General features: G+C 46.5%; 1 long non-coding RNA gene across 1 annotated transcript; it reads right to left on the bottom strand.

The window, feature by feature from the left end:
- Positions 1-31,533: 31,533 nt before the first annotated feature.
- Positions 31,534-49,513, bottom strand: LOC146864065 (uncharacterized). Its single transcript, XR_014970046.1, has 4 exons — positions 49,359-49,513; positions 46,348-46,518; positions 32,743-33,122; positions 31,534-32,025 (listed from the first exon to the last, which is right to left on the bottom strand). It is a non-coding gene; the product is annotated as an uncharacterized LOC146864065 (long non-coding RNA).
- Positions 49,514-72,089: the final 22,576 nt, after the last annotated feature.

Below are 72,089 nucleotides of genomic sequence, written 5' to 3' on the forward strand. Positions count from 1 at the left end.
TTTTGAGCTGGGGTCGCAATTTGAGACTAATATAATCAGTCCTATGATTACACCAAGCTCCAACTAAATAGGGCTGGTCTGGGTTACCTAAGCAAGTGCGGTGAGCCGAAGGGCGCTCAGATCGAAATATAGGCTTTGTAAGATCCGCAGAAGCTTATTGGTGAGATGAGGACAAAAAAAACGGGGGAAAAAAATATTTCTTTACTTTTCTTTAAATGTTAATAACAACATAAAAACATTCACTACTCTGCCTGTACCGCTAAACAAAGGATAGATTTCCAACTTGTTCTGGAGTCTCAGAATTGCTTCTCTTCCACTGCAAGTAAAAACCTGTTTTACCCTTCATTCAAGCTCAAAAGAACCTGCTACTCCTTCAGTGTTACCCTTACTAGGTGATATAAGACCAAAGTTTCACCAGAGAACCTTTCGCTTTCACTCACACTTGCTTTTATACGAAATAGTCCCTAATTTAACCCTTCCAGCCCTGCATACCTTCTCAGTGCTATTCCAACAGCAAACCTCACTGCAGTGTGGCTTCTGTCACCACCCATTATTCATTCCCCGGGAATTTTCCAGACAACATAAAACAAGACGCTAACTCTTTTTGTTAAACATAAATCAATAATCAAAAAGCAATACTTATCACCAAACTAGTCAATAATAACCATAGCTCTTCTATCAGAAAACTGACCCAGCGGCGTACCAGCAACAGATACTCCAATACCATATACTCACCTGGGCCCATAAACACATTCACACACGCAGTGCTGAAAATATGAGACTGTGAAAGAACTATACTGAGTCTCTTTGAAGTTACATGAAAGGCAGTAAAGTGTGGTACTGCTGCTATTTCTAGTTTTCAGAAATGTGTGGGTTTGGTATGGTTCCCTAGCTGGCCGCCAAGCACGGGGCCAAAAACCCAGGTGACCCCTTTGCAAAACCAGGTTGTTTTGTGATAGGCAATTTTGATGTCTCCTCAATACGTTTTGGGCCCTGGCCTGTCATGGGTACTGGGCCTCCCACATGAGTGAGGCTCCATTTTTATTGGGAGACCTGGGGGAACGCTGGGTGGTACGAAATTTGTGTCAGCCCGGTGATCTTACAACTTTCCCACACAAAAATGTGTGGAAAAGGTGATTTTTTTTAAGCTAAATTTGAGGTTTGCAGGGGATTCTGGATAAGAAAACGTTAAGGGATCCATGCAAGCCATACCTCCCTGGAATCCCCCGGATGTCTAGTTTTAAAAGATTTGTGGGTTTGGTAGGATTCTCTAGCTGGCCGCCGATCACGGGGTCAAAAACCCAGGTAACCCCCCCTTGCAAAACCAAGTTGTTTTGTGATGGGCAATTTTGATGTCTCCTCAATACGTTTTGGGCTCTTGCCTGTTGCGGGTACGTGACCCACCCACCCAAGTGAGGTACCATTGTTCTCTGGAGACTTTGGGGAATGCGGGGTGGGTGGAATTTTGTGGATCCACGCATAGTTTACAACTGTCTACCACAGAAATGTGCTGAAAATGTGTTTTTTTGGACACATTTTGAGGTTGACAAGGGATTCTGGGTAATAGAACCTGGTGAGAGCCAGACAAGTCACCCCATCCTAGATTCCCCTGGGTGTCTAGTTTAAAAAAATATATAGGTTATCTAGGTTTACCCAGGTGCCTGCAGAGTTAGGGCTCAAAATCTACAGCTAGGCACAAAAAAAGGGTCAGTTTTCACTGTGAAAATGAGGTGTGTCCACATTGCGTTTAGGGCCATTTCCTGTCGCGGGCACTAGGCCTACCCACACAAGTGAGGTACCATTTTTCTCCGAAGACTTTGGAGAATGCGGGGTGGGTGGAATTTTGGGGAGCCACGCAGATTCCAGAACTTTCCACCACAGAAGTGTTAGAAAAATGTGTTTTTTGTACACATTTTTAGGTTTGCAGAACCTGGTGAAAGTCAGTCAAGTCACCCCATCCTGGATTCCCCTGGGTGTCTAGTTTTAAAAAATGTATAGGTTTGCTAGGTTTCCCTAGATGCCGACAGAGCTAGGGTTCAAAATCTACAGCTAGGCAATTTGCAAAAAAAGGGTCCGTTTTCACTTTGAAAATGTAGTGTGACCACGTTGCGTTTTGCGCCGTTTCCTGTCGCGGGCACTAGGCCTACCCACATAAGTGAGGTACCATTTTCTCGGACGAATTTAGGTAATGCGGGGTGCATGGAAGTTTGTGGATCCACGCAGATTCCAGAACTTTCCACCATAGAAATGTGAGGAGAATGTGGGTCTTTTGACAACTTTTTAGGTTTGCATGGGATTCTGGGTAACAGAACCTGGTGAGAGCCAGTCAAGTCAACCCATTCTGGCTTCCCTGGGTGTCTAATTTTCAAAAATCGATAGGTTTGCTAGGTTTCCCTGGGTTCCGGCAGAGCTAGGGTTCAAAATCTACAGCTAGGCAATTTGCAAAAAAAGGCTCTGTTTTTACTGTGAAAATGTTGTGTGTCCATGTTGTGTTTTGGGTCGTTTCCTGTCGCGGGCACTAAGCCTACCCACACAAGTGAGGTACCATTTTTCTCAGAAGACTTTGGGGAACGCGAGGTGGGTGGAATTTTGTGGATCCACACAGATTCCACAACTTTCCACCACAGAAATGTGAGCAAAATTTGTTTTTTTGGACAAATTTTTAGGTTTGCAAGGGATTCTGGGTAACAGAGCCTGGTGAAAGCCAGTCAAGTCACCCCATCCTGGATTGCCCTGGGTGTCTAGTTTTCAGAAATGTATAGGTTTACTAGGTTTCCCTAGGTGTCGGCAGAGCTAGGGTTCCAAATCTACAGCTAGGCACTTTGCAAAAAAAGGGTCCGTTTTCACTGTGAAAATATGGTGTATCCACATTGCGTTTTGGGTTATTTCCTGTCTCGGGCACTAGGCCTACCCACACAAGTGAGGTACCATTTTTCTCAGAAGACTTTTGGAAACGCGAGGTGGGTGGAATTTTGTGGATCCATGCAGATTCCAGAACTCTCCACCACAGAAATGTGAGGAAAATGTGGGTTTTTTTTCAAATATTTAGGTTTGCCAGGGATTCTGGGTAACAAAACCTGGTGAGAGCCAGTCAAGTCACCCCATCCTGGATTCCCCTGTGTGTCTAGTTTTAAGAAATGTATAAGTCTGCTAGGCTTCCCTAGGTGCCAGTAGAGCTAGGGTTCAAAATCTACAGCTTGGCATTTTGCAAAAAGAGGGTCAGTTTCACTGTGAAAATGTGGTGTGTCCACGTTGCGTTTTGGGCTGTTTCCTGTCTCAGGCACAAGGCATACTCACACAAGTGAGGTACCATTTTTCTCGGAAGGCTTTGAGAAACGCGGGGTGATTGGAATTTTGTGGATCCACGCAGATTCCAGAACTTCCCACCACAGAAATGTGACGAATGGACAAATGTTTAGGTTTGCAAGGGATTCTGGGTAACAGAACCTGGTGAGAGCCAGTCAAGTCACCCCATCCTGAATTCCCCTGGGTGTCTAGTTTTCAAAAATGTACAGGTTTGCTAGTTTTCCCTAGGTGCCGGCAGAGCTAGGGTTCAAAATCTACAGCTAGGCACTTTGCAAAAAAAGGGTCAGTTATCAAAGTGAAAATGTGGTGTGTCCACGTTGCGTTTTGGGCCGTTTCCTGTTGCGGGAACGAGTCCCATCCACACAAGTGAGGTACCATTTTCTCACAAGGCTTTGGGAAACTTGGGGTGGGTGGATTGTGTGGATCCACGCAGATTCCAGAACTTTCCACCACAGAAATGTGAGGAAAATATGTTTTTTTTTTACAAATATTTAGGTTTGCAAGGGACTCTGGGTAACAGAACCTGGTGAGAGCCAGTCAAGTCACCCCATCCTGGATTTCCCTGGGTGTCTACTTTTCAAAAATGTATGGGTTTGCTAGGTTTCTCTAGGTGCCGGCAGAGCTATGGTTCAAAATCTACAGCTAGGCACTTTGCAAAAAAAGGGTCAGTTTTCAATGTAAAAATAAAGTGTGTTGCGTTTTGAGTCGTTTCCTGTCACAGGCACTAGGCCTACCCACACAAGTGATGTACCATTTTTATTGGGAGATGTAGGGTAACACAGAATTGTAGAGTAACTGTTATTACCTATTGACTTTCGATGCATTTCTGCCTTCCAAATGAAAGACAATGTGTAAAAAAGAACTCATTTTGAAAAATTACCTATAATTCTCATGCTAGTATGGGTACTCACAATTTCGAAAATGTGCAAATATGTACTGTTTCTAAACTCTATATTTTGTTCCAATTTCAGAAATACATAGGTGTCTTTCATACCGATTTTTCCATGTATATATTTTCCCAAATTAATTGCTATATACCCGGTACATAATGAAAAACCATTGCAAGACTCTGCTCAGTTATTAGCTCTGCGGTTGTCGGGTTCTTGGTGAACCAACAAGTCCTATATATCCCCACAACCAGAAAGGTCCTGTGGATGTAATAGTATATTGCTTTCAAACATCTGCCAAAATTAGAAGAAGTTACAGGTGAAAATGTTGGCACAAATTGCTGTTTTTTTCAACTAATTTACAATTTTTCCTATATTCGACTGTTAGTTTCTATGAAGAAACCTTGAAGGATCTACACAAATGACCCCTTGCTGAATTCAGAATGTTGTCTACTTTTTTAAAAGGTATAGCTTTCCAGGATTCATTATTGCTTTCATACCCATTTCTATCATTAACTGGAAAAAGGTTGAAAGCACAAAAAATAGCATAAATAAGCTATATCTCAGTAAAATGTCAAAACTGAGTAAAAAATGTTGGTTTTCTAACAAAAGTCTGTCAGTCCCTAAAATCTGGGAAAATGGTGATTTCAGCCCCACAAACCCTATGTTGATACCATTTTCAGGGAAAAACACAGACGCTTTCATTTGCTTCATTTTATTCCCATTTTTCCACAAAAAAAAACAATGTTTAGCTGTATTTTGGCTCATTTCTGGGTCCCCCCCAGGAGAAACCACAAACCCTGGGTACCTTTAGAATCCCCATGATGTTGGAAGAAAAGGATGCAAATTTGGCATGGATACCTTATGTGGTCAAAAAGGTACAGAGGCCTAAGCGCAAACTACCCCAAATAGCCAAAAAAGGGCTCAGCACTGGGGTGGGGGGGGGGGGGGCGAGAGGGGGGGGGAGGCCCAGCAGTTAAGGGCTTAATTAATCCTCTTAATACAATAAAATAACCACAGACTCGAGAAAAGTTTTAAATCTTTATCTAAATTAATTGCATGTGATCCACTTCAAAATACAGTACAGTCTCCATCACTCATAGGAGAGGAGATTCAATTAATCAATCATCAAACACATTCTTTATACTTTGCAATGACTTATGCTCAGAAAGGAGAGGACAGAGAGAGAAAAGTACATCTGAAATTTCACGAAGTTATAGTTACCTAGGATGGTGTGAAGACCAACCCCCTGGAAAAAGGGCTGGTAAGGGTCCCCTGGGATGGATCAGGCGACAAAGGCTTCAGGACAGGTTTCACGACAGGATAGATGACCTCTCTAGCACCGTCGCTTGCGTCGCACCCTTCTCTGACACTCTCTTCCTCCTCGAGATTCTTCTGCGATCTTCTTTCTAATTAAATTATGTTAAAATAGATGGTTCTGCATTTGATTTTTCATCAGCATCCCTCGTTACTCCGATAGCATACCGAGCTCTGCAGCATTCAGCAAATCTCCGTCTAACTAACTAAGACTACCTCAATTATACCCTTCGTAATTCATGCACCACCCATTAAAGTTTCAATATCATAAAAATACTAATTCTGATTGGTCAGGCAAGGGGGGAAGATCATCACACCATGCTTATATGTCATCTTAGTCTATTAACCCATTGTTCATAAATCCAACCCCTTAATTTTTATTCATAAACTTTATTCCCACCCGCATTCACACTTCAATTGAAACAATTGTTTTTTATTTGACATGTGAGTTTATTCATCCAGAGGTCTTCAGTGCTTGTTCCCAGGGTATGTAACTTTTGTGTCCTTGGACCGTATTTAAATGTATCGTCATTCTTCCAGCTCACTTTCAACAATAAAGATTTCCCGTTTGCGGCCATTTTAGAATTTCGTTTGAGCTACTTACGTTAGTAAACACATAGGCAAGCTTCTCTAACCTCATTTTGATGTGGTGCGTATTAGTTTAACACAATACGTCATTATTTACATGTTAGAAAGTTAAATGAGAGGATTGCTTCCGAGCAAGTCTCTTTTCTACGAGTCCTTGCTCCATCAGGTTTATAGGTAATGGATGCTGGCAGCTAACAAACTGCCTCTGCAAGACGTTCTTCAGGAACAATTAATATCACCACTACATTAGGGCTGGCTTATTTCAACATGGCTGCCATACATGTATTGTTACATTAATAATGTATATCAGCAAGACTTCTATGGCAGTGCCCACCCCACAGAACAAGCACGTCTCAGCATAGGTAAAATAATATTAGTAAGGCCCTGAGAGAAATGCTAAAGAGGGATGTTTTGGGTTAAGGTGATCAATATCATCAGTTTCCAATTGAGCTGATATACTTTTAGTGCAGGACTACCACATGTTTAATGGGACAGCACCAACACCTTTCTTCAGCAAGCAAATACTAAGGCCTGCTTTAGGGAGTGATGGCAACTGGAGTCTCACCATTAAACAACAGTATCCCTGCCCACCCTTCTTGGTGTTCCACTGACCTAGCCGGACTGCAGCCAAAGAATGACTCGCCAGTGACAGAGCCGCCATTACCTATGCCTTCAGAAATGCCCTTTGTGTTCCAGAGACGGCTCTGGAAATGGAATCTAATTTTGGATGGTCAGAGGGCCTTCACAAACACAGCTGTCAGGGGAAAGTATGCCCTGGTCCTGCACTTTTTCACTTTTATAAAGCAAGCCTGCCTTTTCATTTTATTATTGATGAAGCAAATAACAAGGAAATGCAAACTAGATGGTGCCAAATGCAGTATAAAAAACGAAGAATTCCTGCTGTCTTTCCCTCAAGGACATTTTTCCCTCCAAATCCTGCAAAAAGTTCTGGCTAGCATAGTGTCCGGTTTGGCACCACTTTCATCTATCCCGTCTTCATGAAATATCACCATGTAAACCACAGCATTGTGCCACTGAATTCTCATACAGTGTCCCCCATGTGCTGGGAGAAAACTCCTAATGTGGTGGACATCTGCAGTGTAGCCCTGCTTTGGGAGTATATTCCATTATCCACATATGATGATGTAAACTCCTCCTCTACGCTGTTGGAGTGAAAGTCTGTCAATCAGTTCATAAATTAGACTCCAGTCAATTGATCTCAGGTCAGACTTCATATCACTTCCATGAGACAACAGAATACAGACACTGATGCTGCTTCTCTTACGTATACCCCTTCCCTTTTATTAGGGACAACCCTTTAGATCCTCCATCACCCAACTTGCATCTTCCTAATGAGGGATTCCAATGGGACTCTTTACCTGGCCTTTTGGGCCGAATAATGTGTCAGCCTGACCGCTGTCCAAGGGCTGGAAGTTCCGTATTTTAAGTTTCCAGAAGGTGGGCACTGCTTCTTTAAGAGACAATACGAGCCTTACTTGCCTCATGTACCACTCCTTATTTTTTGATAGCCACCTCATACTCACCCATTACTCAAAGCTAAGGAGGAGCTGCTGCTACTCTGTTCACCAGCCCATGATGACACCCTATTGAAACCACTCTGGGGTTTATCTCAATCTGTAGCTCAGACCTCATGACTTGGGAGGAGCAGAGATACCAGACACTGGAGATAAAAGCAACCTGATAAATTACAGGCCGATTAGTCTTTTTGACATAGCACAGAAAATATTCTGTTGGCAACTGCTGAAGATAGTTAATTAATGGATCAGCGAGGGGCATTTACTATCACCCCTGCAGGCAGGATTTCTAGAGAAGACAAGCACTGTTGACCAGTTGCTTCACTTCCTCTTGATCCTGTGGAAATATGCAAAAATAGGTAAAGGCTCTCTATACGTGGTGTTTGTGGATCTCAGGGCCGCGTTTGATTTAGTACCACGGGGAAAACTTTGGACAGCCTTGACTAACTTTGGGATGCCATCAAACCTTTTGCTGATCCTTATTAGACTCCACACAAACAACTATGCCCAAATAAGACAAATAAGATGGGGTAACGACAGAGGATTAACTAACCCAATACGGGTGAGCCACGGAGTAAGGCAGAAATGTGTTTTGGCACCAACACTATTTACACTTTATATAAATGGGTTGATTGATCAGTTAAGGGATTGCAGGGGCGATCCCTCCAAGCTTGCAGGATGTGAGGTGCCTGCATTACTCTTTGCAGATGACACCCTGCTTATTTCGAGGTCACCAATGGGGCTCCAAAACTTAGTGGACCAATTTGGGAGGGGCTGTGAAGAACAGGGGCTGGAAATTAATCACCTAAAAACAAAATTCATGGTTTTATTCGTCACACGTCTTTTAACCGAAGGATAAAACTGGGCTCAACCACACTGGAGGAAGTTAAACAATTTGACTATCTGGGGGTGAGGTTTTTTAACACACTATCGTGGTCAACCCAAATACAAAAAAGCCAATTCTCATTACAACACGTGGGATCAGCCTTATGCAAAAAGTTTAAAAAGTCAATCTTCAGACCACTGATCCCAGTTACCCAAGTGTATCAGACAAAGGGACTAGGGGCTGCGCAGTATGGCGCAGAGCTATGGGGGCATGTAAATGTTGCAGTCATTGCAAAGGTTGAAAATAATTTCATCAGATCAATAATGGAACTTCTCTGAAATGCACCATTCACACCCATGCACCTAGATTTAGGAATGAAGAGCATCTCTCATGTAATTGCTCTCCGACCATTAGTCTACTGGATGCGCATATGGGCGAATGATTCACCACTACCCTTGAAAGAGTCAATTCAAGACATACTATTCTTAGACACTAAAGGGAGTATTGAGTGGTTCAATCATATTAAGACATGGGTAAATAAACTTGGCATGTGTGACCTTTGGCTAACCCCCAGTAAATTTGAAAAAAGATCGATAAATCACCTTAAAAAGAATTACTGGAATCACGTCATGGGTAGCTGGCTCTGCAGGGGAATTGACATGTAGGTTCCTCAATATCAAAGATAACATGCTACAAGAGTAATTTTTAAATTGAATAGAGCCGCCCCTTGTTAAAATATTATACCTAAAATTTAGGTATGGTATTCTACCAATTAATAGTTTTGTCAGCAACTGGAACAAGGTTGATATTTCGCCTTGTTGCCCTGTGTGTGATTAAGCACTGGAGTCAGAAATACATTTCTTGTACTTCTGTCCCATGTACCAAGAGACAAGAAGAACATGGCTAATCCAGATTTGTCGGATTCTTGCAGCAACCCGTTTAAATGAAATTACTAGAATCCTAAAAAGTGATACCTCAGAATACTTGGTCTTCGCTTTATCTAGATACCTGCTCCATGCATGGACTATAAGAAGCAGGATTATAAAAATCATGAATAAAACCAATTAGGTTAGGACATAAGAACTATAGCGAAGGGAAGACGAAGACAATATGTAAAAGGCATTTTGCGTGTTTTGTATTTGATGGAATCTATATCATGTAAATGTTATTATCATTAACTTGACTAAATGCGCTAGAGGTGTAACACAAACCGCCTATAGGTGTATGGCATGTGTAGTTCAAACTGTTATTGCAACATGTTATAATGAACTTGTTTTTATACTTGTAAACATTTCAATTTTAGTATAAATGTTAGCTTTGATTCTAAATGGTACTAGTATTATGTATTTTACTGAATTTTAATATACATATGGTTGTCATTGGAGTGAAATGATATAGTCCCGGTCTATCTTAAAACATGGATGCTTGGTGATGCCCTCTGTGATCTACGTCCAGGACCAAGCTGCTAGTCACCACATGTATTTCAGCAACTTAATTCAGACCTTTAAGACAGACAGTCTCGTTTTCCTCAATCAATTGTTCTTCTAAAATGTTTTTCTCTTTTATGAATTGTATATGATGTGCTTTTATGGTTTTTACGTAAAATCGAGTAAATAAATGTACTACCAATACTAGCCTTACTTGCCTCATGTACCCCTCCTTATTTTTTGAAAGCCACCGCATACTCACCCATTACTCAAAGCTAAGGTTTCAGAGGGCCAAATCATTCTAAGTAGGAGCTGCTGCTACTCTGTTCACTAGCCCATGATGAGACCCTATTGAAACCACTCTGGGGTTTATCTCAATCTGTAGCTCAGACCTCATGGCTTTGACAAGTGTGGAAAATGGTTATTGTGCCTTAGGTAAGTAGCACTGTCCCATAATGAGGGCAATGGGTGCTTGACGCTGCCTCATGGTCACCTACCAGAGCCCCTGTCTGTTGTACCAGAGGCGGTGCTGCTGATGCAGGTGCGCTCCGCCCTGCAGACAACGCTGCCTATCTACCCTCTCTTCTATACTGCTTTAAAGTGCGTGACATGTTGGGTTCACTCAACTCAAGACTGGCACACAATTCCGGGCAGACTGGCCCACCATTCCGGGCAGATTGGCCCACCATTCCAGGCAGACTGGCCCACCATTCCGGGCAGACTGGCACACCATTCCGGGCAGACTGGCACACCATTCCTGGCAGACTGGCCCACCATTCCGGGCAGACTGGCCCACTATTCCGGGCAGACTGGCCCACCATTCCGGGCAGACTGGCACACCATTCCTGGCAGACTGGCACACCATTCCTGGCAGACTGGGCCACCATTCCGGGCAGACTGGCACACCATTCCGGGCAGACTGGCCCACCATTCCTGGCAGACTGGCACACCATTCCGGGCAGACTGGCACAACATTCCTGGCAGACTGGCCCACCATTCCGGGCAGACTGGCACACCATTCCAGGCAGGCATGTCGTAACGGCGATCCGCGGCGTTGAGGTCCAGGCCAGAGCTGGCATCAACCTTCCTTTCTGTGCACTCACGAGGCACTATGTAATACCAAAATGACAGCTCAGAGAGTTAAGCCCTTGCTGCTGATATCTGTGTGTAAGCTGCAGCCACCGTAGCTATTGCAGACTGTGAATGGCAACTAAGATTACCAGCTGTGTCAGGCCTGTCCATCACGCTTTTGAGATGGGCACACTGAATACCACTGAGTAGGGTGGTACTTTCCTCTGCTATTAAAGCATAACGAAAAAGCAGAACTGCAGCAAAAAAATCTACATAAAAAAGTAGTTTGTATACAAGGGCTCATAGGACTTTGCCCATGGCACATTGCTGATTTTTTTTGCTACAAATTGCTTTATTACTAATCCGAGGTCTTTACGAAGGAATATTTAAAAGAATTGAGTTCCGCTTCATGTTTCTAGCCCTAGGTAAACATGCTTAAAACCTTTATATAGCACTGATACGTAATTAATCCTGGGTTAATCTTCCAAGTCCAGGGTGTCCTGGGTCTGGTGATCAGCGTGCCTCCTGCAGGCTGCAGCCAATCATAATCAGTGGGCCGCTGTGTCAGCCAGTAGTGACTTCACACTCAACAGCATGCACTGCACCATGCAAGTCCAACCGAGCCTGTAAACACATGGTTACATGTATGACACAAATATTATCTCAGATACGCAGCCTCCGCGAAACTCAAACATGTGAGCTACATTTTAATCCATCATTTAATTGTCTGCGTTACGCCGTGCGCCAGATTTGGAAGATCCTGCCCGGCAGCTGCAGTTTAGGGACACTTATAAAACGTCTAAATATGTCCGCCATGGAGGAGTGGGAAAGGGGTGCACAAGAACAGTGTTGTGCTGTTTAGAGGTAGGTTGGGCGATGGCCTTTGCAGTCACCATAAAAAATGCTTGGAAAACCTATAAAAACAGAGGTGTGTTGGTATTCACAAATATTCCACATGACCATAGCCACCTTGAACAAGCATTGGCAATGCCAACAGGTCTAGCAGATGAATGAAAGTACCTTGCCGTGAACATAAGCAGGATAAATAAATGAAGAGTAGAAAAAGAAAATATGCTGATGACTAAACATGGTGGAAAAACATAATGATTCCATGGGACTTTTCTAGTTTATGGTCAATGTGACTAACTCTTTATGCTAATCTCCAATCAACATTTATTCTCCGACATTAGATGTAGTTTGGGCTGGACTGTTCCCATGAGGCACAGGGTCAAGACTGATTTGCATATAGCAGGGTCTGAACTGAGGGGGCAAAGTGCGCTAAAGAATGATGATGGATTCAACCCAGATCTGTCACTGGGGGTGAGTGTCTGAAACGTTTCAGCGCTCCGTCCATCATCTCCTTGTGTTTGCTTTGTTCGCCCTAAATTGGCAGCGTATGCCCAGACGTGGGTCTCTTGCTCACTTTGCCACTGGATTCAAGCTAGCCTGGCTGATGAAGGGTGTTACCCAGAAACCGGTCCCAGGATGCTTGTTTCCGTTTTAGGGAAGACCTGGTTTGGCAGTTCAAGGGCATTGGGGGTGAGTGTCTGAAACGTTTCAGCGCTCCGTCCATCATCTCCTTGTGTTTGCGTTTGCGTAGTTTAACACATACAACAAATCAGAAAAGTGCAGACAGCGCAGTTCTCAAGTATGTGATATTATGCACATTTTACAATGATGGATATATACAAGCTGGATGTTTATTTGAGTTGATAAATTCAACAACAGTCTGTTTTTTCATCACAGATTCTCATTGCCAATTTAATTGTGTAATAGACAATCCCGTATAAAATTGTGGACGTTTCGCCCCTGCAGTCAATGTACAAGGGTCTCCTCGGAAAGAAACAGAAAAGGGCCCCTGAAACAGATTAATAGAGAGAGCAGGTCCCCTCTTCTTCTCTATACCATTTCCATGCTTCCAGTACACATCCCAGTTTCCTTCTTTAGGCGGATTGATTCCCTGTTGCTGAAATTCTTATGGAATGGCAAGCGGTCTCGGATAGCTTTGACTTCATTGCGCAAGGATAAGGCCCAATCTGGTGTGCGTTTTCCGGATTTCAGAGAATATCATCGAGCTTTTTCTCTGAAACAATCGTCCCGTTGGTTCTCTTCTGATCTTCCGCTTTACCCACCCCTCTGGTTAAGTATGGAAGCTTTCTTTCTATCCCCCTTTACCTTTTGCGAGTTCTTATCCTTCACGTCTTCTTTAGTTCGCTTTCGTACGCCTGTTATTTCTCACTCCCGTACTCTTCTTTTCCCTTACCTATTATCATCCTATCCTTCCCTCCTTTCCATTCGTGAACAACCGATATGGCACAACTCTCTTATCAAAATTCGTAATCGCACGATATTTTGGAAGACATGGCATTCTCGAGGATTGTGTTGGATCTCTCAATTAATTTCCCAAGATACTCCCCTTTCATTCCATGAACTTCAATCCTCTTTCTCACTGCCCTCTTCTGCTCGATCGCAATATAATGCCCTTCTCCCGGTCTTGATCTCGTATCTTCGCTCCTTAGCACCATCTACCGACATTCCTCTAGACCGCAAAGCCACCTCTTTATTATTGGAGGCGTCTCCCTCAGCCTCTGCTATTTATAACTCTTTTCGATACTCCACTGACAGACTAAAATCTAAACTCGAGATTGCATGGGAATTGGATCTTTCTCAAGACTGGCCAATACCTTTTTGGGACAATATATGGGCTAAGCTTCATAAGACCTCTAGAGCTGCTAATTCTAGCCAAACCTTATACTTTATAACAGAACTTTATGTACTCCACATGCTCTATCCCGTTTTTCACCTGACACGTCCCCTATTTGTTGGTCCTGTTCCTGTCCCATTGCAGATCTCAAACACATGCTGTTTGAATGTCCTCCTATTTCCAAATTCTGGCACCTAGTTTGGACGCAACTACAAAAAATATTCAAACTTCAAATCCCCTTTTCCCCTTTACAAGTTTTTCTAGGTTCCCTATCACCGTCTCTCCCGCAATCTCCTTCCCATTATCTATTACTTGACCTCCTAGTTGCTGTAGCTCTCCATATCATTACTTCTAATTGGAGGCAGGCTGCAAATGTCTCCTATCAATCTTGGTGGAATGCAGTTTGCTTCCATCACCGCCTAGATACTAATTACGTATCTCCCACTTCCCTAGCAGTTAAACGTGACCTGCTTTGGCTCCCTCTGGTATCCTATCTCTCCTCCTTTGCTCCAACACATGCCTCTCCAGGCCTTGACACAGTTGAGGTGCGTAAGCCACCATGATAGTCTTGTTTCTTTGCCATGATATTACGTTTTACTATATTATATTATATGGTATTTTCATTCCTATAATAGGTTCTGTTCATGTAATCCGCATGCTTGTTATTTTTGTTTTTAATGAGAGTTTCTATTGAATTGCTTATTCTTTGTATATGCTTATCATGATGATTATACCTTGTTCCCCTCCCCTTTTCCTCCCCCTCTTATTTCTTCAATAAACTCAAACTTAAAAAAAAAATAGAGAGAGCAGGGGGAAATACAGTAGCCAACAACAAGTACAATTTCCCTATTTATAATTTTCAAAAGGGTAGTACATTCACAGATTTACATGTCCCAAAGATAAGTATTCTCTAATAATGTAAAGTTTATTACATTTTCTAATGTAATATAAGACATTGGTATAAATAAAACATAAGGATTTCATAAAAAAGTGAAGTTATCATAGAAGTCATAAAAGTGTACATCAATAGTTATGGAGCCCCATAATCATACTCAGTAGACCAATAGACAATGTGCAATTACAAACTTCAAAACAGAACACAAACATGAAACAATGAATCACGTACATACACAAATCACAAAGCAAAAAAACAATGATATCATTCACAGAATATACAATACAAATATTCACAAGAACACAAGAAATGCGCCCAAGGGTCTCCTCGGGACAATAAGTGCTGTTTGGCGCTTCACCTCTTAGCAGTACACCTTGTTCACATGCTGGGGTATCTGGATACACTTTTTGTATGCTAAGGCGGGTACAGTGCGTCTCTTCCGTCAGCAATAATCTGGATGCCTAGTTGAAACGATACACAGTCCACCCTTGCGACCGCTTGTGTATGACTGGGGGTGAGTTTCCTTTAAGGAAAACGGGCTGCATTTAAAAAAACTGCTTTATTGAAAAGCAGTTCCAGACATGGAGGTCTGCTGAGCCCAGCAGGCCACCATCCCTGCGAGGGCCTGCCATTCCCAAAGGGGTCGCAAATTGCGAGTGGCCCATTAATATTTATGAGCCTCGCATTTTGCGACCCCATTGAGAATCGCAATCAGTGTCTCTGACACTGTTGTACATTCTAAATTGCGACTCACAATTTGTGACTCGCAATCAAGGGCAAATTGCGAGTCGCAATTTAGAATGGCTGTACTTCTGGCCCATGGCCTTTACCACTGCCTAGACATTATTATCATTACAGGCCAACTAAATGTGCATAAAATGGCAACCATCATGCATATGCTTATACATTTACAAATAAGTATAGAATTATAGTTGGAAAAACAATATACAACCCCTCTGAATAATGCCTAAAATGAATCATCACAGTGAAAATCTTCTGTTCCCAGGATTTCTCAGAGAGGGTGATGAAGAACAAAACACTTGTCTACTATGGTAATCTGTGAGATTACATGTAACCAGATACCTCTCTACAGCCTGCAACATAGTGTGATGACAATCCAATGTTAAAGGCCTATTGGTTTTAACAAGTTCTTTTCACATTAAATAAGCCAGTCCTATGTCCTTTGTCATAAAGTTTCATAATAAACAGACACGATGTATGGCAATTGGCATATCTTTTCCCTGTGCACCAATCAGGCCTATAAGTGTTACAATTGACTAGTCACCATAAAATACTCAGGTATACTACACTGAGAGTAAGCTTTTCCACATGGCAACCACCAGGCATTCTGTCATAAAGTTTCAAATGTATACAATATTACAGCAAATACTATGTGTTATAAACAGGCTTAACATGGATTGTCACAGCACAAATCTTCTTTACCCACATTTTGTCAGAGGGTAACCAACACCAAAACCCTTGCCTACTACGGTAATCTGTGAGACTTCATGTAACAAAATACTTGTCTGTAGCTTTATTACATTGAATAACAACCCACCTTTAAACTCCTATTGACTTTAACATATGTGTTGCAAAGTCATCCTGTGCCCTGGGCACCCTCCAACTTTTTGCTGACTGATGCTGGTGGTAACTGACTCTGACTGACTCTGGGCTCTGCCTAACCAGGCCCAGGGCCAGGGCTGTGCTGAAAGGAACACATTAGAATACAGTTAAAACACCTACATACACTAGGGTACACAATGGTATGGTGGGGCACCCCTGTGATTGGCATGACCTACCCTATAAGCCCCTAGTATATAGTAGGGCAGGGGTATAGAAACTACCTAGAAGTCCCTAGTACCCTGGGGCATGGCAGTTTAAAGGCCATCAGCTCTTTTTGCACTGGCATGTCTGCACTGCTGAAGCCTGAGGTCAATTTAAAAGCAGCACTGGGTGCCAGGACTGCTTTTAAAAAGTAAATTGTGCCCAACCTTGACTTTGGTGTTTAGGGCACTTAAAAATGGATAACCTACAATGTTTTGGCATGTTAGAGACCCCCAGGGTCTCCCCTAGGTATCCCAGGGATGGGGGGGGGGGTCAGGTATTTAGAAGGTACACCCTTCTAAAATGAGTTTTTATATGCCTGGGTAAAGTGAAATTTCACATTTCACTCCCCACATTGAGGTACAGTGCTACTCAAATTTGACTTGGATGCTAGGAGCACTGTAGAGGGAGGATATGCAATATTTCTACAGATTCAGAACACCTAAAGGCTCCCCCGGTGGGGGCGGGGTCAGTGGGCGAGGGGGGCAGCGCTAGAGAAAAAAAAACCTGTGACCATGAGGTTCAACACAGGTCCCTGCAGCGGAAGCCTTCGTCCACCAGACCCGGCATACACACAGCTTTCTCTCTCTCTTTCTCTCACTCTCTCTCTCTCTCTCTCTCTCTCTCTCTCTCTCTCTCTCTCTCTCTCTCTGTCTCCCTCCCTCTCTCTATCTCTCAATCCCTCTCTCTGTCTCCCTCCCTCTCTCTGTCTCCCTCCCCCCCTCTCTCTCTCTCTCTCTCTCTCCCTCACTCTCTCCTTCTCTCCCTCTCTCTCTCTTTCTGTCTCCCTCTGTCTCACTCACTTTGTCTATCTCCGTCTCTCTCTCTCTCTCCCTCTTCCTGTCTCCCTCTCTCTGTCTCCCTCCCTCTCTCTCCCTCTGTCTCCCTCCCTCTGTCTGTCTCCGTCTGTCTCCCTCTGTCTGTCTACCTCCCTCTGTCTCCCTCTATCTGTCTCGCTCCCTCTGTCTCCCTCCATCTGTTGCCCTCCTCCCTCTGTCTGTCTCCCTCTGTCTGTCTCCCTCCCTCTGTCTCCCTCCCTCTGTCTGTCTCCCTCTGTCTGTCGCCCTCTGTCTCCCTCTCTCTGTCTCCCTCTCTCTGACTCCCTCCCTCTGTCTCCCTCCCTCTGTCTCCCTCTCTCTCTGTCTCCCTCCCTCTGTCTGGCTCCCTCTGTCTGTCTCCCTCTCCCTCCCTCCCTCTGTCTCCCTCTGCCTCCCTCTGTCTCCCTCCCTCTATTTCCCTCTCTCTCTGTCTCCCTCTGTCTCCCTCTCTCTATCTCCCTCTCTCTCTGTCTCCCTCCCTCTCCCTCCCTCTGTCGCCCTCCCTCTGTCTCTCTGTCTCTCTCTCTCTCTCTCCCTCTGTCTTCCTCCGTCTCCCTCCGTCTCCCTCCGTCTCCCTCTCTGTCTCTCTGCCTCTCTGTCTCTGTCCCTGTCTCTGCCTCTATCTGTCTGTCTGTCCCTGTCTGTGTCTGTCTGTGTCTGTCCCTGTCTCCCTCTCTCTGTCTCCCTCTCCATCTCTCTGTCTCTGCCTCTATCTGTCTGCCCCTGTCTCTGCCTCTAACTGTCTCTGTCTGTCTCTATCTCTGTCTGTCTCTGTCTGTCTCTGTCTCCCTCCCTCTCTCTCGCTCTCTCGCTCTCTCTCTCTCTCCCTCTGTTGGACTTGGCCCTTGTTGCAGGGTCATCCCTAAACTTTTTGCCTTCCTCCTAACCTTTTTTTCTAACATGGTGTTGGTGGATTTAGGACTCTGGGCACTTTAGCACTGGTTAGCAGTGCAGAGTGTGTGTGCTCTCTGCCCTCCATAGGATAACTTTGGGAACTCTCATCCTCATGGGATAACTCCTAAATGGAATAAAATAAGTATGTCATGTTTGGTATGTTTGAACTGGAAATAATAAATGCTGCACAATGGTGCCCGCAGATTTACCTTCACTATTTTAGAAATGCCACTTCTAAAAGTTGCCATTTCTGTTTGCTGTGTGCCTGCCTGCTTGTCTGTTTCTAGAAGTGACTGGGGCTGGTGAGGAGTGGGTGGCCCCAGGGAGGGCAGGGGGAGTCAGTGTCAGGCTGAGTGGGAGGTCTGCAACTGAAGTAGTGGGCGGAGAAATCCCCTGTCCTTGAATAGGTCTATGCCTGCCCTGTACAATGCTAGCTCTGCCCCCTACTAACACCCCTCCCAGTGCCAGTTGGGACTGGAACTTCCAGGACCCTTCCAGAAGCTTCTGCCCCCTTCTAGACGCAGGGCAGAAAGGTGCATAAATACAGGGTATGTGACCCCATGGTTGTTGATATTGTGCTTGTGCTGACTTGGATGGGACACTCTGTCACGAGGAACCGCCGCAGGACCCTGCATGCTGGCCCCTGTGCCTAACTTTGCCCCTTTGCCTTCTGCTGGACCCAGGAGAGACTCTGTTGGAGTGAAGACTGCTGCGCCGGGAGGATTGCCACCTTAATGAGTATGACTGTTCCCAGGAACTGTTACTTTATTTTTGTTGAGCTGCCCCACTGCCTGCTGATCTTGCCCAGCATTGACTCTGCTATCCTGCTCCCTAGCAGCTCGTGGGTGCTATCTTCTGATCCCTGAAGGTGAGGAGCGTCTGTCCCCTGCAGCGCAGAGCTGCCTGAGCGTCCTGGGGGAATCCCAGCGTGGGGATCCCCCCTGCACCGCATTTTTACTGTGCCTTAGTGTTGCCTGAAGAGCGGGTGTCCACCCCGCATTTTGCGGCTCTTCGCGGGTGCCCACCCTGCATTTCTGCTCATTTTGCTCCCGGGTGCCCACCCCGCATTCCGCAGCCTCTCGCGGGTGCCCACCCCGTGTTTCTGCCACTTTGGAAATCATCCTAATAGCGGGTGCCCACCCAGCTTTTTTGCCATAGAGCGGGTGCCCACCCCGCATTGCCAAGAAATCACCACCAGGACAGCGAAGGGACACGGCTGCCGCGATCGCACAGCGGCCAGGAAGTCAGGCAGGGTTGCGCCTGACGGTGGGCGTGGCCAATCACGGAAGCAGAGCCCTCTGGAAGCCAAGAGAAGCCGGGCGGTGTGGAGGAGGGAGCACGGGAGCCTACCCCGCCTCCCAGGATGTCCCAGTGAAGACAGAGAGTGTGGTGGGTCAACGGGGCTCCCGTGGGCATGAAGGAGCCCTGCGTGCAGCAATGTTGCGGCCACAGAAGAACCGGTAAGAGGCCCAGCGAGGTGCCGACATTTCCCAGCGTGCAGGGCAGTTGTCCGGGTGGCAATGGGCGGCTGCCCCAAGAGAGGTATAGCATCGGGGGCATTCTTCCCAGGAGACCAAGGGGAGTTGCGCTCCGCCTACCTCGCAATCCGGGCATTGTTTGGGCTGCATCTACTGCTGGGAAGGGCTAGTGGAAAGCCCAGTGACCACGAAAGGGCACACTGTGTAGAGGAAGTCCAGTTGGGAAAATAAGCTCCCCTGAAGCTCACATTGGTCACAGCTGCACCGCAGGAGCAGGCAGCTGCAACGTTGGACGGTTCTAACTTTTGAGTCCCAGAAGGGGGCTCCCCAGGCACGATAGTGCCAGTGCTTATGCCTACAGCTGCACCACGAGAGCGTGGGCAGCTGCAACGACTGGGGACATTTCAGTAGGTATGCTAAGGTATGACTATATATACAGCTATGTTCCTACCTGCAACGAGGGAGGGCATGGTTCTTTGGAATGCCAGGTCTTGCCTCTGCCCTATGGTGATCGCCTACTGAGTGCACTCTATAGGTAGTTAGCCTCCGTGCACTACCGAGGATGTTAATGCCCAATGATGATGATGCCTAACATACTTATAATGATTCGGGCATACAGTGATTTAGGCCCCATGAGTGTTGCATAATGCAATGTGCATATGATTATGCCTAATGTCATACAAAGATGCTTAGATGATGCCTAAAGCATATGTTTAGGCCTAATGATATGCCCCATGTTATGCCTAATGTATTGATGAATGATGTTTTTTACGCCTAATGGGATGTATCATGGTTATCATGTCTAAATGCGATGTATGCCTATTGGGGTCATACCTTATAATGTTGCATTTATGCTTAGGGGGATGCCTGACGTCAGGTCATTAGGTTCATGCCTGATCTAATAATGTGTTTATGTCTCATGTAAATTTTATGCTAAGTTTATGATTTTGCCAGTAGATACTGGGTGTTCTATATTAATTACTTGTACTTTTTCGATGGTTCTGGCAGCGACCCGATGGGCGCTGCCTTGTACATAGTCCCCTGTAATTTGCTACCTGGTGCCAGTTGGCACAGTGTATATATCTGTGATTGTGATTCTAAAGTGTTTTTATAATACAGAGGCTATTTTTATATAACCTTGTGTGGAGTCTCTTTTGTAGTGTGCCTAGTGTGTCGCCGCTGTGTGTGTGTGTTGTGCAAACGCTTTACACATTGCCTCTGGGATAGGCCTGACTGCTCGTGCCAAGCTACCAATGGGGTGAGCATGGGTTATCCTCAGGGTGTACCTCCCTCGCCCTGACTAGAACAGGGGTTTCTGCCTGGCATTTGCCCTAGCCTACCGGGAAACCCTGTTTCTCTCTGTCTCCCTCCCTCTCTCTATCTCTCTCTCTCTCTCCCTCTCTCTCTCCCTCCATCTGTCTCCCTCCCTCTGTCTGTCTCCCTCTGTCTCCCTCTGTCTGTCTCCCTCTGTTTGTCTCCCTGTGTCTGTCACCCTCTGTCACCTCACCCCACGTGTGTGGCAGCCCCGGCTGAGACAGCTTCCCGGGTACACACACAGCCGCACCCAAGTACTTCACAGGTCTTTAAAAGACCATTTACTTTTTAATGAGGCTTTGTTGTATTTCACCTCTTCTTAGCGCCCCTGCATCTCCACTCTGACTATCACTAGAGTCGCCCGGCCCCCATAGATTGCCTCAGAGTCGGCGCTGCTGCGGCGGTGTTTGCTGACACTCTTAAAAAGAAAAAAGAAGAAACAAAAACACAGGTACAATGTCTGCAAGGTCCGCGGGCCGCCAAGGATGGCTTGCCGGGCCGCTGGCGGCCCGCGGGCTGTACTATAAGTACCCATGCTGTAGATATAAGACAAGTACTTATAAAATATGTTTTTGTAAGTGCAGGTGCTGGAAAAATGGCCCGTGTCATTTTTCCCATTGCAAATCCCCTGTTACATAGGTTAACATGGTAGGAAGTTATTGATTAATAGCTATGGATAGGAGAGGGATAGAAATGCCACTCAAAGACTTCCCAGAATGGTATTATTAAATCCAACAATATCATATTGTTGAATTTCTCCTAAAGTGTACATGCAAGAAGTTATAAGACTTTCTTGTTTGTAAGTCCAAATTCAGCCTTCCAGTGGTCTGCCCTGATTGGTCAGAGTTAAGTGGATTAGCCAGGCTGCATTGTAGATGTGATAAAGAGCCCCTGGGGTTGACCAGCTCTGCTGGGACGACAGTGTGCTGTTCCATAGGAATGCCAGGGGGAGGAGTTGTAAACTATGGTCTTCAAAGAGGACAGCAGAGGCCAGTGTAATTTACAGCTCCGAACTTACCACCTCAGGCAGATGGTAGGATTAAGGAAGGTATGAGCAGATACAGGGGGAAGAGTATACATAAATTAGCCATTCTAGGGGTGTGCTTAGCCAGCTCTTACCCCCTTGCTGGAAAATCAGCCATTATGGATTTGGAAGATTTGATGCCCTCTGGGACAAAATAATGCCACACTCTACAGGATGTGGTCATATCATTGAGGAGTTACCCTGCTCCCATTGGTCAGAAGTGACCTCCTGCATAACCCAGAGAACTTAGTATCTGAGAGGGGCAGAGCCCTCCAGATCTGCTGCTTGAAACTTACTGAAGCAAGAAGTGCCCTGCTGAGAAGTTTTGCTGTGCAAAGATTTCTAAGACCTGACCTCTGAAAACTGCACCATCTGAAACTACAGCCCTGTGGGTTATTTTGCTGAAAAAGAACTAAAGAGTGGACTCCCTGAAAGCTACAAGTTAAAAGAGCCCAACTGGAATATCACCAACTAAATCTACACCTTGGAGAACCATCAGTGGATTTGTAAGGGTTATGTACCAGCTGATTGTGGGAACTGACGTCCTCAACTTTCAAGGACCCTCTTGGAGTTTCCAGACCCCACCCCTCCCTAAGCGCCTTGAGACCCTCTGGGTATGTAGTGCGCTATATAAATTCTCTGACTTGACTTGACTTGACCCTTGGAGTAAGTTCGAGACACTTTGGGACCCCTCGAGGAACTTCAGGAAGAAGTTCAAGAAGTTTGAAGAACTTTAGAGCAACTTTGAAAAAAAGCTCCATAGAGGGACCGACTCAAATTGGCCAGCCAGGCCACCTGCCTTCAACTGCGAGCCGGCCAAACCATCCAGGTCCATCCCGCTAAAAGCTCCATGGGTCCAACTTCCAGAGATTGACCGGGACTAGAAGAAAACTGTATTCGTCGAACCCTCAGCAGTTTCGGCTACATGAGGAGCATCGAGAGACCCCGCGAGAAAAAGCTCCAGATAAGTTTCTAAGTCCGCTCGTAGAAAAAGTGACCGGGAGCAACCGTGAGAGCCAGGCCGTCTGCCTTCCATCGCGTGTCGTCCGGGATTCCTGGGTTGTCCCGCTGAAGCAATCTCGAAATACTTTCTAAGTCCGCTCCACGGAAGTTGACCGGGACCTCGTCACAAGTCAATCCGGCGAACCCTCACCGTATCCAGACTGACTGGGAGCTTTGAGGACCCGCTGGAAGAAAAGCTCCAGAAACATTTCTAAGTGTGAAGGTAAAAACTGAGACTGGTACCTGCCGGGAGCTGTAGCCGCTCAGGGCTCCATCACGCCCTGCCTGAAACTTTGACTTTAGCAAAGTCTGTCGCAAGCAGGTATCACAATATGGTGCTATAAATATTTTATTTAATATTTGAAAATTCATATCTCTGGTTCCCTGCATTGGATTCTTGTCATTTTGGTGTCATTTTAAAGATAAAATTATTTCCTATATTTATGAATTGGTGTTGGAATTTTATTATGTGTTGTGTCTTAATTATTTACTGAAATTGTGTTTTTAAATGCTTCACGTTGCATAGGAATAATTTTCTAAGACCTATGCTGAGTCCTATCATGTGTTAGTGGCCTTATTGCCAGTGGCAGACCTACATTTGCCCCTACCAATAACCCACTTTCCAACATTTGGTGCTCAGCGGTGTGGATGAGGACTTGTGTTTAAAAAGTACACCTTTCAGTGAATGATTTAAGATTATAAAAATCCTCTAAATTGCCTTTGGTCAAAACATTTGAGTTTGATTTTTGGAATTTGGACTAAACTGTTTTTATCCATTGTTTTGATTTTTCCAAATTGTTCTAAGTCTGTTGTGCCTACTTTTTTGTGACCCAAAACTAGGGAACCATAGAGCTGGACCTGGCTAAACTGTCCCAGTTCAAGCTTTCTGTGCTTAGGGAACAGTGTAGGCTTAGGGGGCTGCCTGCTGCCAAGAAGATGAGGAAGGCAGGGTTGCTTGTCCCTACAGGCCTCGGTCAGGGCAGCTGAGGAGAACCCAATGGGGTGGGAGGATGTTCCCCCCAACCTCACCCAAGAGGGGGGTGAGGATGAGACCTCTTCCATTGTGACTAGTGTTAGCCAGGTGAACCAAGGTGGTGGTGGGAGTGGGGCAAGATCCCTTACGCAGGCACCACTACCGTCTCTTACAGAGAGAATTCTCCAGGCTCACTTAAAGTTGATTTCCTTGGAGAAGGAGAAATTGGAATTCGCTTGGAGAAAATGGGAGCGGGAGGAGGAGAAGCCCAAATACACTGAGGGGGATGACATTGACAGGTGGCTAGCAGAGAGGGCACTTAAAATGAGTAGGGTCAACTCTAGGTATTGGGGTGCACTCCTGTGGGAGTTGATTCCAGGAACTAGGAGGGATAGGCTCCTGACCCTGAAGGGAGAGGATGCAGAATCATACCAGCAGATAAAAGCATGCTTAGTCAAGAGATTTGGTCTAACTCCAGAACAGTACAGGGTGAAGTTTAGAGGCACCCAGAAATTGAGTTCAAAGTCTTGGGTAGACTTTGTGGACGTTCCAGTAAAGGCACTGGAAGGCTGGATTGTTGGTAACAAAGTTGACACATATGAATGATTGTATTATTTGTTTTTGAAGGAACATATTTTGACTCATTGTGCAGAAGAGAAGTTACGCCAGTATCTAGTGACTCTAAGCTGACAGACCCCAGAGAGTTGGGGGAATCAGCTGATGAATGGGTGAGAACCCGAGTTTCCATTCAGAACCAGGGGGTGACAAGAAGAAAGGAGGACAGGTCCCCTCCCAAGGGAAAGCCCAGGGAAATGAAGGTCAAAAACCTAAGGAGTCCTTCAAAGACCGACAAAAACCTGCACAAGGAGAGGGGGCCCAGAGCCACCCCAAATTCAAAGGGAGGGGGTTTCAGGGAAAGCCTGGTAGGTTCTTTGATCCCTCAAAGGTGGGTAAGTGATTTGACTGTAACCAGCCAGGGCATAAGCAGGGAGATGTTGTCTGCGCCAAGAAGCTCCTCCCTAAGGGGCCATCCACAGGGATTGCCAGTGTCAGTGTAGGGGTGGAGAGTAGTGTCCCAGAGAGGGGTAGTCAGGTGGTGGAAGCAACCTTAGTGTCCCTGGGTGGGATGAATATTGCCACCCTTGCTGTCTTACCTCCAAACATGGACAAGTACAGACAGAGGCCTAAAGTGAACGGGACTGATGTTGAGGCTGTCAGAGACACTGGGGCTAGTGTAACTACGGTCCTGGATGAACTGGTGCCTCCAGAGAGGTTGTTACCTGGTGTGTTTCACCAGGTGACTTATGCAGACAGCGCTACCAAACTCCATCCTATGGCTGTGGTGGATTTGGAATGGGGAGGTGTGACAGGCCCTATGAAGGTAGCTGTGTCAAAGGTGCTCCCAGTCCAGTGTTTACTGGGCAATGATCTTGAAGCCTCTCAGTGGTCAGAGGTGGAGAGAGGACTCCATATGAAAATATTGGAGCTCCCTGAGTGGGTATGTGCTGTCACTAGGTCACAGACAAGCCAGAAGGGAGGGATTGGACAATCGGACCCTGGAACAAAGGGCCAAGCATCCAAGGACAAGGGTACTGGGCCTGGTGAGCCAACCCAGGGAACTCCAGAGGTGCAGGAAGAATCTAACCCTGATAGGGAGGATCTGGCCTTTGAGGGAGGGACTCCATCCCTGCCAGAGCTGTCAGATTTGGCAGAACTGACAGGGACAGGTGGACCCTCCAGAGAGGAGTTCAGTCAGGGACAGTGTGACTGTCCCACCCTTGAGGGCATGAGGGGGATTGCTTCCAAGCAAGAGGAGGGAGATGACAGTGGGTTTCCCAAACTCTACTGGGAAGATGGACTGCTTTATACTGAGGCCAGAAACCTCAAGGAGGGGGCCACCAGGAGGTTGGTGGTGCCCCAGAAGTACAGAGAGTTCTTCCTGACTTTGGGTCATGATATCCCCTTGGCAGGACATTTGGGCCAGACAAAGACATGGAACCGGTTAGTGAACCATTTTACTGGCCCCATATGTCTGAAAAGGTAAAGGAGTTTTGCAGCTCCTGTGTCACCTGTCAGGCCAGTGGCAAGGCAGGGGGCAAGACAAAGGCTCCCCTAATACCACTGCCAGTGGTTGGGGTTCCTTTAGAAAGGATGGGAATGGACATTGTTGGTCCCCTGGACCCACCTACTGCATCAGGGAATAGGTATATCTTAGTGGTAGTTGACCATCGCACTAGATACCCTGAAGCCATACCCCTTAGAACCATTGATGCTCCTTCGGTGGCTAGAGCACTGCTTGGTGCGTTCACCATAGTGGGTTTTCCAAAAGAGGTGGTGTCAGATAGGGGCACAAACTTCCTGTCCAGATATCTGACTGCTATGTGGGATGAGTGTGGTATTAACTACAAGTTCACCACCCCCTATTACCCATGAGCAAATGGTCTTGCTGAGAGATTCAACAAAACCCTGAAGGGCATGATAAATGGGTTGTCAGAGAAACTCAGGAGGAGATGGGATGTTCTCCCATACTTACTATTTGCCTACAGGGAGGTGCCACAGAAAGGGGTTGGTTTCAGTCCCTTTGAATTGGTGTTTGGACACCCTGTGAGGGGGCCATTGAGCCTGCTAAGAGAGTCTTTAGAGAAGCCTCTTAAAGAAACTAAGGACAATGCGCTTGACTATGTGCTAGACCTGAGATCTAGAATGGCAGAGTACATGTACAAGGCAAACAGAAAACAGGAGGCCAGCCAGGAGCTCATGAAGCACTGGTATGATCAAAAGGCTACTATGCCTGAGTATACTCCAGGACAATTGGTGTGGGTATTGGAGCCTGTGGCTCCCAGTGCCCTCCCTGACAAGTGGGGTGGGCCTTATCCAATCTTAGAAAAGAAGGGTGAGGTTACCTATTTGGTTGACCTTGGCAGACCCAGCAACCCTCACAGTGTCCTGCATGTGAATAGATTGGAACCCCACCATGACAGAGCAGACATGACCATGTTACTGGTCACTGATGATGGTGTGGAGGCGGAAACTGAGCCTGTGCCCGACCTCCTCTCCACTAATGTGCAAGATGGGTCAGTGGAGGGAGTTGTACTCTCTCTCAAATTGACAGACCAGCAGCACAGTGACTGTAAGCAAGTGCTGGAGCGGTTTGCTGGCCTGTTCTCTTTGACCCCAGGCATCACTGAGTGGTGTGTGCACCACATTGACACTGGTGACAGCCTACCTGTCAAAAATAAACTGTACTGGTTGTCTGACCATGTCAGCATTAAAGCTGAGGTTGCTAAGATGCTGGAATGGGGGTAATTGAACCTTCTGAGAGTCCATGGGCCAGTCCAGTGGTGCAGGTACTCAGACCTAATCCTCAGGGGGGACCAAAGGAGTTAACCCCTTCGCCGCGGCGCGAATTCCGTCGCGGCGCTGGGGGGGTTTTCGGTGAGCGCGGCGCCGCTGTGCTCATGATGGAACCACGCCGTCATGAGTCACGGGCGAGCTGTGCTCATGACGGAGTGGTTCCGTCACGGCGCCGCCCACTTACGCTACACGCCCGCACAGGCGGGGAAAAGGCGCCGCGTGGGCGGAGCGGCCGCCAACGACCGCAGCATGACGGAGACACTCCGTCATGAGCACAGCGCGACCGTGGCTCATGACGGAGTGGTTCCGTCATGAGCAGGGAAGGGGTTAAGGTTCTGTGTGGACTACAGAGGTTTGAATGCAGTCACAAAGACTGACGCTCACCCTATACCTAGAGCTGATGAGCTCATTGATAGGTTAGGGGCTGCTAAGTACCTGAGTACTTTTGATTTGACTTCAGGTTACTGGCAGATTGCCCTCACTGATGGAGCAAAGGAGAGGTCAGCATTCGCCACACCAGAGGGACATTATCAGTTTGGCTTAAGGAATGCACCTGCCACCTTCCAAAGGTTGGTGAACAGGGTCTTGTCTGGGTTGGAACAGTTCAGTGCAGCTTACCTGGATGATATAGCTGTATACAGTTCTACCTGGGGGATCACTTAAGCCACCTAAGGGAAGTGCAGCAGGCGGGCCTGTCTATTAAGGCAAGCAAGTGCCAAATAGGGCAGAGTTCAGTGGTGTACCTGGGCCACCGGGTAGGTGGGGGCCATGTACAGCCTCTCCAAGCTAAAATCCAAACTATTTTGGATTCAACAGCTCCTGTTACCCAGGATCAGGTCAAGGCATTCCTTGGACTGACAGGGTATTATAGAAGGTTTGTGCAAAATTATGGGCCCCTAAGAGAACTCATTTCTAAAAAGACCCCAGAATGTCAGAAGGCTTTTGACACTCTGAAAGCTGTCATGTGTTCAGCACCAGTGCTACTGACCCCTGACTACACGAAATAATTTGTGGTTCAGACAGATGCTTCAGAGCAAGGGATTGGGGCAGTATTGCCATAGCTAAATGAAGGGGGCCTTGATCAGCCAGTTGCCTTTATTAGCAGGAGGCTTATTCCCAGAGAGCAGAGGTGGAGTGCCATTGAGAGAGAGGCTTTTGCTGTGGTGTGGTCCCTGGAAAAGTTGAGACCCTATTTGTTTGGGACTCACTTTCGTGTTCAAACTGACCACAGACGTCTCAGATGGCTCATGCAGATAAGAGAGGAAAATCCCAAGCTGTTAAGGTGGTCTATTTCCCTACAGGGAATGGACTTTACAGTGGAACACAGACCTGGGGTTGCCCATGCAAATGCAGATGGACTTTCCAGGTTTTTCCACTTAGCTGATGAGGACTACCAGGGTGTAGGTTAGTAACCCATCACCTTTTGTTTGGGAGGGGTTATGTTGCAAAGTCATCCTGTGCCCTGGGCACCCCCCAACATTTTGCTGACTGATGCTGGTGGTAACTGACTCTGACTGACTCTGGGCTTTGCCTAACCAGGCCCAGGGCCAGTGCTACGCTGAAAGAAACACATTAGAATACAGTTAAAACACCTACATACACTAGGGTACACAATGGAATGGTGGGGTACCCCTGTGATTGGCATGACCAACCCTATAAGCCCCTAGTATATAATAGGGCAGGGGGATTGAAACTCACTAAAAGTCCCTAGTACCCTGGGGCATGGCAGTTTAAAGGCCAGCAGCTCTTTTTGCACTTGTATGTGTGCACTGCTGAAGCCTGAGGTCAGTTTAAAAGCTGCACTGGGAGCCAGGACTGTTTTTAAAAAGTAAATTGTGCCCAAACTCGACTTTGGTGTTTGGGGCACTTAAAAATGGATAATCTACAATGCTTTGGCATATTAGGGACCCCCAGGGTCTCCCGTTGGTATCCCAGGGGTGAGGGGTCAGGTATTTATAAGGTATGCCCTTATAAAATGAGTTTTTATCTGCCTCGGTAAAGTGAAATTTCACATTTCACTCCCCACATTGTGGTACAGTGCTACTCAAATTCGACTTTGATGCTAGGAATACTGTAGAGGGAGTATCTGCAATATTTCTACAGATTCAGAACCCCTAAAGTCTCTCCGAGTTGCACATGGGGTGGGGTTCCTATAGATATAAGACAAGTACTTATAAAATATGTTTTTGTAAGTCCTGGTGCTGAGAAAATGGCCCAAGTCATTTTACCCCATTGCAAATCCCCTGTTACTTGGTAGTGTGGAAATCGCAGATAATCTGTTAGCATGAGCTGAAGCCATTTTGGTTATGGCATCCATTTTTGTTAGCCATGTGCTAGCCATGTGCTTCTCCCGCCTTCACTGTTGCTTGCCTTTCTATTCTGCTTGAGTCATCAACTGTAGTTAACTACTTTAGTACTGAGCCAGAGCTATGTATAAGCTCAGAAAGTACTGTAGCTGCTAGAATGCACCTGTTTTAGAATGTAACTGTCAGGATGTTCCAACTGATGTAAGCAGTTCTGTCTCCCCTCCCACTCTGCTGACCAAGTGATTTATATCTGTCCATGTTAGTCAATAGCTATTCCTGTGTATGCCTGTACCTCCCATTTGAGTCTCCATGCTTACTCAGCTGTAAACGAGGGTATATAACACCCTTGGTTTCTGTACTCCTTGGACTACTTCATACAGTGCCTGAGGGTGCTGTATTCATGTAGTCCCACTCATGAGAGATTAATAAACTTATTATTTGATATTCCAGCTTCCGTGCCAATCTCTTCTTTGTTGGTTTAAAGAACCAGTGGACAGATAAGGGTGAACCCCTGCACCGGTGAGCCCCTAAAATGGCTAATTGCCAGAAATTGGCGCCCAACTCGTGGGGCTCATCGGAGACACGGCCATCCAAAGGAGTGGTCTTGACGGAGGTCAGGAATCTATTGAGGAGGTACCCTGCACGAGTAGACCCTTTGTCTTTGCAGATCGATGTGTTTTTCCGGTTTACCCGATCTAACCTTCAGGTGTTGGCCGGTCCCGACTGAGATCTCCTTTGGCGTAAGTGACCATTAGGTCGACCCAGAGCTTGGCAGGTGGAGGTTGGAGACTTTGGTTTGGTAAGGTCGCTAGAGCGACACTCTTGTTTTGGATTTGCTTGGCCAAGATTCTGGTTTTGTTTGATTTGATTATTGCAATAAACAAAGGCAGGTAATGAGAAGATGTTTTGGGCCATATTTAGGTAGGCCAGAAATACCGATTCCTAATTACCGAATTTTACCGAATCGGTATTTAGAAATCGGTATTTGCTATGTACCAAATCGTTCGGTAAAAATTACCGATTCGGTAAAATTCGGTAAATGAATACCGAATCCACAATACCGACCGGAGTTTTGAATCGGTAATTACCGAATCGGTAAATACCGAATTGGTATTTACCGAATCGGGAAATACCGAATCGGTATTTACCGATTCGGAAATTCAAATACACATCATTTGATGAATCAGCGAATCCTGTGTAAACCCAACCCCACCCAACCAGGAAGTGGCCACACCCAGGCAGGTGCACACAATCAGCAGACTCCGGAGAGGCTGGGAGTGCAGAGGAGAGGAACAGAGCCAGTGCCTGATTCAGCACAGGAAACTGACACAATGGCCAGCCAGGACACAGATGGAGGGGAAAGGAAGAGAAAACTGAAATTCAGCCAAAAGGAACTGCAGGTACTTGTGGAGGAGGTGGTAAAGCAGCACCATAAGCTGTTTGGTAAACAGTCACTGCAAGTGGCTGAATCAGAGAAAAGGAAGATCTGGCTGGGAATCCAGGCGCAGGTGAATTCCATTGGAGTGACCCCCCGGGACATTGATGTCCTCAAGAAGCGATGGTACGACCTCCGTATCATCACCAAGAGGAAGATGGCGGAACTGAAGAAAGAGGCTAGCCGGACAGGAGGAGGAAGGAACAGGGCACCTGCCCTGACAGACCTTGAGGAGCTCGTGGAGACTACAATTGAGCCTGAAAGTGTCGTGGGGATTGGGGATGCAGACAGCTCTGCCAGAGCCGCCACAAAACAAGGTAAGACGCATGCACAGCATTGTGCCCCCCCTACCCCTATCCCAAATCCCCAATTGGGCATTGAGAATACCACTCCAGTACAGGTGTTAGTGCAAACAAGCAATGCATTATGGGAGATGTAGTTTCTGAAACCCCAAACATGACATAAATTGCGCAGAACAACTAGACATGTGACACACATTAGCGATAAGCAGGCATAGGACAATGAGAGAGTGTTACAGAGATTTATTATGATGATAGCAATGCAGGGCTGCAGGTACACTGAGCTGATGTTGAATTTCTGTCCACAGGCGATACTTCGCGCAGGACTGCACAGGAGAAGGGAGAGAGGGCACCCCGGAAGGACAGCTCTGAGAAGACCACCAGGAGTTCTGGCCAGACAACAGCACCACAGCCAGCCACGCCACCACAGCCAGCCTCGCCACCACAGCCAGCATCGCCACTCCAGCTGGCATCACCCGCATCTACTTCACCTGCATTGTTCAGGTCTAGGAGGCGTGCTGTTGCCAGAATTCATGTCTCTGAGTCCTCTTCAGACGAATCGAGGGGTGCTGCGGAAACATCCACTGTGCCACTGGATGGTTGCCATGCCGGTGTGCACTCCGCCTCGGAGGGAGCACACACAGGTGCCAGACGTCGCCGCAGGGCTCGGGTGCAAAGTCTACCTCCACAGGGTGAGAGCCAGGGGGTGTTCTTAGGGCTGGAGGCCACCATGGTCAAGGTCCAGCGCCTACAAGGAAAGGCAATATTGTCAGTCCAGCGCCAAATGAAGGGCCTCAATGCAACAATGGGCAATATTGACAGGGGCATAAACGTAATGGCTGAGGGCATGAGGGAGATGGCTGTGGGCATCCGGGACATGTCCCAGTCCGTCATGCTGCTGTGCACGAAGATGGATGAGGACAGGGCTGCACGGCACAGGGAGAGGCAAAGGAAAGATCACCACACAAGGGCAGTGAACCGCCTGGCAACTGCCACTTCGCTGCTCTGCAGGCGCTCCGTGGCAATGCAGGAGGGGCTTGCGCACTGCAGCAATGACGTGTCAAGGGGGATGGTGAGGGTGACCAGTGCACTTGAGGTGCTGCTAACCAGCCAGTCGGCCACAACTGGTGCTGTTGATGCTGGGGACAGCGAAGACACCACCAGTAGGAGCAGCATTACCCCATCTGTCACATACACACGGAGGAGCAACAGATGGCATGAGGCCGCCACTGGTCCCGGAGCCAGTGAGGAGACTCAATCCCTGGCATCCAGCACTGTAGTGCGTGGGCGCAGACACTGATGCTGCACACAATTGAAGGACACAGTTGGGTGAAGTAACCCTTGACTTCAAACTCTTGTTTTCACATGATTGATAGGGCCAATTATGGCGTTGTGTTGTGGCGTAGTGCCGCATGATTAAAACTACGTCATGGCATACAACTACTAGCTGTGTCCCCTTACTTACTTAGAAATAGTTGCATGTGATCTCTGCCCGTCCCTCTCTCCCATCTGTTGCTGTTGCCACTCTTGCTGCGTTGGACTCTGGCTGTGCAGACTCATCGTCTTTGTCCTCAAAATCTGTTATTTCCACCTCTGTACCTGTCTTCGTGGCAAGGTTGTGCAGCATTGCACAAATGGCAATGATCTTGCAACAGAGGATGGGTGTGTACTGGCATGCGCCTCCGCTTTTGTGGAGGCAGCGGAACCTGCTTTTCAATAGTCCAAACGTGCGCTCCACCACGTTGCGTGTTGATTTGTGTGCCACATTGTATCGTCTTTCACTCAGGGTTGATGGGTGTAGGTAGGGAGTGAGGATGAATGACCGCACGGCATATGCACTATCGCCTAAGTGAGTAAGAGAGTAGCATTAGTCACATGCCTCAATACACATTCATTTGCGATAAGTATTAGGGAGTGTCACAGTGATTTACCTAGCAGGTATCCTTCTCCAAATTCTCCGGCAACCAGTCGTGTGTAGATCCCACTGTTCTGGAAGATTAAGGAGTCGTGGGTGCTCTCAGGGAACTTAGCTACGATATCAGTGATTATGTTGCCTGCATCGCAGATTACCTGCACATTAATGGAGTGGGTGGACTTTCTGTTCCTGTAGATGTGCTCAGTGGCTGCTGGTGGGCAGATTGGAATGTGTGTGCCATCAATACAGCCTATGACATGCGGGAAGTGTGCCATCTGGTAGAAGTCTGTCTTTGTTTTCTGCAGTTCAGCCTGTGTGTTTGGAAAGCTAATGTAGTGTTGCATTCTCTGCATCATGGCATCCAGGAACTTCCTGAAGAAACGGGACAGGCAACTCTGGCATACCCCGCCTACCGCAGCTATCACCCCCTGGAAACTGCCAGATGCGAGTAGATGTAGGCTACAGAGCACCTGCACATGTGGTGGTATGGCATGCGCCCTTGTTGTTGGCTGGTCCAGGAGTGGGTGCAAGTCCCTTATCAGGTCCATGATGGTTTGGGGGTGTAGCCTGTACCTTTCATGTATCTCAGCCTCAGTCTGTTGGAAGAGTGTGATGCGCTGTCTGTAAATGCGTTCCTCCCGTCTCCAAATCCTCAGACCTGCTGCCTGTAGACGTAGGCGCCTTACAATCACATACAGAGCGGCCATGGTGTCCACGCTGGTGCATTTTGGGATTGCTTATATGCACTGTGGCTGTTTACCACCTGATTTCACTCTGTGTTAATTACCGACTCTTAAATACCGAATTTCATGGAATTCGTAAATACCGAATTTACCTACATCTCTTGTGTCGTTTTACCATTTCATATTTACCGATTCGGTAAATATGAATTCGGTATTTATGAATCGGTATTTTTGGATTCGGTAAAGATGAATCGGTATTTACCGATTCATATTTACAGAATCCATCTTTTTGGACTCCTACATCTCAATTGCCTAAATACCGGTCAGTAACGGGAAATTTACCGAATTTCGGCCGTTACCGACCGGTATTTAGCTACCTACATATGGCCCTTTGTCTCCATTTTTTATATACTTGAGATAAATACTATTTGACTATAATAGTATATTTACTATAATATTTTTGGCATGCCTGCTCCTAGCACACTTCGTAGAATGTGTTGCTGTCTTGGAGGTACCAATATGGATTTAGAAAGTAGTCAGCCGGCTCACCTAGAGGGGACACCTAATAGGTTTATGTACATTAAATATGGTATTTCTTCCATAATGTACAGTACACTATGGAACAAATATACGAAAAAGGATCCTGATCTACTGTATTAGGCATGCCTTCTGGAATAAGCATGATTTGGTAAAGATACAGAGTGTTTGGGAACACTCTGCCAGACCAACTGGTAATTTGGCTTATTTTGGAAAAGGTCTGGGGCTAGAGCCTGTCTTCTTGAATATAGAACAGTCTTTGGGCTGTTTACTTATCTTGTTGCAGTCTCTAGACTGCTTTTTGAGAGCTCTTTTTGTTTGTAAATATGATTTACAATTGGTTTGGTTTGAGTACAGTCTGTGGGCTGCCTCTTGTTTTTGTCCTGGTGTTGATTTGTGGGTTGATTGTGTGTTTGAGAGTCCATGGGGTTTGTGGACTGACACCGGTGGTAATGCTTGTGAAATACTTGTTTGAGTGAGTAGCGACTGTGCTCACTGTGTAAGGATGGCTTGCCTCAGCAAGCTGTGTTGTGTGTTATGAGTATGTGGCCCCTTCTTGAAAATGTCTGGAATTAGCTCAATTTGGTTTGTTGTCGTCATTGTGTTCTGCAGATGCCATTGGAAGAATTACACTTTAAATTTCAAAGAATGAACTATATAAAATATGTTAAGTAGCTGCACGCTACTATGGAAAGTAAAGCAGTAACAAAGTATAGATGTGTGAACATTCAATTAATATATTGCCACAGTGGTAAAAAATTAGGATTAAAACTCAATAGGAAAAAGCAGGTCTCACAGAGAAAAACAAATTAGTGTGTTTTACACAACTAGAACTTAACAAAATTAAAAATAGGTGCCCAACATTTTGTTAGTACTGCCTATCAGCTGTGCAAAATGTTACAGCACTATCCTTAGATACATCATATTAAATATTAAAAGACATTCACATTATATGAGTAATTGGTTGCTGCTAAAATAAAAGTGTCCTCCTTTTACAACACTGCAAACAATAGATTTTGACTGGCTTGGAATGCCTGGTTTTTAGAATGAACTGAGCCTCATTTCCAGCACCAGCTGCTGCCTTCTCTCCTGAAAAGTGTAGAACCTAACACCTGCCGGTCATAAAACACAGCTAAATAAATAAGACAGGCCTTACACAGGCATAAGCTACAAATAAACACTATGGCAACTAGGTTTTAAGTTAGTACAGAATGGCATAAAAGCACATGCATTAAAGACTACTAATTTTGAAAGTTAGAAATACAGCTTCATTATTTTGGATAAAAGAGAAAGGATAGAAGTAAGGAGTTTCTTTCCTGTTGCCTTCCTAAGAAGAACATCTGTGGATCTGATGGTAAATAATTACTACTTTCTGAAGGTGAAACAAACGTTCTATGTCTCAATAAAGCTTCTGTGCTTAGTTTCAAAAGAAGTTTTGAAAGTGTTATAAATACATGCATTTAAAGACAAAAGGAAATGAATGAGGCTTGCTTTTCATATGTAGAAACAACCAAAAGGGTTAGTGATCATTATTAAAAAATGACTACATGAAAAATATTACTAAAATCGTTTTTGCATTATTATGATCTTTATAATGTCTAATAACACTATTGTGAGAATTCAATAATAGTTTGCAATGTAGAAAATTACCCTGTGCAAAGTGTGCATTAAGATTTAAATGTCTAAATAAATGGTTAAATATATTGTGCATCAAAATTAAAAAGGTGAATATTCGTTTCTCTAACAATGACAATATTACTGTATCTTAGTGATAAACTTAAAATATGATTTCTATTATGGCCTAATGGCTGCAGTCTCAAATACAATTAAAAGTTATACAAAAAGAGTAGCACTAAAGACATGTGAATTACATTGCGCGCCTTAATGCACAATAGCTCTGGGCGCATTATGGCATTCTGAAAACTAACATTTTGAGCCAGTTCTTTAGGTGCTAGAAAGCACAGTGCCCAAGAATAAAAAAAATAAAGAGCAAACTTTACATCCTACCTTTGGAATATCAGCATACAGGCACGGAGCAGGGATGCCCCTCAGTCATGCTTCTCGAAGAGTTACTTTAAATTGTGATGGCCACATGGGGATAACTTTGCTTAGACAAGGGACAACAGGTTTAAGGGTCAGAGGTCGAGTTTTGTATTTAGCAAACTAGCATGGTTGAAAGCAAAATGCCCACACAGGAGGGTTTATTTCTGGCAGACTGGCTCTGGCACTTCGACCTTAGTAGACATTCCGAGGGAGGGGGCCAGAGCGTAGAGAGAGAAGGAGGGGCAGCAGCATCTGTGGGCCATGTGTAGCTCCTGACACGGAGAGGGGCAGTGAAATAAAGTTTGCATTAATGCGCCATCATGATAAACAGCACAATAGCTAAAGGAATTGGTTGTTGGTCATTGGATTAATGTTTCCTAGTTAGCTCAATGTGCTTGTACACCAAAATTTACAAGGTGGTAAAGTCCAATAGTATTGGACATGGCCTCCTTGGTGTGGTTTCCCCTAGTTATTTACCCCCTACAAGTTTGTCCATGCCCAGCTGCCAAAAGAGGAAAGTATTGTCAACAGGAGGTTACCTGCTTAGGTTACCTACTGTCGAAGGGGGGGTAGGAGACTAGCTCCTGGGCAAATTAAGGGTAAGCAAAATTAAGTAACACACTGTGTTTTTTTGTGCTTTTTTGTTCTCCCTCTCTCCCTTTCGAGCCTGTCTAAGCTGTCTAGGAACGGCCATGAGACAATCGGTTGGACTCGCTTTAGTCATTCATTTCACAGGATGCTGTGAATATGCTCGTGAAGAAATAGAGACAAAGCACCTCACCAGTGCAAGTCTAATTGGCTATTAAATAATACTGTTTGAACAAATTGTTAGAATCAACAAAATGAATAAATAAATATGCCATGTTACTGCCCCTCCTATCTCTAAACTAATGAAATTGGATAAGGATGAAAGGATGGGTAGAATAGACTGATGTTCCCTTATTTGACCTTTAAGGGGAACTATGTGTTGGTGGTTTTTGTTCCAAATTCCCAGGTGGCAACACCATTATTGTTGATGTTATTACAGCACTACAGGAGTCGCAGAAGTATCACAAGTTCCCTATTAGTTAGTCTATGTAATCAAGCTGGCAGCCTTGCTAGAGCTGATGAATACTTTTCTTCCCTGAATATGATAATACATGGCCCAGATCGTGAAAAGTGTGATGCATATGGTTCACAATGCTAGGAAAGATGCCCATATGCCATTAGCACACATTTTTTACGAACAAAATGTTCTTTGCTTGTTTTCTTGTCTGCCACAAACAAGTTCTGCTGGAAAATTCATGTACCTACTAGGTTATGTTTCCTCATGTAATATGGATCTCTGTTACATTTACATTTTTAGAGTTTTCTTCTACACCTATAACATGAGAGCATTGTCATAAGAGCAAAGCATGGTTGTTCTTATGCAAGGAAAATAATGTTAGAGGAGTCTGCAGTTTTGCACAATAGTGAAGGTTCACTAAGTAGGAACTGTATCGTGATGACTTATAAGTCCAAGTTTGTTAAAAGAATAGTTGTTTTGAAATTCCTTTTTCTTTGAGGTTCTTCAGAAGAATAATATAGGGGCGTTTCTGAAATTGAATATCCTCTTTTGATTGATTATTTGTATGTTGTGTCTAAAGATTTCTGTTCTGTTCACTAACAAATATCTGTTTCTTACAACCATTGCCAGAGGGGCCCGGACATCAGATCCAGTCTGGGGATTCAGCGCAAGTCCAGTTTGGAGCTGAGGTGAAGGAAACCAGCACAGGTGGTGCTGGCAACTAGGACCGCAGTGAAGGTAGAAGGCCGGAAGCACTGGGTCCATAAAAGTGACATGAAACGTGTACCCCTACCACTGTCTTGAGCGAAAGATGGGGTCACAAATCAGGATGGAGAGCTGATTCCTTGCTTTATTCCTTTTTTCCTGATGCCCAGCTGAGAGAGGCACAGACCGACAAGGACGGCAAGGAGGCTTTGCTTGAGGTGACCCCCTCTGAAATAAGGGTTGCTTCAGATACTTCAGCATCAGGCTTCTGAGTCCTGGGCCCCAAGTGAATGCAAGTCTGCACCTTTGTTTGTTGATAAGGAGGTGCCTGGATACACTAGGTACAATCTGCAGCCCCGATGAAAGAGCAGTGCGCCAGCAGAGCAATACAGGAGTTAGGGAAGGACTTGAGTTCAGGGTACAAGTGCTGTGCCTCTGGTGCCTGTTAGATTAGAGTGAAGAATACTGGTGCACTGCCTGAGACACTGGACAGGATCGTTGACGGTATTTGCCCTGGAAGGTGATTGCCCTATCCTGAAAGAAAGACTTTTTCCTTAGCCTGGGCTGTGATTGTTTTTCTGGGTTGCAAGTTGTGCAGCTCCACCATGGGAGAAGTGAACACTTGATGAGCGATAAGAGCCTGTCTGTGAGGCTCAGATGGACACAGGGAGAAGACTCCCCTCTGGCTGGTTGTACAGTGGCTGCAATTCCTCAAGCACTCTTTTGTTAGCAATGTACCACTTTCGTCGTCCCATTTTTGAGGAGGAGCAGCCCTTTGCGGCTCCTCGTCCTAATTCCCATGGCCCCGTTTGGACCCTCAAGAAAAATATTTTGTACACTTTTGATAAGTACTACTCCGCCCTCCCCCTGAACATATCATTGGTACTCTACCCCTCATAAAGAAGAACACCGGAAGGTTTATCAAGAATGTTTTTATTTAGCCATTGCATCAGACATGTGCTGTTGGCTATTTCCAAAACGGAATAAAATAGCCACTGAATTCCACCAGAATTCAGGGACATGGACTTGGACTGGATGGCTTTGGACACTGTTTACCATCTGGGGCTGGAAGTTCTTATCAACCGTATGTATAATTGTTGCGATCCCTTTTTCCTGCTGCCTTTGTAGACAATGTGGCCCGGTCCTCTGTTCCATTTGTGCTTCTACCTGTACTTCATGTATACCAGCTAAACAAAATACTAAGAATGTAAATGCCCGGCTAGTAACTTACCAAGAAATAAGAGAACAAATCTCAATCGACATCCGTGATCACTTTCATGTTTCTTCTATTGCATAGCGATGTCTTCAGCTAATGCCGTCTGTGGAAATCGCAGATAATCTGTTAGCATGAGCTGAAGCCATTTTATTTGTGGCATCCATTTTTGTTAGCCATGTGCTTCTCCCGCCTTCGCTGTTGCTTGCCTTTCTATTCTGCTTGAGTCATCAACTGTAGTTAACTCCTTCAGTACTGAGCCAGAGCTATGTATAAGCTCAGAGAGGCCTGTAGCTGCTAGAATGCACCTGTTTTTTAATGTAACTGTCAGGATGTTCCAACTGATGTAAGCAGTTTTGTCCGTGTTAGTCAATAGCTATTCCTGGGTATGCCTGTACCTCCCATTTGAGTCTCCATGCTTACTCAGCTGTAAACTGGGTATATACAACCCTTGGTTTCTGTATTCCTTGGACTACCTCTTATAGTGCCTGAGGTTGCTGTATTGATGTAGTCCCACTCATGAGAGATTAATAAACTTGTTATGTGATATTCCAGCTTCCGTGCCAATCTCTTCTTTGTTGGTTGAAAGAACCAGTGGACAGATAAGGGTAAACCCCTGCACCGGTGAGCCCCTAAAAAGGCTCATTTCCCATGGATAGGAGAGGGATAGAAATGCCATTCAAAGACTTCCAAGAAGGGTATTATTAAATCCAAAAATATCAGATTGTTGAATTTCTCCTAAAGTGTACATACAAGAAGTTATAAGACTTTCTTGCTTGTATGTCCAAATTCAGCCTTCCAGTGGTCTGCCCTGATTCGTCAGAGTTAAGTGGATTAGCCAGGCTGCCTTGTAGAGGTGATAAAGAGCCCCTGGGGTTGACCGGCTCTGCTGGGAGGGCATTGTGCTGTTCCATAGGAATGCCAGGCCCGGGGGAGGAGTCGTAAACCATGGTCTTCAAAGAGGAGAGCAGAGGCCAGTGTAATTTACAGCTCTGAACTTACCACCTCAGGAAGATGGTAGGATTAAGGAAGGTATGAGCAGATGTAGGAGGGAGAGTCTAAGTAATGAGCCATCCTAAGGGTGTGTTTAGCCAGCTCTTACCTCCTTGCTGGAAAATCAGCCATTATGGACTTGGAAGATTTGATGCACTCCGGGACAAAATAATGCCACACTCTACAGGATGTGGTCATATCATTGAGGAGTTACCCTGCTCCCATTGGTCAGAAGTGACCTCCTGCATGACCTTGAGAACTTGGAATAAGTATCTAAGAGGGGCAGAGCCCTCCAGATCTGCTTCTTGAAACTTACTAAGATTTCTAAGGCCTGACCTCTGAAAACTGCACCATCTGAAACTACAGCCCTGTGGATTATTTTGGTGAAAAAGAACTAAAGAGTGGACTCCCTGAAAGCTACAGGTTAAAAGACCTCAGCTGGAACATCACCAACTAAATCTACAACTTGGAGAACCATCAGTGGATTTGTATGGGTTTTGTATCAGTGGATTGTGGGAACTGATGTCCTCAACTTTCAAGGACCATCTTGGTGCTTCCAGACCCTTGGAGTAAGTTTCAGACACTTTGGGACCCCTTGAGGAACTTCAGGAAGAAGTTCAAGAAGTTTGGAGAACTTTGGAGTAACTTTGAAAAAAAGCTCCATAGAGGGACCGACTCAACCTGACCAGCCAGTCCGCCTGCCTTCAACTGCGAGCCAGCCAAACCATCCAGGTTCGTCCCACTAAAAGCTCCATGGGTCCAACTTCCAGAGATTGACCGGGACTAGAAGAAAACTGAAGCCGGTGAACCCTCACCAGATCCGGCTACATGAGGAACATCGAGAGACCCCGCAAGAAAAAGCTCCAGAAAAGTTTCTAAGTCCGCTCGTACAAAAGGTGACCGGGAGAAACCGTGAGAGCCAAGCCGCCTGCCTTCCATCGCATGTCGGCCTGGATTCCTGGGTTGTCCCGCTGAAGCAATCTTGAAATATTTTCTAAGTCCGCTCCAGGGAAGTTGACCGGGACCTCGTCACAAGTCAAGCCAGCGAACCCTCACCGGATCCGGACTGGCTGGGAGCTTTGAGGACCCTCGGGAAGAAAAGCTTCAGAAAAGTTTCTAAGTGTGAAGGTAGAAACTGAGACCGGGACCTGACGGGAGCTGTAGCCTCTCCGGGCTCCATCGCGCCCGGCCTGAAACTTTGACTTTGGTCTGGTCTATCGCGAGCAGGTGCACAATATGGTGCTATAATTTTCTGTGCTATATTTTATTAAATCTTTGAAAATTCATATCTACGGTTTCCTACATTGGATTTTTGTCGTTTTGGTGTCATTTTACAGATACAAATATTTCCTATTTTCATAAAGTAGTGTTGGATTTTTATTATGTGTTGTGTCTTAATTATTTACTGAAATGGTGTTTTTAAATGCTTTACATACCTGTCTTTGAAGTTAAGCCTGTCTGCCCTCAGCCACGTTACCAAGGGTTGAGTATAGGAATAATATTCTAAGACCTATGCTGAGTCCTATCATGTGTTAGTGTCAATATTGTCAGTGGCAGACCTACATTTGCCCCTACCAATAACCCACTTTCCAACAATATGCTTTTCACAATAAATATATCAGGCCTATTGTCATTTTCATTATATTTCTTAATTAAAAAAATCAGGTCTACAGCCATGATCATTGGATTGCCACCGTAACTAACTAAGCCGTGCTAGTTTGAGAATAACTTTGCCACAAGCAAAAAAGTGCAATACAAGTTCTTCTTTTAGGGGAAATACACAACTTTGTTCCAATCCAGTCCTGTACATACAGAAACCAACATACGGGGAAGCCAAAGCCCCTCTCTCAGTAGTACTTGAAAAGCTCTTTGTTGAGCACATAAGGTCCAACAAGAGCTACCTGGTAAAGGTAGACCTAAAAAAATGTGGATTACTGTGGCCCTGGGCATCCCACACTGATCTAAAACACACAACTGTGCTATGAAGTCTAAAGTTAATGATGGAATGAGAAATTGATCTGTGCTCCTGTCAGAAGAAAACAAACACCGTAAATTATCTGCTTATATCTAAGACACTTTTACAGTGCCATGTGTGTGCCCTAGAAAGTTGAAGCCTTTGTGTGTGTTTTTGAACCTTCTATCAGAATCCATATTGCTGCTGGCTTATGCAGTTGGCAGTAGCGGCTCCTCTACTAAGGTGGAGGAGCGTCTCCCCATTGCTCTTAGAGCAGTGACAAAGGGAAAAAGAAAATGATAATAACAAGGTTATTATCATTTTATTTTTCATTGCTGTGGGGCTGGATTAGGGTGGGGCTGGTGGCTCAGGGAAGAGTGGGCTGTGCACCCTACATCCCATTAGGATGTAGGGCGGATCGGTGGCGATCCGCCCTACATCCTTCCCCGCCCGCCACCCATTTCCCCCCGCCACATTAGTATGGCGGGGGGGGACCGCGGAGGAAGGGAAGACCGTCTGCCGCTTTTCCGCCCGGTCGACGAGTCGACCAGGCGGAAAAGAGTTCAATATGGTGGCGGTGTCTACTAGACACCGCCATCCATATCAGGATGCAGGTGGGGGGCAGCCTTTCCATGGTGGCAACGTGCAGAGTTTGAAGTTGGGGGCCTGTTGCGGGCCCCCAGTATGTTGGGGGGCTGGGGGACACTTGGGGGGTACCTATGGTACTCCACTGCATGTACATGCAAAACATGGCAGGCACCGCACGGTGCCTGCCATGTTGTGCATGCACATGCTTAACATGCATTCCTGACATTGCGGAAGGTACTGCTGAAAGCACCATCCGCTGCAATGTCAGGAATGCGGGATGCGCCCGCCAGTATGGCGGGGGCATCCTAATACCCAATGCGGGACCGCCGCATGCATAGCGGGCGGTCCCATTTCCCGGGATGAGCCCCTAAATGTGCTGGACTGCTTGATCGCCGTCTTGGCCCGGCCAAACGGTCATGCATAATTTGCATATTCCCCACCAGGCTGTAATGCACAGCCTGGTAGGGAATATGCACAGGCAGGTAAGCGTGTTTTTTAAAATATGTTTTTCAACACCCCCTGTCCCCTGCACCCCACCACCCCCGATCCCTACCAGTTGCCACTGACAAAAATGATGACAGCAGTGTGGTGTGAAATCACCTTTTCTGTGGAAACAAACAACCTTTGCCCAACCAATACATGTACTCCTGTCCAACATTTGAGCAGAACCAAGACCCCTTCTGTAATAATCCTGAAAGCTCTTTTTTAGGTGAATCACAAAAGTTCTGGAAACAGCTACGCTGTCACTGTGCTGTGAAGCCAGACCTAAAAAGCATGAATTTCTACTCCCCAAAAACTAGGAGCATTTGTCAGGGTGGGAATTCAAACAGAACATCCGACATTGCCTAGTTAATGTCTGTGTTTCCAGAATTCAAAGAATTTTGTGTGAGTCTTACTCCACACCCATGTATGACACACTCCCAGATTTCCAGATATTTGTTTACAGAAAGAAAATATTTGTCATGAGTAAGCATTTCTTACTCTTTGAAATTCACAAGATAATTCACATCTAAAATTGTAGTAAGACAAACCTAGTATTAGAAAATTCTTTGTCATTCAGGCCTGAATATTCAGGAGTAATCAAGATCTAAGAAAGAAGAAAGACAACTACTCTTAAATCTTAGTGAATTAGGTACTATGGTGCTTATTTACAAGCCCCCTGAGTGTGTCACATTTAATATGGGACAATGTGACGCAGCGACGACGCAAGCGGCTTGTAAATAAGCCCCTCTGTATTTTGTGAATTCAGTCATTCAACGCTGGTTTCAGACTTGCACTCCTGGGGTACTGGATCATTATGCTTCCTAAACAACAACTTTGGCATCTGCAGAGCTTTCATGTGTTCCAGATCCATGCACGTGTAGCTCATCCAGTCCAGGCTTTTGCTTTGCATTTGGGGAATGTATTCATAATTGTTTAATGGCATAGACAGGGCCACAAGTCTCAGAAGGCAAATGTAAACGGACTGGATGAGCTACTCATGAACTTGGTAAATGTGATAGCTCTACTTCTTGGCTCTGGAGTCAGGGTGAGCTGAGGTTCTCTGTCCATTGCTGCTTTAGAACATTGTGTTCAGTACTACGCAGCTTGCATCGTATTATGAGCCAGCTCAGGCTATATTCACATACTTTGTTATGTGTGTTTTCTCGGAATGCGCCGTCTTTTGTTGGCAGCTCTATTTGGTTTGCAATTCACCCCGTTGCGCTGTTAAGTAAACAAAGCAGGTTATCTCTGTGGACAAGCAGTCTCTTGGTGAAACAACACACATATCCACAGGCAATCACAGGGCTTCCGTGTGTCCTCGGGAGACCCAGAGATGAAAAGCCGGAGCTTGTTTGGAGAGGGATTGAAAATGAGATATTGCAGCAGTGAAACTCCTTTCGAGTCTGTCTGACGCACGTACACTTACGCATGCGTGCACTTACGCATGGACGCAGCTCTGAGCTGGGGCCAGGGTCATGGCCGGAAACTGGGGAAGGTTAACAGCAGTCATCACATTTCGAAATGCAAAAGGTGCACGTAGGTCTTACTAGACGTCGAGAGTTCAAGTGCAAACTTGCTCTAATAGTGTAATATGCTATTGTGTTATTGGATTCTATTGGCAGAGTAAACTGATTTACCCACAGCTTTAAAATGCTGAGCTTAAAGCTGGGCTGTCTGTGGGTGGTCTGTGCACTTGCACCCCCTGCAGCGCAATACTAAATGATATTCAAGGCTTGCAGGGTCCGGGGTGCACCGCCATATACACGAGGCCTCCCTGCACAGCGGAGTGCTGGTGATACCCACAAGCTTGAAATCCCCAATGGCTGGATACGCTGTGCGTCACCTGCACAGAGGTCAGTGTCAGGGGCGCAACTAGGTCTTAATTTCGGGGGGGGCTAACATGGCAAATGAAGGGGCGTGGCTAATGTTAATCAATAGGGGCGGGGCTAAAATGGCAGATAATCAGGATCGGATAATGCTCAGGTCAAGCTGAGAAAAAAATGTGGTGAATTCAGCATTTGAAACTGGACAACAATTAGAGCACGCATTTTTGTTAATTTGATGCCCCAAAACCCATACCCACCCTGAACCTTAAAATTACCCCTGCCACCCCAAACCCTATACCCACGCTGAACCATAAATTCCCCCCTGGCACCCCATAACCCCTACCCACCCTGAACCCTAAAATTGCCCCCATGACACCCCAAAACCCACACCCACCCAGAACCCTAAAAATGTCCCCCTTGCACCATAAATCCTATACCTGCCCTGAACCCTAAAATTATCCCCCTGACACCCCAAAACTCATACCCACCCTGAACCCTAAAATTACCCCTGGCACCCCAAAACCCATACCCACGCTGAACCTTAATATTACCCCTGGCACCCCAAAACCCATACCCATCCTGAACCCTAAAATTACCCCTGGTACCCCAAAACCCACACCCACCCTGAACCCCTAAATTACCTCCCTGGCCTCCCAAAACCCATACCCGTCCTGAATCCTAAAATGACGCCCTGGCACACCAAAACCAATTACCACCCTGAACCCTAAAATGACCCCTGGCACGCCAAAACCCATACCCGCCCTGATCCCTAAAATTACCCCCCTTGAACCCCAAAACCCTTACCCACTCAGAACCCTAAATTTACCCCCTGGCACCCCAATCCGTAACCCACCCTGAACCCTAAAATTACTCCCTGGCACCCTAAAACCCACACCCACCCTGAACCCTAAAGTTACCCACTAGAACTCCAAAAAATGAACACTACAAACTTACACTACATTTGCATATACGGTGGGGACTGTCCTCTTTGACGTTTCCATTTATGTAAGTCAAGAACAACATTCACTTATGCAGGCAGTACGTAATGCTGTGCTGAAAAATGCATTAAAGTCACCGGAACTTACATAAGAAACTGCTGCCTGCTCTTCTGATGCTATTCTGTGGAGTCGGGCTGATCAGCAGCACTGTGCCCTGGCATCCAGCCCCTCCCGAAGCTCTTACAGTGTAGGTAAACGTGGGTCAAATGTCTCCTGGTTTCTCCTTGCCTGGGCCTCCTTTGCTTCTTCCTTGGTGCCCTTGGATGCAAAAAGAGAAAGATCCATGGCCCTGTTCACCATTTATCTGGTGAGCAGCGCTGTGGATGTGAATTCCATACAAGTGCACAGACAGCAGGGCCAAAGGGATGGCAGTGCAGGTGACGCTTTTCCTTTGTAAATTAATTCCTGCTGGAGTCATAGCCCAGGGCTTGCTGTCTGTGCACTTGTATGGAATATACATCCATACAAGTGCACAGACAGCACACCCTGGGCTATGACGCCAGCAGAAATTCCTTGACAAAGGAAAAGCGTCACCTGCACTGGCCATCCCTTTCCCCCTGCTGTGCACATCTTCCCACCCCATCAAGTGCTTAGGTGAAATCCCTGCCTTCAGGCAAGGATTTCACCTCCGTGAAGCCAGTGTAAAGGAAAACAAGAGGTGGGGGCATGGGGCTTCACTGAAACTGTTCAGAGGCTGTTCAGAGGCAGGCTGCCGGGCCTCTCAGAAAGGATCCGATGCGCAGCCTTCGTTCAGCGTGTGTAATCTTAGCCCGGGCTGAAGAAGACGACGGGGGGGGCTGAAGCCCGGTGAGCCCAATGGGTGTTGCGCGCCTGGTCAGTGTGTACCATCCATCATAACACAACTACCTTCAAGCTGTACCCTCCGTGCACGCACTGGAGTCAATTCAAGTGGCGTTCACTGACGGCGGCTCCTCCGCCGGTGTGTTGCTGATGTCAGCTCCACCACCAATACCACTGCCTTCAGCCGCCCTCAAATGGGTTGGCAGTCAGAATGTACAAGAGGGCTCAGGGGATATTTGCTAAGTTTTGTTGGAAGTCCGATTTCTGCCTAATCGAAGTGAAGGCTTTCGTCCTTTATCTATAAACAAACAAATAAGGCTTGGTTTGGAAGTGGTTGATTCTCAGAAAACCATCATTAGTGTATTTTGGGCCATATATGCTATTTTGGTGCTTCCTGAAATATGTGGAAAAAGGTGCAAACACCAGCAGTCTGACGCTATTTCTTCGAACGAATGGTTTCAGATCTGCTAAAAACGCGTATGCAACATTGCTTTTACTGAGTGTGGAAACTGTAGTGTCCTGCAGGACACAGTCTAGTGTTCCTATTGCTGTTGAACCCACACTAAACACCCACCCACCACAGGCGTCACCAGTCAGGTGACCCTGACAATAAAAGGGGCCGAGCGCACGTGCTCGGGGCCAGTTACTAACCATACATGCAGTGTCTGTGTGCTCCATTATTAAGTATGCGGGCCTAGCGCCCCCACCACTTTACAATGGCAATGAGTGGGTCCTATCCCACGTGTGCGGTGGCCTTGCCTCCCCCGGTCCTGGTGGGGGAAGTATGAGGCCGAGGAAAATGAGGGAGGGGAAGAGAGCTGCCTCGTGGAATAGGCACACCTCTCCCCCCCTGCGAGGAAGGCGCCAGCTGCCGGAAGGCCTGCGGGGCATGTGGCGAGCGCCGGGCCTGCAGAAAGAAGACGAGGTGACCGGGAGCCCACCCCGCACCTCATGAGCATCCCGCGGTGACCCCGGTGGGGAAGTGCCCCGAAAGAAAGCGGACCGATCGGAGCCCACCCGCATCGGCCGCGATGAGCCTTGTGAAGGAAGAGGTGAGCAAGCCGATCTGAGCCCACCCGCATCGGCCGCGACCAAGTGACCCCAAACGTGAGGAGGGCGCAGCGGGAGCCTACCCCGCATCTGCCCGCCGGAGGTGAGCCCGTGAATGGGGATGGGGACGCGGGGCGACAATAGACAAAAGATGAAGCCCCAAGTGCGAGGCGGTCAGCGGGAGCCCACCCCGCTCCGTACACCCTGCAGCTGATGCCCCGACAGCCTGATGGTGAGAGTGAAGCTCTTGCACAAGTGGAGCCCACCCGCAGCGGATGGGCAGCGGCTCTAACCCCCACCGCCTGCGTGGCACGAGAGCAGAGTGAGGCTGCGGCGGCGGGGAGAAAAGAGACCATTGACCCGTTCTGTGGCCTCTGCAGCTCGCAAACTGCGGCCCTCACCCCGCCCGCGCAGCGAAGGAACTGAGAGGCTGCTGCGAGCGGGGAGGGCGAGGAAGGGAACAGCGCCAGCACTCCGGCACAGCCCAAGAGAGAATCGTCTGTGGCGAGGACGTCAGGTGGTGCCCATCCCCCACCCCAGCGAACACTCCCGGCCAGCAGGAGCGGCCGGTGCGTAATAAATACAGTCGGAGCAATGCTGGGGCATATAAGGTAAAGCGCCCCCCTCAGTGGTGCCTGCATGCGTGTGCCCCAATCGGTTGCAGACGGCATATCAAAGGCGCATCGAAGCGCGAGTTTAGAGTAAGCGCGAAGAGCGCGAGGTGCCCCCAAGAGGAGGAGTGTGCATGTATGCGGCCCGGGAGACGAAGAGACCTGCTGCGGGGGCGGAAAGAACTGAAAGTAAAAGCGGAGCCCACCCGCAGCTGCGGCGGTACGTGACTGCAGGCGGCCAGCGCCGTCAAGAAGTGAAGTAAAATACAGTGCACACGCAAGGCTACTCAGCCCCCCCCCTGCGCGGTCCGAACAGCGTAAGAGCGGAGCTCAAGCAGCATTGGATCAGTGACCTCATCTCCTTCGCCCGCTTCCCCGCGCAGCATGTAAGCAAAGTGGGGCTGCTGCGGGCAAGGAGAGCAAAGTGGCAGGCGGCGAAATAAAGGTGCGTGGAAGCGCAAATACAAATAAGCGCGAAGGTCGCGAGGCCCCGTGCAGCGGCAAAAGAGCGGGAGAGCTGCCAGGTCCCCATCAAAGGTGCCTGAAGGAAGTTATGGAAATAGTAACGCGCAGTGCCCCAATCGTGGGAGGTGATGAAAATGCACACACACACAGCATAGAAGGTAAAGGACTTACCAAGTGCCTGGCAGCAGGAGTCTGTTGCCCGGAGCTCATCCACTGAGGCTCTGATCCCAAGCTGCATGGAGGCAGAGCACCGGAAAGGCCCAGAATGAGGGAGAGACTGCCGGTGCCTGGAAAGGTGCTCCCCTGCCATCTGGTGGACACCTGTGGTACTGCAGCGAAGGAGAAATAAACAAGCCTGCAGCAAGCCAAGGAAACCCAGCAGCAACAGGAGACTGGCTGATTGCGGCACAAGGGAGAAGAATGTACAGGGCAACTGTGGCTACCCAAAGCAGGAAGTAAGTACACCACAGGGAGGGTGACACTATGGAGGAACCCTAAGGAGAAAAGCAGAGCAAGGACACGAGCGCGCCAAGAGGAGTCACCAGGAGCAGGTCGACGGAGTGGTGGCGCAGACCACCAGAAGCACGAAGCTGAGACAGAGTGAGAGCGTAGCGGTACCTAGTGGCCACAGGTTGTCGCTGCAACAGTAAGAAGAAGGAGCACCACCAGACAAGCGAACGAAAATTCAGGAGCTCAGCGCCCGGCAAGGGCGAAGACGTGCAAGAAAAGCAGACACTGCTCCAGGGACAAAGGAGATAGAGGAACGCGCAGCGAGTGCACCCAGGAAGGTAGCGGAAGAGCGCCATCAGAAGAGCGCCACTGCAACGCGATTGCAGGGAAAAAGAGGTGGTTGCAAGAGCCACCAGAAGCGCGAAGACCCGGAAAAGGGGAAAGAAGCCGACCAGGCAGATGGTCGCCAGTGAGAAGAGGAGAAGCCGACCAGGCAGAGGGTCGCCAGTGAGAAGAGGAGAAGCCGACCCGGGAGATGGTCGCCAGCGAGGAAAAGAAGCCGACCAGGCAGTTGGTTGCCAGTGAGAAGAGGAGAAGCCGACCAGGCAGATGGTCGCCAGCGAGGAGAAGAAGCCGACCAGCCAGATGGTCGCCGAAGAGAAGAAGCGGACCACTCAGATGGTCGTCAGAGAGGAGAGGCCTGACAAGCGGCCTGATCAAAAGAATGGAGAAGAAGTCCGTGACGTAAAGAACGAAGAGGATGTCCACAGAAAGGACCCCAGGAATGGTCCGCAAAGAGGACCAGAAAGAGACGGACGAGAAGCTTAATACTAGAAACCAGAAAGAGTCAGGAGAAGGTCGCGACGACCGGTCCAGTCACAGACTGAACAGAAGACAGTGTCCCATTGCCGGGACAAGACCAGAGGGAAACGTGTAGAGTGCACGCTACATGGAGAAGCCTGGTGAGGAGGAGATAGAATGCGAGAGGACCAGACCGCGTCGCAAAGGAAGGAAAGAAGAGAAGGAGAGTGAGTGGCAAGACGCCATGAAGAGAGAAGAGGATGACAGGATGTCAGCCTACAAAGGAGGAAGGTACAGTGGCACCGCGCCACGGGCAGACAACCAACACAGGCGTGCGAGGGACCATGAGGCGAAGTGACCGGGCAGAGTACTCGCATCATCACCGAAGAGAACACCCAGAGACATCGGACCGCCGCCTACTGCCCCATCAAAGGATAATGGTGATGTCATCAGCACCATCAAGGAGCTGCATAACACCCAAGGGAATCCACACACTCCAGGCAATCGGAGTCCAAGAAGGCAGGCCGCCCAGGAACCGTCTGTGCACCCCTGTCACCCTGTAGCATACGGAAGTAGAGCACAACTGAACATTTGAAGATCCACCCCTTGGGATAAAGCAAGACTAGGCCGTGGCCCTGTTGGGAGTTCTGAAGCGACCCCTACGCGCAGCCTACACGAAGGCCCACACAGCCCACACGGTCAAGTGGAAATCCAGGGGCAAGGGGCCTCGGCGGAATTCCAGTGAGTCCGAATGGGAGAGATGTTAGACAGCAGCTCCTCGACATGCGCAGGATGCACGGAGGCTGCAACCGGAGACTGGTTGCCCGGCAACCCTGAGAGGAAGACACCGAACCGGATGGCGAAGACACCGAGATGGAACATCACCCTGGCGAACACATGAGCGACTAGGCTGTGAGTCCCGTTGGCAGTTTGGAAGCGACGCCTTAGCGCGGCCCACGCGGAGCCCGCACGGCCCACACGGTCCCATAACCGCACAGCAGGACAGCCCACATGGAGGTGCCGGTGAGAGAGGTGCCCAAGTGAGAGAGGCAAGTCGGAAGCATCTTGGCCGTCAAGATACTGGAACAGATAGCACGTCACCTCCAGGCGGAAACCGCATGCCAAGAATCATCAGAGTGGATCTCATCACAGCTCCCAGGATCCTGATGAAGGACTCATGTACATAGACATTGTTACTGATAGCCCAGGTCGGTCTCCAGTAGTTGGCCAAGACGAACCCGAACGTCACGGACAATGGTGGTCCAATAAAGCGAACACCGACGGACTGCGGCCTGAAGTTAAGGCTGTTTGGGGTTTTGTTTTGGGTATCTGTTTTCCTTTACAGGTTGGACTCAGAACATTTCTTTTATCCAAAGTTGGGAAGGATGTAGTGTCCTGCAGGACACAGTCTAGTGTTCCTATTGCTTTTGAACCCACACTAAACACCCACCCACCACAGGCGTCACCAGTCAGGTGACCCTGACAATAAAAGGGGCCGAGCGCACGTGCTCGGGGCCAGTTACTAACCATACATGCAGTGTCTGTGTGCTCCATTATCAAGTATGCAGGCCTAGCGCCCCCACCACTTTACAGAAACCACAGGACGAAAATAGTGACGATTGTGTCAAAACATATGTTCCATCAAAACATGGAGCAAATGCAAAAAACTGTCATCATACATTGAAAAGGCTATTTCAACTCGCCTGCTAGTGTGAAACTCAAAGCACATGGCATGATTATCTCTGATATTGCCAGGACATGTTTTTTACTTGCCTGGAAGTCACTCATATTTGGGGCCACATAAGGAAAGTTAACTTTTATTGTTTTTGGGAAATACAGCTAGAGCATAGGCGCTAAAGAGACTCCCAGAAGGAGCTTGGCTTGACTTGTGTAATCTTTTCAACAAGTTAACAATAAACCATGGAGGACATCTAAATGTGCGGTCATTCCCTGTGGGATATAAACACCATTTCATAGCGGCTGACCCTCCTGTGCAAATCACATGCAGGAACTTTTTGCATAACATTTGTAAGCAATATGTAAATGCTCCCAGGCCATACCTCGATTGGTTGGATGAAAGGGTCGTCATTCCTCTCCTTACATACATGAAGCATTATAGCAGTCCTTACTACTTAATGAAGGAGTGCTCTAAGAATGACGTTCTCTGTAGAGCAGGGATATGGGTTGCTGGACATAACACAGCAGTATTTCTTTTTGCAGTTTATATAGTGTGAAGCTTGCCTATGGGGCAATGGGCATTAAAGAGCAATGAGAACCAGATGATACACTTTTTTTTCAGCACAGGAGGTCAAGTGATTTTCCCGGAATCACAGAATTTCGAGCCGACTCCAGGATTCAAAGCTGGTTCCCCAGGTCCAAGGTCTTCAACTAATTCTGTATAGTACGATATATGGAGTCCAGATCGGATCAAATTACAGGAACCAGGAACTGAACTAAATGTAACTGGCACAGTCCCAAACAGCACAGTCTACCTCGTTAAATATTTTTACTTCACCCATCGTAATGTTCCAGAAATATGGAAATGAATGTGATCGGTATCACACGAGTTCCTGTTCAAGTGCTGATGTGGGGATTGGGCAGGTGCAAAGGTTAGCCACAGGGTGCCAGATGTACTGGCGAGAAATAGCGACTCGCAAATTACGAGACACTAAATCGAATGTATGTACAAATATGAACTTGAATCTGCGGTTCGCAATCGAGTTACATCGCAATTACCGACCTCACATTTAGTGAGTCGGTACGTGCTTGCAAATTCGCAATTAGAGTCTAAGGCTTTGAAAATGCCTAGTCACTTCCTGGAACAGCAGAAGGACCCCAAACCTAGTAGTGGTGTCCATTGTGATTCCTGCATAGCAGTAGGAGCACACTGTGGAGCCAGAAGCACACTCAAGTCTGCATCCAGGCACCAACCAGGCCCTGCAATGACCAGTTGGCAGAGCGAGAAGTGAGCAAAGGAGCGCAAGAGGAAAATCAAATTTTTCGGAAGAGAATTGGAAATTCTCACTGATGGTTGCTGCAACAACCATGAACAGCTGTTCGGGCGGACCTCCCAGACATTTCCTGAGTCTGAAAAATGCTAAATCTGGAGGGAAATGCAGCAACAGATTAACGCCCTGGGAGTTGCAGATAGGTCAATCGATGATCTGAAAAAAAGATGGTAAGACATGCGCTCTTGTGCAAAGGAAATGACTGCAGCACGGCTGGGACAGTCCCAAGGGTCTGGAGCGGGGCCATCTAATGCTACCCCCCATCTGTAGAGCCCCAACAGCAGCCGTGACCACTACAGGTAAGAGCGGTGGGGCTGGCTGGGGGAGAGTTCGAGAGACGACCACGAGGGAACATTCATTATTTATTTAATTTCCCTTTGTAGTCGTCTCTTGAAGTCCCCCCTCCAGCCGGCCCCACTGCCCCACCGCTCTTACCTGCAGCAGCTGTGGCTGCCTAACAGGATCCTGGACAGGATACAGAGGCAGTGTGTGCCTCAGGGACCGTTCATACCTCTGCACGCCCCTCTGATAAGTGTAAAATACCTATTATTCTAGCATACCTGCCAGAATCCTGCAGTCCACAGGCATGTAACACAGATACCCTTAGACACTCCATTTCATGCCCCAAAGGTCACAGCTGTTGCATCATGGTATATGTAGTCAGATACACAAACAGTGGAGTAACTCTCTGAGATGAGCTGAATAACATGGTTCAACCACTGAGATAGTGTCTCATACATGCACTTATTTTGTTTTACATGTACTACACAGATACACCTGTTGGAGTCCAGGGCACACAGAGGAAGAAGGGGAAGAGCAGGACTTTGCCCAGATGGAGGCAGAGCTGGATGTCCAGACAGAATTGCAGCCAGGTACATCTGACATTCAGACCAACACATCCCAGCAGGCAACTGCACCAGCATCAACCCCTGTCACCAGGGTCCGGCAGCAGCATCCAAAGCAGTGGTTGCAGAGGCAGCAATGGGCAAGGCCATATGCCTACTTCCAGACAGGCACGGGCAACCAGGTGGAGGCCAGCGGCATCGAGCAGGCAATAAATGAAATTTTCCCCTTGACATGGTCTGATCATTTTGCAGTATTATTTGATATTAAGATACTGCATCCTACCTCCGTACACTCCAGCCCAATTCCCTCTTAACGGTTTAAGGCTTGGAGTGGCATAGATCAGGCCCGTCTTAAACAGCATCTAATGGACACTCAACCTGAAAATGTTCCTGACCCAGAACTGGTCTCTACAAAGTATACAGAATGTCTCCAAAATGCTTTCAGTAGACTAGTACCATATAAAACAGCTTCTAAAAACAGGAAGCCTCCCTCTGCCCCTTGGTTCTCTGAGGCACTGAGACTGGAGAAACAACGCTGTAGGAAACAAGAAAGGCGATGGCACCAAGAATATGACAATGAGAAGAAATCTAGCTATAAGGTGGCATTGACAAAGTATAAACATCTTATAATACAGAAAAAAGTAACTACTACACCAACAAAATAGAAACAGCACAAGACTCCTCTAAACAGCTGTTTCAGATAGTTTCTAAGCTGGCAGGGCCAGCGGACAACTCCACTAAGTGGGCATTCCAATCACTCTACGATTCGTTAGCCAGCTATTTTCAAGACAAGGTGGGGCAAATCTATTCCAATTTCACTGCCCCCGCGGAGGGCGGGAACCAGCTGGCTGTTAATAGCAAGATGGAGCCAGCTCCAACTTTATGGAATCTAGGCCAGTTTCAGTGGAACAGATCTCTGATCTGGCTAACACGGTCAAATCAGGCTCCCCATCTGATCCATGCCCCCCTTCAGTCCTGAATCTGAACCCAGACCTAATAGGTTCTAACCTAGCGAGTATCTGTAATTCTATGTTCTGTTCAGGCACCTATCCCTCCCTATGGAAAAAGGCCATTATTCTGCCACTATTAAAAAAAACCAATCTTGATCCAGGAGATACCAAAAATTATCGGCCAATTGCGCGTCTCCCTTTTCCAGCTAAACTTATTGAAAAAATGTTATGAATACTCAGCTGGCGCAATTCATTGAAGAGAATAAGCTGTTAGATGACACGCAGTTTGGCTTTAGGAAAGGCCATAGCACTAAAACCGCACTCATTAAAGCGTTGGATGAAATTAGGTTTGTGCTTGATAGAGGAGGATTCGCAGCAATGGTGCTACGGGATCTATCTGCAGCATTCGACACGGTTGATCACACTACGCTGATCAATTGTGTCTCTGCCATTGGCATCGGGCACAAGGCTAAAGCCCTTCTGTCCTCTTTTTTATCTAATTGCACCCAGTCAGTTAATCTGGGTGACTTCAATTCACCAGTAATTTCACTCCTGTGTGATTTTCTGCATGGATCTTCGCTAAGTCCGACTCTGTTCAACATATACGTGACGGACTTAGCACGAGTAATCAAATCTTTCGGGATGTGTCTCACATCATATGCGGATGATACGCAACAGGTGCTGGCCGTGCATATTGATGGAGACACAGTCTCGGCAAGCTTTCATGATGGCATGTTGGCCATTATTCCTGGGTGTCAAATCGCTGTCTTAAATTAAACTCAGCCAAGACAGAAGTAATGGTCTTTGAAAACCTTGCCTCAGAATGGTCTCCGACCTGGTGGCCGGCTGAGCTGGGATTACCCCCTATTCCCGTCAAGAAGGCTAGAAACTTGGGTGACATCTTTGATGATAGACTATCCTTCATACATCATGCCAATGCAGTGGTTTCCTCATCCTTTGATGTTCTAAAGATGATAAAGAAATTGTTACCTTTCATCCCAGTCAGCACTGGTAGAACTATAATCTGTGCTCTGGTCATGTCTAAGGTCAGCTACAGCAATAGCCTGTTAATTAATGCCCAAGAAAGGGTTCTGGGAAGGATGCAGTTGGTACAGAATGCAGTTGCTAGGATGCTGTCAGGTACCCTGAAGTTTAAATCCATCTCCAATGTGGTGCGACAGGTCCATTGGCTGCCCATAAGAAGCAGAACGAAGTTTAAAGCTCTATGCATTGCCTATAAGGCATTTCACAATACAGGACCGGAATGCTTGAAGAAAGCTTTCTTAGCTTACTCACCCAGCAGATCTCTTGGCTCAACAGATGCCAACCTACTGATTGTCCCCAGAACCAAGAAAGTCAACTGGGGGGACAGAAGCTTCATAGTGGCCTCATCTAAACTGTGGAACTCTCTCCCCTTGCAGATTAAGGCTAGTCCCACACTGCTATCATTTAGAAAACAAATAAAAACTTGGCTTTTCAAGCAATAGGCTTCCACCAGCTTTCTGCTTATCCTTCCAGTACCGAGACACCTATGGATATTTGCACGCTTTATAAATTGTTAAAATAAAATAAATAAATAAATGCTGCTAATTCAGCTGCTGCAACAGAGACAGTTGAAGGTGATTAACAGAAAGCTGTCCCAGGGCTTCACAAACCTATCCCCCCAATTGGCAGACAACCAGGCCTGGCTGGATGCCAAGTTTGATGCACTGATTGGTGTGATTGGATAACTCTGCACCGAGCTGGTGGAGGAGAGAAGCCAGCAGAGGCACTATGTATGGAGCAGGGCAAGAATGATGGGGGCATTGACCTGGGCGATTGGCATCCTGGCCCAGGTAACCACCCTCCACCCACTCAAGACGTACACTGGCCCTGGAGGTGGAAATGAGCCACTATAGTGGAGATGTGGCCAGAGGTCTGCAGCATATGACCGCTGATGTTGAGGCCATACAGTCCTCCAGTCTTGTCAATGGGGTAATGAGAAATGCTCCTGACAGCGAAGTGTCCAGCCGCAGCAGCCTCCACAGCGAATACAAACATGCTGCGTAGGAGCAGGAGCAGGCAGCCCACATCCCCACAGGGTAAAACCCACCGAGCAACCCGGCAGGAAGTGACTGCACATTGCATGTTTACCATACTGTTGCCACCATGGACCATTGTTGGCGGTGGAGTAACCATCCTTTGTCAAATACATGTTGGTTATGTTGCCCATGAAGGACATGTTGTACTGCAGTTCATTTCTGGATATCCTGAAATTAAAGAGTTTCCCAGTCTGTGAAATCTACTACTAGTCTTGTCATTTATGGAGGGTGTTATGTAAATAGATACATCTTGCCATGAGAAAAATTGTCTGGCTATGTGGTCCCTGCCTCGTCTCCCCTCTGCTGTTCTACATTACTCGGGCGGGTATCAGACAGGTGGGCCTGGGTGATCGTCCTCTGAGTCTGAATCAGACACTTCCATGGGTAGGCCCCTCTTGCAAGCACTGTTGTGAAGAATTGCACATGTCCCCTCATTTTTGCACGCCGTTACAGGCTCATACTGATAGGCCCCTCCGCTTTTATGAATGCACGAGGCACCTCCGCTTTTATGAAGGCACCGGTAACGTGATTTCAGAATGCAGAATGTGCATTCTATCACACTCCTGGTGCGTCTGTGTGCAGTGTTGTACCTTCTCTTGTGTGGGTTGTTGGGAGACAGGTAGGGTGAGATGATCAATGGCTGCAGGGCAACACACTGTCCCCTAGAGAGACATATATGCGGGTGAGACAACATACAGAGAGTAATATTTGCACTACTAAAACTTCACTTTGTACACCACATTGCATTACCTACTTAGTATCCTTCATCAAAGTCCCCCCTTTCTAGTTGCTGGTGAATGCTACTGTGGTGACAGATGTAGGAGTCATGGGTGCTCCCTGGAAATGTTGCTACAATGTCTTTGATGATGTGTTGTGTATTGCAGACTACCTGAATGTTTAGTGAATGTGTGGTTTTGCAGTTCCTGAATATGTATTCAGGAAGGATGGGGACATATGGGCACATGGGTCCTATCTATGCAGCCAATTACCTGTGGAAATCTAGCTATCCTGTAACACTGGCTTATTGTATTCTGAATTTCTATAGCAGCCCTGGACAGGTAGATGTGTTTGTGTATGTGGTGGATCATGGCGTCAAGGAACTTGCGAAAGAAACGCAAAAGCGCACTCTGCGACACCCCTCCGACCACTGCAATGACATCTTGGCAACTACCAGTAGAGTTTTTATAGGTTGGGCCCTGTTACCACCTGATTTGGATTCATAGTACATTGCATGTGCATTCGGGTCTTGTTGCGCTTATATGCAAATTGTGACTCATCTGTATATGATGGTTAGCGACTCGCAAATAGCGAATCGCTTTTTTGAGACACACAAATTCTGAAAGCATATTTTTGCGGCTCAGTAATCTGTCGCATCGCAAAATCCAATTTGCAAATGCCTGTCGTACATCGCGTGCGGCCCATTTTGCATGCACAAATTGTTTTGCCACTTGCAAAACAGTCGTACATCTGGCCCTAAGGAAATAACCAACCATGCATTTGTTATTTTACATCTGCCTTCTTAAGTGGTGCTGCAGCCTGCTTCTTCATCACTCTGCTGCCGTCGTCAGGCAGCTATTCTTGACTTGTAGCTGTGAATGAGGTCTGAGGGGAAATGGCTCAGGTGAGCAAATTCAGGAAGGAAAGATTGGGGTGAGGTAAGAATTCCCCACTCACACATCTATGCATAGAGTTACACACACCCTACCCACACAAACACTCAGGCACCCATACAGATACCCAGACAACCAATCAATAACCCATATAGACACTCATATAGCTATCACAAAACCATGCAGCCACTTATAGACATTCACACAGTTTAGTCACTAGTCTGCAGTAAGATACATTTAATGACTCACTTATAGAGTCAGTTACGCACCTAGAAAATCATCCATTCACACACTTGTACACCCACTCATTCTTCCACAGGCCTTTCACTATAAATATATAAAACATATTTAAACTTTACAGAAACACACAGTCACTGGATGACGTCATCAGTGATGTCATTTGAGATGTCATCAGTGATGTCATCAGTGATGTCACTGACCATGTCATGAGTGATGTAATATGTGACATTATCTGCAGTGCATTGCGGGGGTGCGAGTTATAGTTAGCTGAACTAACTATAACAGGGGAATTTCTAGGGTTTTGTACGAGAGAAATGTCCAGCTAACCATAACACCCCTGAAACCTATGGTTTTTTCACTGAATTTCTAAGGTTTTTTAAATGCCAATTCCTAACTATAACGCCCCTGAAACCTTTGGTTTTTTCAGTGAATTTCAAAGGTTTTTTAAATGCTCATTTCTAACTATAACGTCTCTGAAACCTATGGTTTTTTTCAGTGCATTTCAAAGGTTTTTTAAATGCTAATTCCTAACTATAACATGCATGAAACCTATGTTTTTTTCAGTGAATTTCAAATGTTTTTTAAATGCTAATTCCTATCTATAACTTATCTCTAAAGATATCATGTTTAATGATTTTCATTGGATTCCTATATTTTTCAATTTCAGTGTGACAATTTCATTAATTATGTTTTTTTTTAATTCTTTTTTATCACAATTTTTTAAATGTATTTATTTAATTAATTCTTAAAAAAAAATAAAAAATATTATTTGTTTTTATTGGGTTTTTCAAACATATTTTTTTATATTTTTAAAAATATTTCTTTAACTATATGTTCAAAACTTTATTTTACATATTTCTTTTCAATGTTTTTGGATCCGTGCACCCTATGCGCACCGTTCTCAATCCCTACGCAGAAGCATCTGCGCACGGTATGCGTTGGGTACGTGTTTAGTGCACGATCGTAATGCGACCGGTACGCGATTCCCAGCCTATACGCGACACGTTCGATGTACGTAACACGACATTTACGCGCTTCCGTGATGCGTTATCTGCGTCTATGACGCGGTAGGTGCGCGGATCCCGCGAAGTATTTAACATTTAAAGAAACATATATATGTATTTCATGTAAATATTAATTGAAGACAAACTCTAAACTAGTCTTAAAAGTCAGTGTAGAAAGTAGTCATACAACCAATGATTTCTTGTCTTTTTTTTTTTTTAAATCTGTGGATCCGCGCACCCAACGGGAGAGAATCCGTGCACCCAACGCGATAGGATGCGTGCACCGTGCGTGCATTTCGCCGTTTAAAAAAAAAAAAAGGGGGCCCCAGGAGAGCACCTCTAGAGGGTCAGAGTATTTCCACTCTGCCCCCTTTATATGTTTTACACGCTTATTCCCCTTGCTTCTTCAGCCTCGCTTCTACCGAGGCAGAAAATGGCCGCCAACAGTTCCCGGTTTCGAATGTAGACAGACACTCGACAGCCAATTAGCATTCAGCGCGCGATCGGGAGGGTGCGCTCTCGGTTCTGGGAGGGTGCGCTCACGGTGTGGGTAGGGTCCGCGGATCCTCCCCGGCCATAGATATTTATGTACTTTTAGCACTAATTTTCTCAGGAACTGCTGAACGGATTCACACCATTTATGCAAAAGGCACGAGTCTGAACTGAGGACTACCTCTTTGCCAAATTTGGTGTCATTCTGTTCAGTGGTTCGGGCTGTAGCTGTGAAAAAGGATCCTATGGGAAATTGCATGGGGAAAACGCGTTTTGGGACCCCCCTCTTTTTTCTCGGCCCCCGCTTGACGAATCACCACGAAACTTTCAGGGTAGGAGCGGAGCGGAGCTGGCCAAAAGATTGGAAAATCTCGCGAGGATTCGTCAACCGGCGCCAGACTTATTGGGAATAGAATGTTGCAGATTTCCTATGGAAAATAGGTCCTAACTATAACTATCTACTGGCGACCGCCAGTAGATTATATATATATATATATATATATTTATATATATGCACACGCAATCCGTCGCAGTACTCCACTTTCCAAGCTCTGCACAAAGGACGGTACGGACCCAGGTATAAGTGCTGATTAATTTATTTTCTTTAAACCGGCACTGTATATATATATATCTATATATATATATATATATATATATATATATATATATATATATATAAAATCTGTCATTGTAGTCCTTTTTCTATGACAGCTGTCAAATAGTCCTACTTTTAAGTTGGCGGTTAATGAAAACTATAGTCCTACTTCTATGTCTATGAGCTGTCCCGGTTTTTTGTTTTGAGAATATGGTCTCCCTACCCGAAAGCCTTTTAACCAGAATATTGCCATCTCTTTCACTACCCTCTGAACCCCTGGGATTGATTTGCTTGTAACAGGACTCGGCGACTTTGCTTTGTATTAATTCTCTGCTGACTGAGGGTCCAAGTGACACATTTTAAACTTGAGCTAGTGCACTGATGCCGAACTGTGACTGTGATAAGTGCATGCACAATAAAACACACTCAACAATGCTGCAAACCCAGCCTAAACTGTGACTTTCCTTTGTGAGGGCCACAGCGGCTCACAGGGGGCAATATTCATGGCACCCTCCTGCTAAAAGGTCAGTCGGTAGATGGCCACGTGACCCGCAGGGAGGTACTAAAGGGGCAACCCCTTGATGTTTCTCCACTCACAATAGGAGTATGTTTTCATTGGCCACCTGGCAGAGTAAGGTAGCCACAGGCAGCACCATACTTCAGCACCCTGACCCCAGGCAGATTGCGTCACATCCAGGCCAGGTGGGGGTTGGCAGGGGTAGTTAGGTGCACTCGCCACCTTGACTTGCCTCTTTTCCGCTGGTGCCAATTGCAGATGAAAGGGAGGTCACAGCAAGATGACCAGAGGGCGCGCCGGGTCCTTTCTTGGTTAGGGGAGCTAGCTTAAATTCCGTTCTTGGTCTTCATCTTCTTGAATAATTATATAGCATTGTGCAGGGGAAAGCGTTGTGTAATTTTACACATACGCGCAGCCGTGTTCAGGTCAATCCCTGCCTCTGCTCCTCTCCTGCTGTGCGGCTGGGATCTGATCTTTAGGATCCGAATGTGAGGTGATGAGGGAAAGCCTACGATATTGGGTAACCAACCCCAACAAAGAGCACACCTCTTTTGGTCCAGTCAGTTGTAGTTGAAATTGGTGTAGATGTTAACTGGACACGCCATGGTGTATGCAGTTGTGTCAAGATTGAACTGACTGGACACCGGCAGTAACAGGGCGCTTAATTCCTGGCATAAGCAAACATATATCTGATGAAGGTGGCCGTGTTTGTTTGGAGGCTGGCCTATGTTAATGGTGACAATGTGAGGTCAGTGGCAATCTTGGATTGGATAGGGTCAATGGTTTTGGTTTCGCTATTTGAAATAGGGACGGTACTCTTGTGAATTGGAAGCATACAGAATGGCTACTATGTGAAAATAGTCACTTAATAACATTTTAGCTTCAGGGTAGGTTATCCACCCGAGAGGCGATTCTTGCACATTGGTAATATTGTCAAGTCAATATACCAGGTTGGCACAGCAAATACTCCCACTGCTTTTTCAGAGCGCTTTTGCTTCAGGAATCCCACATATGCCCTACAGTCGTTCTTGTTTCACTTATGATTATCCCGTGCCTCCACAGTATCTTCGAACCAGATACATTTAGGGGCATATTTACAATGCCCCTGCTGCACTTTTGTGCTGCCGAGCGTCACTTTTGTGATGCTCTGGAGGCCCAGTGTGCTGGCCCATATTTACAAGGCCATGCAAAGTCACCCTGCGTGACTTTTCATGGCCTTGTAAATATGGAGTGATGCAATGCCTTACTCTGTGTGGAGGTGCATTTCATGGGTGTTGCTGTAGGTGTTCCCACGCAACACCCACTGTTTAGGTCTCGCGAGCCAAAGGCTCGAAGAGACATTTTGTATGTGGAATTTTCTGCTACCCACAGTTTTGGCTGGCCTAAACCTTGAGTGCACGTTGGCGTGCACGTGCACAGCTGCTGCTCACACTCCCTCCTCCCTTCTCCCCTTCACTTTTCGTCAGCTTTGATCAGGCTCCTTTGTTGCTGGCATTCCCCCCTCCCTTCTCGCCCAGCCCTTCTTGTCACCTCGGCTTTTTTAACACAGCTGCTGCTCGCACTCCCTCCTCCCTTCTCCCCCTCCCTTCTCCCCCTCCCTTTTCTTCAGCTTTGATCAGGCTCCTCTGTTGCTGGCATTCCCCCCTCCCTTCTCGCCCAGCCCTCCTTGTTTTTATTTGCCTCAAAAATGTTCGCTTTCGTTTCTTCGCTTTCTTTCTTTCTTTCTCCGCAGGCCCTTTCTTTCCATCTCTCTCAACCCCGTCCTCTTTTGTTAAATTCCCCTCTCCTATTTCTTCCCGCCTAACCTCTTTCTTTCCGTTTGTTTTATTTCCTTTACCTTCTTGTTTCCAAGGTGGAACATTCGCTATGGACATTCAGCACTATTATTTTAGATGAACGCAATCAGCGCTGTAATCCTGCACACCCACACAGAAGTGAAGTTTAAATGACCCTGGATTCCGAGTGCCGCAAAGCAATAAATATCACCCGCTGCAGCAAGAGCAGACCTGCTCCTCCTGCTAATTTCACGAATCTCCCAATAATACCAGGCCACAAACAACCCCACTTGTTTTTGTTAGGCACGGGGAGATTAAGTGATTTGCCCATAATCACAGGATGTTAAGCTTCCCTGCCGAGGCTCGAACCCAGTTCCCCAGGTTCGAGGTCGACCGCTCTAGCTTTTTGGCCTCATCCTCTCCCCAACTTCTCCAAAATTGTAATGAGAAACAGAATGATTACACGTTGATATCTGCTGTGCAGTCACTTTACATTCAATTAGAATTAGTGTACACTCAAGGCTTCGGGCCACTGTACTATACAAATCTACTCCAACTTCGTGGTATGCAGCGGAAGATGTGGAAATTGCCTGTCCTGAAGATTACTGGAATTTGGTCTTGATCCTTGTTATGCTCACTGTGCCTTGCCTATATTACAGTGCCTCTAGACCCGTTGCGGGAAAGAAGGCAGCGAGGGGGAGACAGAAGGCTCACATGCGTGTAAATTCACAATTTGTGTAGTCGGATCTCCACCGCACTGAGCTACATTTGCCTCTCTGGGACTACTGACCTCACTGGGCATTTTTTAAACATTACTGTGACACTCTTTTCCTGCATTACATAATGGCATCTGCTGTTTGGGGCGTCACTTCTGGTAATGGTTGTGAGTCTTTACCCAGTAGCCACACAGCAGACGTTCTGTCCGCACTCATGGAGCGTTGTGATGAAGCATCCCTGTCTCTATTTTTTTGGCTTCTTCGCATGGTCGCTGCTGTCTGCAGAACAGCACAACGTTCCCGTAGTCTCTGCATTAGGTTGGGAGAAGCCTTAAGTTTCGTCAGGTTCTTCCTGGCTCATCTGCGAGGCCTCTGCCAGCTCCAGCCGCTGCCTTGATGAGAGTTTGTGACAGCATACCGTTTAGTTGATGACACACTATGCCCCTCAGCTTCGAGACAGTCCCATGCCTCTTCCGCTTCATTGAAGAAGTGAGTGGTGCCATCGTTTACCACTCGGAGTCGAGCCGGGAAGAGGAGCGAGTTTTTTTATATCTAACTCTCCCATTTTCTTTTTGACTGCCATAAACGTGCCTCTCTGTTTCTGCACTTCAAAGGAATAGTCCGGAAAGAACAGCACTTTAGAATTATCAACTCTGACTTCTTCCAATTTGCGCAGCTCCTTTTTTTTTTTGCATATTTATATAGCGCGAACTCGACCCAAAGGTATTGATGGAGCGATTTACATAGCACCGTATTTACATTACACATTCAGGCACGGAGATTAAGTGATTTGCCAAGAATCACAGGATGTGGATGCGACCTCGAGGCTCGAACCCTGGTTTCCTGCAACAGAGGCGGCAGCGCAGCCGACAGACCACACCCTGAAGTATCGCATCAGTTTGCACTTGATTGTTGTAGTGAATATCAAAGAATAAATATCGATGGGTCGAAATATTGTGGCCATAATATGGTACAAAAAATCAACTAAGTAAGTGAACAGAGGGAGGGAAGCATTTACTATTCGTAACTCCACATCTACGTATAAAAATGATATACCACTTTACCGTTCTATATTTGTCCCTTGATATTTTGGTGAGGATAGTGTATCCCATCAATATTCTGGCTTCGATATTCCCATCCGCCACCCTTGCACTTGGCAGAAAGTATGCAACTATTTTTTTCCAGCTCTCACAACAGCAACCTCTTTAGCTGATAATCATTAGGAGCAGATCCATTGTAGGAAAGAAAAACACAAATAATACTTGGTAGCTTTTGTTCATCATAATTACCTGTTTCTATTTCCCTATTGCCATAATAAGTGGGATATTAGATACCATTATTATTTAATACTCTGCATTAATTTGGATGTCAAGAAAACCTCAAACATTATTAGTCCAGATATCTCTGGCAAACTTTGTTTGTATCTAACTTCGATTATTTCCAAGTAAGTTACAGGAGATAGTCAGGACTTCCAGCCCTTGCAAATGTACCCTTTACTATTAGTGCCCCAGTGCGAAAGATTACTGCAAACTGAAATAAGATGTGAGCCATCATCTTGTGATTTGGGACTTGTTCAAGAGATAGGAGATGCCTCTAAGTCTGATGTAGCGTGCTACTCGCCGAAAAAAGCGCTTCAATACCCCATCAAGAGTAGCAAGGCTGTATAAATGCAAACCTTTTTCCCTCTTCTTTCCTTCCACTATCCTTCTCAATACAAATAACTGACTAACATATCCACCACACAAATCACTTTCATATTTCACCACTAATCCTTTATGGGTAACGGACTAGCGTGCTACTAGCCGAAAAAGTGTTTCGACCCCTGGTGAGGGGTAGTAAACGCTATATAAATATAATTACAATACAATATATGACACCCGTCCATTTTCTCTGCTCCAAATGGCAAGTAGGTATAGCTAAACTCGCTGGACGCTAGGAGAAATACACTGGGTGTGAACACCATTGCTTGGCAGTATGACATAAGGGACAGTGCTTGTGTCTAGGCTCGAAACTGAGAGATCTGTGAACCTGTGGACCTGTTTTGCCATCGTGTTATGTTATATTAATATTACAAAACGCATTTTCAGTACCGTCAGCAGTCTTTTGCTGCCAAATGTCTTGACCAAAAAGATTAACAAGCATTTGCAATGCAATAGGTCTCGCATTATTAAAGTTTGAGCTATCTGTGTTGCATTATTTAGCAATGCCAATAGCTCAAAGTTTAATAATGCGAGACCTATTGCATTGCAAATGCTTGTTTTGACACTGCCACAGATCTGCAACGTAGCATAAATCTGGGGCAGCAGCAAAACGAATGCTTTCCCAAAGCAGGCGTAACAAGAAGAAATGTTTACATTTCTTCTAGTTTTTTCCTCTTGCCAAGGACTCAGCATTCTGCAGCACACATAGAACGAGGAAAATGTCTCCTTCGATTGTTTCTATGCAGGAAGGTGCTTTGGTCTGGGCCTTTGTCTGCAATGGCACAAAGGCCTCACCCCTCCATTGATCAAACAGGCGGCCTAAAAATCAAGTGAAATTGTTCTTGCTGCACGTTCTGTTACATAGTTTGCATTCATTGTATTGACAACTCCAGCTGGCTATTCCCATTGCAGTTTTAAGCTTTCTTTCTTATCAATATGACTACAGTTGTCCCAATGTACTTGCAAGTTTACGGTTGCCCACACATCAGCAATACCGCAAGGTGCGTCCATGGTTATTCATGACACTTATCAAAATGTTCCTAATGATTTACAAGGCCCCTCGGTGCAAAGCCGACTGTAGTACCTTTACTCTGCGCAAGTTCCTTTAGGTTGTCCAAGGCCTGACACATGCATCACTGCCTTATCAACATATAAATACATTTTGTTAAATTTGTTATGACTACTCTAAAAGCATTCATCATGCAGCAAAGGAGCCTTCATTGCCTGTAACAACCTTTATTTAGACAAATAGAACTCGATGGTCACACATACAACTACAGTTGGCACACACAGTGTAATCATCAGGTAAAAATATCTCACACACAGCTACACTGGCCTCTGCAACCAGCTGCAGCTTTGCAGCCACCCTTCCTTTTGTGAGCTCTGTTTCTGAAGCAGTTGCACTTGCAAAGTTCAGTGCAGGTCCACACAACCCTCTTGCAAGCACACTTGACAAGTACACCGAATGCCTTAGATGCCACGGGTAGTGCTGTCCACAATGGGGTCCTGCACTGACTATTTTCCATCATCATGTAGGACAAATCCTTTAATAGGATGGAGACAGGTCAGACAAAAGCATCATATTTTTTCATGTGATCTGTATTGCTAGCTATTTAGATTTTTGGTAGGATACTTGTGATCAAGTAAATGTATCACAAGTAATGAGTTATATTCCACATGGATGTGTTGGCCGACAGATCGTACAGCTGTCGGATTACAAATATTAATACCTGCATCTCCACAGACTACTCTTAGGTCAGACAGAGAAAGAGTTTATTTTATCATGCATACTTAGTTAAAACCATTACATGTGCATTACATTTTTTTTACCAGGCAGGCCATTACAATACAGGGTGTCCATTGAAGCACTGTAAGAAACACAGTGCATATACTCAAGAAGGGCTGTGCCAAGCTGATAAGAAAGTTAATGTAATTTCGGCATCACGTACACAGAGCCATCAAATCAAATGAAATATTAGCTTAATAAAATCGATCAAAATATTGCCCTCAAAATGTTAGATTCGACCAAAGCCTACTTCAATAGGGATCCCCTAAAACTTTGTCTTCTAAGTGACGTGTGCCTTTCGTCATGTAAAGGTGCTAATCGCGCTGTGCAATCCTCTTGCTTTAAGGTGCCTCTATGCTGCTATTGTGGTATGCTGAGTAAGGTGCTATTTTCCCGATGGATAAATCTAGGGGAATGAGGTGCATAGTATTTACAGTTTATTATACAGTCGCTGACATGATCAGATAGCAGTGTGAACAGGTGAAATTAATGGCAGGTAGTGGAGTATAGAGTGCTCCTTGCCTGCTGCTTCCTAAGGATTACCATTGCTCTAGAATTGCTACAGCTCCTTGGCGACGAGGTTCAAGAATCTCACGGCCTTGCATGCTAATAGCACCGAGTCCCCTCCCAGTAGGGTGATTACAACTGGTCGGCATGATCTGATTTGCAAGGCTCTTAAACATGGTTGTGAGATGTTTTTGTCTGTGTATGCACAATGCCAGGGCAACTGCACAACAGATGAAGCAGCGTTTCATTGATGTGTCCACAAAGCCATCACTCAGTGCTGGACCAGGGTTGCATCCAAGAGGGCACAAGGTCTTTCAATGAGAACACGCCAAGACGTATTAGCATTAGATCATGTTTCTTGGCCTTGGAGAAATGGGAAGATCGATATGGCTGGGGTCCCCAAGCTGCGTACGATGCCATGACCACCCACATGTGCCGTTTGGTTGCCAAAGTCGCCTTGTCTATGACAAATGATGAAAGTGTGGCTGCTTTGTTGGTGAGTCATTTGAAAACAGCTTATTCCATGGGGGTGTGCCAGGCATCTTCTTGTTACAGTGCTGCGACTGAGTGCTGTAATGCTGGGAGCACAGAATTATTTTCTTGGGCCTGCCTCTCTGTTTCCAGCCAGCACTGATGAGCGACTGAATTTGCTTAAGCAAAATTTCACTAGGGCCCCCTGCCAGAATGGGCCCCCTGCCAGAATGGGCCCTGGTGATGCAGGCCAAATTCAAGCCTGAGTTGGGCTTGCGAGATGCACTGAGGAATTGTAAAGAGTTTTTTTTAAAGAGGCTTGATTGTAAATTGTTTCAGGTTGCAGCGCCTTTTCCTTTGAGCAATTCAGAGCCAGAGGTTATCGAAGGTTCTGAGTTTGGCTCCCACAACCTGGAGGAGATGATGAGTTGAGGTTTTTCAAGTCCTGTGTTTCAAGGGTTTAAAAGCAAACAGTTGACTGTTCGCAATGACTCATCTTCATTGTAGGTGCAGTTTGTCAGTTAAGTGCGGGATCTAGAGGGACTCTGAGGTATTTATGGGTTTTAACCAATTCTAAGATGATGCAATTGGCCCGACAGGAAAATCTGGGCTGCCTTTTGCTACCTAGGCTCATAAAGTAAAGAGACTTGGTTTTTACTGTAGTTCAGGCCCAGTCGAAAATTGTTGGTAAACCCCAGTAATTGGTCTATTGACCGCTGCAGCCCGTTTGGAGTTTTGCTGAGGAGGATGATGTCGTCGGAGTAATGTAGGCCTCAGATTGTTCTTTGCCCAGTCTGAGAGGATTGAGCTGCGCTTGGGCCAGTTGGCTGTCGAGGTCAGCCACATAGATGTTGAATAGACTCGGTGCACGGACGTTCCCCTGTTTTAAGCCAATGTTGGTGTACATTGTTATGGTGGTTCTTTGGCCATCCCCTAGCTTGATTTGTACCCATGTGTTGGAATAGAAGTTTATGATTGCCTCCAGCAGTTTCACCAGCACCTCCCACCGAGCCCATATTTTCACAGCTGGTCCCTCGGGACTTTTTCAAAAGCTACTTTTAGGTCGATGAAGGAGACATAGAGCTTGCTGTATCTGGCGATTGCTTGCTCAGCCATAAGGGTAACCGGCAGCAGGTTGGTTAGAGTTCTCATTCCTGCTCCAAAGCCTGTCAGGATTTTTGGAACTATGTTTGAGCGATTGACCCAAGTCCTCTAAATCAATTAAGTCAGAGGTATAGATCTTAGCTTCTAAGTCTATTAGGCGATTAATCTATAGTTGGTAGGGTTTGAACACTCTCCCGATTTATATATTGGCTGGAAAATACAAGATGTTGGTCAAGATGTAAAGTAGCAGACCCCATTTAACCCTGCATGTCCTTGCCTCTTTTATTGTTGAATTGAAATATTCCTTGAATCCCTCGATTGTTGTTGGAGACTTCTGCCAGGTTTTGTGCAGCAGTAGGATCTCATGTTCGTGTAGAACAACCCTCAAGCTGCTCTGATGGGTCAGCTATTGAAGAACCTGACTTGCTGTTGACCATCAGGGTTGACTTGCTGCTGTGTTGCTATGAATGGAGATAATGTCCTTGTTATTTGTAGACCTTCCCTGACTGGGGTGCTCTGGGCCAATCGCCCCTTCAACAGCCCTGTTGTTGGCAGTGGTGGGAGCAGAGAGCTCGGGGAGCAGGATGTCACGGATTACCTCATGTCGATTCCCCATGCTGCAAAGTTTTCCCTGTGCTACCAGACTTGGGATGTGATATTTTTATCCAACCAGGTGATGGTGGTGATGTCATTACCTGGTTGTTTGGTTCTAAATTTGACTGCTTCTATGTTGTTGGACCTGATATGGTGCAGACATTGTAATGCTTCAAGCAACCTTAATACTGAGCTCCGGTTTAAAATGTCAAGGAATGGCCCTTGATTTATTAATGAGAGATCAGCTCAATCTTTATAATTTCCTGTATTGGGATGCCCTCCCCTGGCTCCGTTCTCATGTGGTGGTGGTTGCCGTGGGTTCCGCTGCCAGCCGTGCCCGGATTTAGGAGGCTTGGATGGTGGGTAGGATCTGGGGCACTCTTTGAAGTTCTGTGTGGGTGGCCACTACGATAACCCATCTTGGTGCATTGTTACACCTGCAAAAGAAGGGTGCCTGTTTTGTGGCTCAGACCTGTCCGTAGGGAGAGGCCTTTTGAGATTGGAATGATCAGTGACTGGGAGTGGTATGGCCTTCGAAGCCCCAAGGTAAAGTTATTGGGCATGCTGTGTCAACAGGGGACTCTTGATTGTGGGTATGGAGCAATATTGGGGCTTGTGGCCCAGAGTGTCCGCTTGATACAGTAGTTGTGGCTGGGTCCAAGGCTTCTAAGCGCTTCTCCGGCCGCCGAAATATCGGGTGCGGAGTGGTGATAGGAACTGTTTCTTGGGCCTGCTCTGGGGCCAGCTTCTTACTTGAGTGGCGACAATGTCCTTGGTTTTGGGTGGAACTAGCGCAGTTGATCACTTTTTCGCCTTTGTTTTTTCCAGCTTTTCTCAGATGCTTGGTTCCCTTTTTTGAGAGTAAGGGTCGTGGGCTTGTGAGTAGTAGGTCCTCTGTCTGGTCTTCTTGTGTAGCTGGATGTGTTGCTGGGATAATAACGGATCCATTCATTTGTGACTCCTCTGTATGCAGAGCTAGATTTATTTCTGGATCCTCCTGCGTGGAGAGTTGGAGTGATGTTCCCGTTAATTGGACTCTCAAGCTGGCACTGTTCAATGCTAAATGCTGTTTGACAAAGGAGAATCTACTTCGGGACACCTTCACTTCTTCTAATAGTTTTGAGAGTTATGTGGGGACCGTGGCAAGAGTGTCCATGGTCCAGGAGCATGAATGATAAGTTGTTGCCAGGTCGTGCTGTACTGTTCTTATGATGGTGTTTAACTCCTGCAGTTTGTAATCAATTCCCTGGACGTGCACAGCAAGTCTATTGAGAAGATCAACTTGTGTATCTAGCTTGTCAGCGAGGTATGTTAGTGCTAATGAAATCACCTCTATGGTGCTCAATAACTGTGGCCAAATGAATGTGCCTGTTAGTTTACTTAGTCTGGGGGTGACCATTTCGCCTGACCCGGTGGGAAGGTGGCTATGTCAGTATGGATCCTATTTACTTTGAAGGATGGCGCAAAAGGGTTAGGGTGTGTTGCAGTCTATTCCTCAGTGTGTCTCCTGGGGTGGGAGCCTTCCTCTAGGGAAGTGTGAGCCCCTAGGCTAATTTGATCGGGGAGAGCAAAGTGCAGAGGACAAGACATGCGTCTGTTCGAAAGGTCTCAGGAGGTCTCCCTCCAAACTAAGGGGGCGTCTGGGGCCCCCTCCAG

Source organism: Triturus cristatus, chromosome 2_1, assembly GCF_964204655.1.
Source record: "Triturus cristatus chromosome 2_1, aTriCri1.1, whole genome shotgun sequence".
Taxonomy (NCBI): Eukaryota; Metazoa; Chordata; class Amphibia; order Caudata; family Salamandridae; genus Triturus; species Triturus cristatus.